Consider the following 72,089-nt stretch of genomic DNA (forward strand, 5'->3'; position numbering starts at 1 on the left):
CTCTGTGCATCTTTTGCTGTCCTAGAACTCACTCTGTAGACCTGAGTAGTCTCAAACTCACAAAGATCCACCTGCCTCTGCCTCACAACAGCTGGCACTAAAGGCATGTGCCATCACACCTGACTACTCTATATTTTTACAGAATTTTCTCTATTTTCTTTTCTCTCACAAGCCTACACATAATTTTAAACACACTGTAAACTGTTAAAAGATCTTTTTTTGTTTTTTTATTTTTATCTGAATGCCTCTTTACTGGATATCTTTATGTTTTTCTGACCACATGAGTCTTTAATATGCTAAAATAGCAACATTAGTATTAAAGCTGAGGCTTTGGTGACTGGCTCTACTCTAATCCTTACATTTTTGAGAGTGTAGCTTCATGGTGGAAGGACTGGTGGAAGACACATTTTTTTTTTACCACAGCTCTGTGGAGTTTCTAGGACCACAACACCCCCAAGAATCCTGGTGCTAGCTGCTCATAAACACCATTTAAGGGTTTGGTGACAGAGCCCCTTAGAAGAGCTGTGAGGATTTCTGCTGCTAATGCTGAAACAGGAAGCCTCTCTTAAAAGAGCCACGACTCTTCTTTCATCTAGCAAATAGAACATGCCTGATAAATTGTTGCTACCAAGAAGCCAGGTATAACCTGTTCTCTATGTCCAGAATCACCTCCTAACCTCTTTCAGGTTTTATGTGGATGTAGACACCCCATGTTGGGTACCAAATATACCTATCTAATAACAACAATAATAAACAGACTAACAATATAAGAGTTGGGGTAGAGGGATTCATGACAGGAATAGGAAGAGAGAAAATATTATAGTACCATCTTTCTTCCCTTTTCTGGAAAACTTGGTAATATTAGGTCATGTTCCTTGACTATAAACTTGGGCAAAATCCAATGGACCCATGTTCTTGCCTCTTTATCCATCTCTAAAGTTTGAGTCCTAGAATTGACAGACTCTCTTTGGTACTGATTTTTCAGCATCAATAGCATTTTAAATCATTCAGTGCCGCTCCTGCCTCACTCATATAAAATATTTGTTACATGGATTTAGCAAAACCAGTTTCCCCCATACTAATTATGAAATCCATGCTCAATCATCTATTTTCTACTTTTTCCAAATAATGGTTTCTATGTGTAACATCTCTGACTGTACTGGAACTCACTCTGTAGGCTTGGTTGGCCCTAAACTCACATAAATCTACCTGCATCTGCCTCTTCAGTGCTTAAAGGCATGTGCCACAACCACCCATTTCCATTATCTACTTTTTAAACTCTCCAGTGAAGACTGTCCTATTCAGGCCAATGAATAAGAATCAAGTGCCAATTTTCTTATACTTGCTTCTACCACTAATTTATGCTTATTCATTTTTGTCAGTCTGTACTTACTGTGACCTTAGATAATGAAAAAGCCCACAATTGTCTAAAGGATATATCCATCAGAGAGCAATTTCTCTATTTGGCACAGATTATGCCACCTTTGTCTGAAGAATTACATTATATTATTTGTGAGCTACATTGGTCTTCAGATCAACTCATCTCCTGATTTTTAGAGCCTCAAAGCTTTATTTATCTATGTTAAAATCCTGTGCCCCGAAAAGTTGTAAAGAATGTATGTAATCTTCAATGATAAAATTTGAATTTTCTTTTGTGAACTTAAAGCTCATACCTAAATGATAAGTGTTTATCATTTAAACATTTCATTCTAATTTTTGTGATATGCAGGTGTGGTAGTTTGATTGAGATGATCTCTATGGACTCTTATGTTTAATTTATCCTCCTTTGTTAAAATATTTGAAAAGGACTAGGAGGTGTGTCCTTTGATGAGAAGGTTTACCACAGCAATAGCTGTGATGTCTTAAAATTCTGTTTCTATCCCCTGTGCTCACTTTTCCTTCTCCCTGTCATTCCTGGGGTGAACTCACAGCCTTTGACGCTACCAGATATTTTCTGGGTATCATTAGCTCTATACATTTGAAATCATAAGTTCAAATTAAGTTATTTTTGTTTAAGTTTCATTGGTCACAGCATTTCATCAGAACAATAGAAAAATATCTTGTATAGTTGTAATGCACATGAGATCAAGAATCAGAAAATGAGATACAATCTGTACTTTGAGAAGTGAATACTAATAGGAAGTATGAATGGTAACAGAGTCCTAGCTTCCTGCTACATATTTTCTTCATTAACACTTCCTTGTGGGCTGAACATATAACTGGTTTCTCTTCTTTTTCGTTGAAAGAACTTCTTGTATATATCAAACACAGATTACTTAACAAACAGGGAAATAAATGTTTATTTGTTTGTTCCTTGGTTTGTATTTAAATGAGATGCAGTCTTGATGTTACTAGCTCAAATTTTTTAGAATTTCCTAGAAATGTCTGACTGATCTTGAAGATACAGCCTTCCTGTTTTAGCTTCCCAGTGTAGGCATTATGGAAAAACTGTATAAGCACATCATTGTTGTTTTCACATTTATGCATAAATGAATGTTATTTTAGATATGTACATTTGTTTATAAAAGTATATACAGTGTACTATATTTCAAATGAATACATATGTGTATATGTGTGTGTGTATTTACTAACAAAACTTAAGTGTAACATGAGGATGCGGGCCTGCTTTTCATCCCAAAATAATCACACAGAAACTGTATTCATTTAAACACTGCCTTACCCATTATTTCTAGCCTCTTATTGGTTAACTCTCACATACTAGTTTAACCCATCTCCATTAATGTGTATCGCCACTTGACTGTGGCTAACCACATGAGTCTAACAAGCATCCATGTCAGGCAGGAGATTCATGGTGTCCACCACTCTGTCCTTCCCAGCATTCAATTCGGTCTACTCCACCTATCTAAGTTCTGCACTATCAAAAAGCCAAGGCAGATTCTTTATTAAAACAATGAAAGCAACACATATACAGAAGGACTTCCTATACCATTTCCTCTTTTCTGTTTAAACAAAGAGAAAGGCTTTCACTTTAACATAGTAAAATTACATATAACAAAACAGTTATCAAGCAAGAATTATAGTTACTATATATATATATATATATATAAAATGTTTCATCATAACAAAGGAAAACTCTAATTATAACTCTGTATCGATTCTTTAGTTCCATCAAAGAATCCAGAAGTATATAATATTCTCTAAGTAAACAGGAAGTACATTATAAGTAACTTCCAAAACTCTAGAAGTGACAGAGACATCTAGCTAAATTTTGATCTCAGATATGCATGGATGTGTCTTCCTAGAAAAAAATATACAATTTACAAATCTGTGCAGATGTTTGAGAAAAGCCAGTCATGGAGAAGAACCACCTTAGTGAGGAAATAATGTAAAACATCTTCTTGTTTCCAACACTGGAAAAAAAGTATTGGCATAAAATTCTAAATCAGTGAGGGGCAATGGGTATACAAAATATTAATTTCTAAGACAGTGACAGAGAACCATACATTGGACAATCTTTAGAAAGGATATATATATGTATATGTATATGTATATATATACATATATATATACATATATATATATTCAGCTTGGGACATATTTTATTCTACAAAAGTACAAAACACACACCATCTCATGCTGGTAATTAGTGATTTTATTCAGTAAAAGAATAAAACTTAAGAAATTTTCTAATATTTGTTGTTCCCAAGATAATCTTCAGGGATATGGTCAACAAATCTTAGAAACAGACATTCTATAAAATATATCTAATCAAAGTCTGTGAGAACACTCAGGTCTAAAGAAGAAAAATTAACAGTAAAAGAGATCAACCACTATTTAAAGATATTTTGCTAAATTTCCTCCCATGAAAATATTATCCTTGAGGTTTTTTTTGTCCTATATGTCTTTGATAATTCATTTTCTCCCCATTCCCATTAGTCTCTTTTGTACAAATATGTGATGTTTGTATCAATTAGCAACTTAGTAGCTATACAGGAGCTCTCCAACTCTTGTGGATACAGACAGGTTCCCTATAGGGATATTGAAGATGGGAACACTCATCTCATCTGAGAAATGAGGTAAGATAAAAGAATCCTGTAGTTAAGCTTTGGGCAATATATACATCCTATTCTCCATTCTTTTCTTTGCACAGCAATCAGAGAACTTGACTCTAGGCTCTTTCTGGAAATCTTCCCCAGTATTTAAAACTGGTCTCAGGTCTTGCATGTGAGATCTGTTTTCCTGTAGTGATTTCCCTACCGTTCTGTTTGTGTCTGGTTCTAGGAAATAAATTCTCCATGCAGTTACCTACCATAGATTTTCCATTGGTTTGTTTGTCCACAACATCAATAACTGTTATAATAAGTACCTTAGCACTCAGTTATCCATTTCATTATCTTGTAATACCTTGAGTCCATATCTGAAATCTAATTTTTTCTCTAGAAAGTGTAATTTCTAATTTGTATCTTATACATGTATAATCATATGTATGCATATATTATCTAAGTATCAAAAGTGGCAATAATCATGGAAATCATCATTATAATATTCATTTAATTTAAGTAATATGATTATCTTCACTTATTTTCAATTTCCTGCACTCACCATAATTTGATTTTCTATAGTGATATTTCATTTATGTTTTATTAAATAAAGCTTGCTTGAATACCAAAGGGTAAAACTGTGCCCCTAAAGGCCAGCCAGTAGTGTCACACAAATTTAAACCCAGGATTTAGAAGACAGAGCACATGGCTCTCCATGAGTTCAAGGCCACACTAGACTACACAATATCAATGCAAAAACAGATTCAGGTGGTGGTGGCTCACACTTTTAATTCAAATACTGGATAGTCACACATGCTTTTCAATCCCAGCACCAAACAGGGGTATAAGATGGGGGAGACAGTGATTCATGGCTCAGTCTTAAGTGGCCCAATTGTAGTAGAGGTAAGACATCTCTAATGCCTTGGCTGTTTTACTTTTCTGATCTTCAGCATGAACCCCAATACCTGTCTATGGGTTTTTAATTATTTATGCTACAATTTTAATTATTGTTAAGATATCCATTTTTTAATTTGGATACAAAAAGAAACAAAATTATAAAGTCTGGAGGTAAATATATATATGTAGATGAAAAAATGTACACTGTGAGGTAAATTTTAGAGTTGAGTACATAATTTGGGGTAGCTGTTGAATGTGGGAAAGTATTGTGCTGGGGAAGGGCAACATGCTGGTTACCACATGTTGCACACAAAACAAGTAATTTATGAGGCAGATCTATCATCTCACAAAAGGATGTTTTTGTTCAAGGATGTATGCATGAGGGAGGAAGTTCTGGATGTTGCTGACAGTAATAAACACCCACATCCTCAGCCTACTCCCTCAGAGGTCCCTGTTCTTCTAGTCATCCACTCCTTCTTATGCATGACACTACAGAGCAACAAATTAAGAGTTTACATTAACAAGTCTATCTTTTCTGATCTCTATCTACAAAGTTTTCTTTTCTAACTACTTTCCCTTCAAAGCAAGTTTGAGTCATCTTTTGTTTCTGAGGGCAAACAATAGAATGTAGTCTAGGATGTTATTGGTTCATAAATATATGTGTCTTTTTGCTTACTTGTAGTAATTAAAATGTTAAGGGTGCAAAACTCTTGGTGTCTTTTTCTCCATAATGTTTCTCTTTTCCTGGTTTATGGCATCACCCACATGTTTTCTGTTTTTGTTTTGTTTTGTTTTATAGGCCTGATCTACATGAATGACATCTTCTATTTTCCGGGGTGATGTAAGAATTTTATTCTCAAATTTCCATTAGAAATGACTGGAATGTAAGTAAGAAAACTTACCAGATTAACTGGCCCATTTTTCTGACAACTGCTTAAGTAAGGTTTTGCTTATCCTCATCAGTACAATCATATGGCCCTGAGCTCAGAAAGAACTATAAAAACATGTTATGTACCAGTGTGTTATCTGGAACTCAGTTAATCTCAGTGATATTAAGACTGAAGTCACACGCTTAAAACTCCTTATTTCTAAAAGAGAAAGAAACATAAAAATTGTTTTGGTAGCACCTACTATGAATCTCATTCTGCCTCGTGATCATTTTACTATGACTTTGGATGTCTGGTTCTCTTAAGCCAGGGTTATTGCTGTTAATGGATGTCAACATCTGGTTGCAGCTTTCTTCCAGCATTTGCTATAAAGCATTTAATTTTCTGGGTCACCACCTTCCAGAGGCTATGTCAATAAAATGTGTCCAGGCAAGTCTCATACTCAAATGCATGGAATAATTTGTTGAGGCCAAATAGATAAAGAGTCTGTGATTCCCCCCTCCAGAATTTTAGTGATTCTCTTTTATTTCCCGTCATTCATCTCTATTTTACTCATCTCAGCACATCTGTCCATCTCCCCTCTACTCTTGTAACCATCAGACCCAGAAATATTGAGGTAAAATTTAAGAGAAAAGATAAAAAGAAAAGATAAATCTTGTTGCGTAAGCTGTAGTGTAAAACAGTGACACACACATTCCTTTAGTTCATATACTCTTACATACAAGTGTCCATTGCATTACGTCATTGGTCTGATTTGAGGGCTGACTTTTGCTACATTATGAATACTGGACCCTCTCCTGGTTTCCCCTTTGATGTTCTGTTGTTGTCATGTGTCATAGAGATCCTGTAACTTTGAGTCTTCAGGACAATCCCTTGCATATGTTTCAGCAGATGGGTTGACTATGGAATGGACCAATTCAGACCTCAACTGCAGCAGTAGGGAGAACAGGTCCTGTACCTGCCTAGGCAACAGAGTTGAGCTGACTCTGTTGACAAGAAGAAGAGAAAGTTGGTGCCAAGAATGTTGACATAGAAGATCTGGCCCTACCCCTTATCTGTCATATGCTGATATGAACAAGAGAAAGATGTACTACTCTCCCCAAATCTCAATACCTGTGACATGTGAGAGCACTGTTCCTGAGGTTAGCTATGTGAGCATCTCAGTGGCTGCAGCACTCAGGAAAACATTCTCTGTATGTCATCTGAGCAACTCATTAAGGCTGACCCCTTTGGTGATGGTGCAAGTGAGTCGAACCAATGTCATAAGTTGGTGAGAGCCAGTGACACTTCCCATCTGTCAAGTAATGTGAGAAAGGAAGAGATGCCCCAACTTGCCTCTCCTTAACCTGCACTGCCCACAACATTCAGCAGAGCAGGTCCAGCACCTAAATTGGGCACCATAATAGAGCCAAACCTGATAGTGAGGGCCCAAGGGAAACAATTTGTCTTATTTATACTGTTAAAATACTTGTCAGCACAAAGATTGGTAACCATGAGTAGACAATTATGTGTTATGATTGTCCCCTGCTGGAGAAATGGTTAATGTTTCGCAGATAATGTATCTTACATTGGAAATAATTCAAGAAAAATAATGTAAATCAGGAATAGGAATAGCATGAGTCAAAAATTCATTTGAGACAAATATCTTGCTAAGCAATGTGCTTAAAAACCTACATTGGTATACAGTGGGACAAAAAATCTAAAATGGAGTCAATTAATAAAACATTGTTGAATATCTCATGTAGTTAATTATATATGGTACACTGTAATAATACTGTAACTTTGAACTGTGGATTGTTGCCACTATTCAGTATGGATGGACCTTTATGATTTGAAATAATACTTTTTATTGAGCATCCAAACTTTTAGAAATAATAAAGCAAAGTTTCCTGAATCATGTTACAGTAGTCGCATACATTGAAAACTGTGTAGAGATGTTTGCAAATAAATGTGTGCCCACATATAAAATTTAAGAGTTTAATCAAACATTTTCCTATTTCATGATATAAAGTGTGGGACTTATTATAATCAAATGTAGAAATATTATACAAATCACTATAAAAACATAATAATTGTGTTAATTTGTATAGATGGATAGAACTCAGAGCGTTTGACCTCTTTGGCAAATTTCACTAAAAGAAAAAAGGAGAGTAACCTAGACCAAAGTAGGCCTAAAGCAATGAACTCCACCTTGAGCTGGAGTAGGATTGAGGCAACAAATTCCACAGGAGTGGGAATGAGCCAGCAATGTAGGGCAGAGTGTGCCCAAGGAATCTCCTTGGGAGCAGAAGCCAGAATCCAGTCCAGTGCTAGAACACTGGCAGACCAGGATTGAGACAGCGACCTGGTCCAGAGAAGCCCAGATACAGAAGACGTACAGGGTAGTAACCACTGAGAGAGTGAACCAGAGCCAGGGACCACTGAGGGTCTGGATGTGAATCTGGTACCTTCAAGGGAGTAGACCTAAGTCAGGATCCCTGCGGGTCCTGGAGTGAGTCTAGGACCTCCAAGGAACTAGGTCTGAGCCAGGATTTCTGCTGGGTGTTAATCTGGAAACTCTGAGGGAGTAGAAAGGAACCAGAGATCTCTGCTGGGCCAGCCATTAGTCCGGGACCTCAGAGGGAGTAGGCCTGAGATAGGACATCTGTGGGTCTTGAAATTGGTCTGGGACATCAAAGGAAATAGGCAGGAACCTGAAACCTCTGCAGGTCCAAGCCTGAGTCTAGGACCTCTGAGGGTGTAAGCCTGAGCCAAGTTCTTTGCAGTTATTGGTGCATCCAAGCCTGGAAACTCCGAGGCAGTAGAACAGAGCCAGAGACCTATGCAGAACCAACTTCAAGGAGGGACCTCTGCAGGAGTGGATCCAGATGAAGATTTACAAAATTAGGTCAAAGCCAGTAAACTAGGCTAAAGTAGGCTTGAGACAGCAAACTCCAAGGAAGCTGAGCAAAGTCCAGGAGCACTGAGCTATTTCCAGGAACATGGAGTAATTAATGGGGTAACTAGAACTGTGTCACTGACTGTACGATGAGGAACAACCATCTGAGCTTTGGATTCATTGGTACCTAGAAGATTAATCAACAGAATCTCAGATAGTCCCAACCACACCTATTAGAGGAAAGGGTGAGTAGAACAAGAACATACACAACACTGCAAAGAGAAATACAACACCAGTAAAACCTAAAGACCATACAACAAGAGTTGAGCAACCAAATATGAAGAAGAAGAAAATGACCTAAAAATAACTTTAGGAGAATGTTTGAAACCCTTAAAGAAGACATGAAAAATTCCCTGAAAGAAATGGAGGACAAGACAAACAAAAATTAGAAGAAATAAGAAAATCCTTTAAAAAAACAAGAAAAGGCAATCAAAATATGAAAGATACTATTAAAGACTTGAAAACTGAAATATAGACAATAAAGAAAACACAAACCAAGGGAATTATAGAAACAGAAAACAACCAGGAACCACAAACGCAAAGCATGAATACCAGAATACAAGAGATGGAATAAAGAATCTCAAGTACTGAAGATACAATAGAGGAAATACACTCATCAATTAAAGAAAACATTAAATCTAACATTAAATCTAATTAATCTATAATCTAATTATATTAATTAATCTAAATATAAATATTCAGGAAATACGGAACACCATGCAAAAGCCAAATTTAAGAATAATAGGTATAGAAGAAGGAGAAGAAGTTCAACTCAAAAGCACAGAAAATATAGTTAGCAAAATCATAGAAGAAAACATTTCCAACCTAAATAAAGATATGCCTATGAAGATACAAGAAGCTTACAGAACACAAAATAGTCTGGATCCAAAAAAATAAAAGTCCTCTCGCCACATAATAATCAAAACACTAAACATACAGAAGAAAGAAAGAATATTAAGAGCTGCATGGGAAAAAGCCAAGTAACATATAAACATAGACCTATCATAATTACACCTGACTTTCCATTGGAGGCACTGAAAGTCTGAAGGTCTTAGTCAAACATTATGCAGACATCAAGAAACCGCAGATGCCAGCCCAGACTACTATACCCAGCAAATCATTCAATCACCATAGAAGGACAAAACAAGATATTTCATGACAAAACCAGATTTAACCAATACTTAGCCACAAACCCAGCCCTACACAAAACACTAGAAGGAAAACCCCAAACCTAGGAAGTTGTTACACCAACAAAAACAGAGACAATTTGATGGTCTTATAGCAGCAAATCCCAAAGAAGGGAAAAAATCATGAATTAACATTACCACCAATGAAAACTAAATTAACAAGAGATATCAATTACTTGTCCTTAATATTCCTTAATTTAAATGGACTCGACTCACCCATAAAAAGGCACAGTCTAACAGATTGGATATTGAAACAGGATCTATCCTTCTTCTGCATACAACAAAATACATCTCAACCTCAAAGACAGACCTTGTCTCAGAGTAAAGTGTTAGGAAAGAATACTGGAATTAAATGGATCTATGAAACAAGTGGTATAGCTATCCTAATATCTAACAAAATGCACTTCATGTGAAAATCAATCAAAAGAGACAAAAAAAGGTTATTTCATATTAGTCACAGAAAAAAATCCACCAAGAGGAAGTCTTAATAATGAACATATATGCCCCCAGTACAGGGATACTCTGATATGTAAAAGAAACACTTCTAAAACTTAAATCATAACTTAAACCCTATACACGAATAGTGGAGATGTCAACACTCCACTCTCACCACTGGACAGGTCAGTCAGACAAAAAATGAAGAGAAATAAGGGAACTGACAGATGTTGTGACTCAAATAGACTTAACAAACATTTATAAAATATTCCCTTCAAAAAGAAAAGAATATATCTTCTCAACACTTCATGGAACCTTCTTAAAAATTAACCATATACTCAGTAACAAAACAAACCTCAACAAATAAAAGAATGGAATAACCCAATGTATCTTATCAGATCACCATGGTTTAAAACTAGAACTCAACAGCAAAACTAATCCCAAAAAGTCCACAAAAACATGGAAATTAAAATGCTCACCTGAATGGGTCAAGGAAGAAATAAAGGGTGAAATTAAAGACTTCCTAAAATTCAATGAAAATGGCCACACAACATACCCAAATTTATGGGACACAATGAAAGAAGTGTTACGAGGAAAATTCATAGCACCAAATGCCTACATAAAGAAGCTAGAAAAGTCCCACACTAGTGAATTACCAGAGCATTTGAAAGCTTTAGAACAAAAAAAGCAAACTTACCAATGAGAACTAAACAGCAGTACAAAATCAAATTGAGAGCTGAAATCAACAAAATAGAAACGAAGAAAACAATACAAAGAATCAATGAGACAAAGAGTTGGTTCTTCGAGAAAATCAGCAAGATAAACAAACATTTTTTTGAAACTAAAAAAAGGCAGAGAGAGAATATCCAAATTAACAAAATCAGAAATGAAAAGGGGGACATAACAACAGACACAGAAGAAATACAGAGAATCATCAGGTCATATTTCACAATTGGAAAACTTAAAGAAAATGGGCAACATTCCGGATAAATATCACTTACCGAAATTAAATCAAGACAAGATAAGCAAATGAAACAGACTTATAACTGCTGGGGAAATGGAAACAGTATTCAAAAGTCTCCCAACCAAAACAAGCTCAGGCACAGATGATTTCAACTCAAAATTCTACAAGGCTTTCAAATAAGAACTAAAACCAATACTCCTCAAATTATTCCCCACAAACAAAACAGGGGGAACATTGCCAAACTCTTTTTATGAGGTTCCATTTACCATGAAATGCAAACCACAGGAAGACATTACTAAGAAAGAGATTTATAGACCAATCTCACTCATGAATATTGATGCAAAAATACAAAATGAAATTCTGGCAAATCAAATTCAAGAACACATTAGAAATATCATCCACCATGATCAAGTCGGTTTTGTCACAGAGTTTCAGGGATAGTTCAACATACAAAAATTTGTCAACATAAGCCACCAAATAAGCAAACTGAAAAATAAAAAAAAATGATCATCTCATATTCTGAAAAAGCTTTTGACAAAATAAAACATCCCTTCATATTAAAGACCTTCATATTAAAGGTCTTAAAAGAGCAGGGATACAAGGAACATACCTAAACATAATAAAGGCACTATACAGCAAGCTAACAGCCAACAAGAAATCAGGAATGAGACAAGGTTGTTCACTCTCTCCATATCTATTCAATATAATACTTGAGGTCTTACCTAGAGAAATAAGACACCAAAAAGAAATCAAGTGGATACAAATTGGAAAAAATTTCAAACTCTCACTGATTGCTGACAATATGATAGTTTACCTAAGTAATCACAAAAATTCTACCAAAGAACTTCTACAACTAATAAACACTTTCAATAATTTAGCAAGAAAAAGATTAACTCAAAAAAAAATAGTAGCCCTCCTGTACACAGATGACAAAAAGGCTGGGGAAGAAATCAGAGAAACAGCACCCTTCATAATAGCCACAAATAGCATAAAATCTCTCAGAGTAACACTAATGAAGCCAGTGAAAGACTTGTATGAGAAAAACTTTAAATCTTTAAGAAAGAAATTGAAGAAGACACCAGAAAGTGGAAGAATCTCCAATGTTCTTGGGTAGGCAGAATTAACATAGCAAAAATGACAATCTTACCAAAAGCAATCTAAACATTCAATGCAATGCCCATCAAAATCCCAGTAAAATTCTTCACAGACCTTGAAAGAACAGTATTCAATTTTATATAGAAAAACAAAAAACCCAGGATAACGAAAACAATCCTGTAAAATAAAAGAACATCTGGAGGCATCACAGTCCCTGACTTCCAACTCTATTACAGAGCTACAGTACTGGAAACAGTCTGGTATTGCATAAGAGCAGACTGAAGGACCAATGGAACTGAAAAAAAAAGACCCAGATATTAATCCACATACATTTGAAAACCTGAGTTTTGAAAAAGAAGCAAAAAATATCAAATGGACAAAAGAAAGCATGTTTAACAAATGGCACTGGCATAACTGGATATCAACATGTAAAAGAATGAAAATAGACCCATATCTATTGCCATGCACAAAACTGAAATCCAAATAGATCAGAGACCTCAATGTAAAGCCAGCCACACTGAACCTTATAGAAGAGAAAGTGGGAAGTACACTTGAATACATTGGCACAGGTGACCACTTTCTAAATATAACCCCAGCATCACAGACACTGAGTGTAATAATTATTAAATAGTAATTCCTGAAACCAAAATGAATCTGTAAAGCATTGTCAACACGACAAAATGACATCTGAAAGAATGGGAAATGATCTTCACTAACCCCACATCAGAGACAGGTCTAATCTCCAAAATATACAAAGAACTCAAGAAATTAGTTTTCAAAAGAACAAATAATCCAATAATAAATGAAGTACAAACCTAAACAGAGAACTCTCAACAGATGAATCTAAAATGGCTGAAAAACACCTAAGGAAATCCTTAATCATCAGAGAAATGAAAATCAAAATATCTCTGAGATTCCATCTTACACCTGTAAGAATGGCCAAGATAAAAAAACACTGATGACAACTTGTGCTGGAGAGGTTGTGGGGTAAAGGGAACACTTCTGCAATGCTCGTGGGAATGCGGGCTGATATATTCTTTTTGGATGTCAGTGTGGCGATTTCTGAGAAAATTAGGAAACAACCTTCCTCAAGACCCATAATACCACTTTTGGGTTTATATCCAAGGACAGTCAATCATGTCACAAGGGTATGTGCTCAACTATTTTCATAGCAGCATTTTTTGTCATAGCCAGAACCTGCAAACAACCTAAATGCCCCTCAACAAAAGAATGGATAAGAAAAATGTGATACATTTACACAATGTAGTACTGCACAGCAGAAAAAAATAATGACACCTGAGATTTTGCAGGAAAATACATGGTGCTAGATAATATCATTCTGAGTGAGGTATCCCATACCAAGAAAGACAATTATTGCATGCACTCACTCATAAGCAATTTTTAAACTTAAATCAAAGAAAACCAGTTTACAAATCACAATCCCAGAGAACTTACACAACTATAAAGAAACTAAGAGTCACATACATAGATCTAGTCTACACGGGAAGTAGAAAATGAGAAGATCTCCTGAGTTAGCATGGGGACCTTGAGGAGGGGTTAACAGGAGGGAAGAGGAAGGGAGAGGAGCAGAGAAAAGATTAAAGCTCAATAAAAATCAAAAAAGAAAAGAAAAAGGAATGAATACATGAAAAATAGAACATTCAAATGAAAAGTTAATACATGTCAGTTAGAAGAACATAAAACAACTTTATAGCTATTTTTATTGATATATGTGTATATATATCGATATAAATATATATATATCAGATAATGTCATATTAAATACATCCTTAATATATCTGACTTTGTTGTTTTATTCTGAGTTTTTAAAACATGGATATTTATTTGAAAACATAATAATGAAAAGGGGCACAACTCCTGGAAGATAATGAATCAAGTGAGGAGGAATGGAAAATAAATTTAGTGTCCTCTTACTCTTCTAAATTCCAAAGTGAAAGGTTAAGTTGTTGGTGGGTTAAATCTGAGTGTGATGAGAGGGTTGGTTGTGCATGCACCTGAAACCTGGTTTATACAGGACAGTTGAGGTCAAAATGATAGTATCCTGTGATATCCAAAAAAAAAAAAACCAAACAAAAACAAAAAAAACCACCATAAATTTTGTGGGACAAGCAGAGTCTCTGAATGATGACTGCACAATTGTCTTTCCTTTTCCCAGAATTCTTTTACTCTGCTTGTCCCACCTATACATCTTGCCTGGCTATTGGCCAATCAGCGTTTTATTAAACCAATATGATTGACAAATTGTTACAGTTTTTTAAAACTCTCTCTCTCTCTCTCTCCCTCTCTCTCTTTTATTTTTATATATTTTTGGTTTTTGGAGAAAAGATTTTTTTGTATATCTTTGACTGTCCAGGAACTCACTTTGTCAACCAGACTGGCCTCAATCTCATAGAGATTGCTGAGATTAAGTGCTTCCACACCCAAATACTCTGTTTCTTTTCTTTTTTTTCAGAGCATTTTCCTACCTTTTTTCTTTTCTCTCCCAAGCCTATGGATGTTTTGAACACACTGTAGACTGTTTGGAGTCTTTTTTCCCATCTGAATCTGTCTTTACTGCATATCTCCATTTTTTCTTACCACATGAGTCTTTAATCTACTAAGTGAAATTAATAGGACGAAAGCTACAACTTTGATGACTAGATTTGTCCCACTTCTAGGTTTCTGAGTATCTAACTTTATGGCAGAGGAACTTGTAGCAGCCATGTTTTTGACACAACTCTGTGGAGTTTCCATGCCACCACCAAGAAGTCTGATGCTGGCTGCTAATAAACACCACCTAAGTGTTTTGTAGCACATGCTCTTTATAGAGTAGCAAAGTTTTTGCTACAAAGCCTATGTCATGAAGTTTTTTTAAAGGAGCCACACTTCTGCTTGCCAACAGCAAACAGATCCTACTGGAGTAAAGATGGTTACCAAAAACCTACCCTTGAATCTATTCTTGTTTGTCTAGAATTTTTTTTTAAATCTCTCCAAACATTTGGGTGCAATTTGTTGACAGAATTTTCTGTCCTGATTTGTCCCACAACTATTCAGTATTAAGGAAAGACCAAGAGGCATATATTAATTATAAACTGTTTGATATATTACCTCAGGCTTATTATTAACTAGCTCTTACAACTTAACCCGTAATGCTTATCTATGTTTAGTCAAGTGAAATGGTACCTTTTCTCAGTGAGTCATTCCCATGTTGCTTTTTCTGCTTCCGGATGATGACTGTGTCTCTGTCTTTCCTCTTTTTTAGAATTTTCCTAGTCAGGTTGCCCCTCCTATACCTCCTGCCAAGCTACTTGTCAATCAGCATTTTATTAAACCAATATGAGCAACAAATCTTTTCAGTGTACAAGAGCAATCACCCACTGCAATGACACAGTCTCAGAGGGGCAGAGTATGTTATAGAACCAACGACCTCCAAATTGTAGTCTGATGTAGTCTAATGTTATTGATGTTATGTGTCTTCTTTGCTTAATTCCATGTTGTACTTTGTATGGAGTAAAAGAGAAATAATAGAAACCACAAGAGAATTTTTTTGCTTAGTGGCAAATAGGTTGAAGATCCCTACATTGCACAAACCCTAGTTTGCATTTTTTCTTCTTGTAATTAGGCCCTGGCATTAACATTAATGCTCTATCAATTGTTCCTCTCACCTGTCTTCACTCCATTTTCTGCTCTGCAAATAGCTGCCCTGACAACCCTGTGCATGATACCAACATCTATCACAGGGAATTTCAGTACCTTACCCAGTCCTGTGATCTAACCTGAAATGGGCTACATGTAGCTCTGACCTACACTTTTTCTCCTGAGGACAGAAATCATATATAGACATCATCTCAGTCATATGTTATTTCTTTTTATACAATAAAAATAATTCAATCAGTGCTGTATACAACAATCTTCATTGTAAATACCAACCCAATTCAGATGATCCCTCAAAGCAAGCCTTTATATTACATGCCTTCTATCAGGAATTGCAAATACTGCCTTTAACACAATCATTTGAGACCAGTCAGAGGTCATTCTGGAAGTCCACCAACATTTGTCTTATATATTTCAGAAACCATGACTAAATGCATTAATCTTTTGCTGGATATTGATTAGAGGAGGCTATATTCCTCCCTGGACATTCTCTTTCATTTTACCTGTTGTTTTTAATGCTATTTTAACACAAATCTCATATATGCAGAGGAAAGTCTTCCCATTTAGAGAGAGCTTACAAAAGTAGTCTTTTAGTTTTTTAATGAAATAGAGGACCAAAGAACTCAACATTTTATTAATACAAGGATGTCTTCCCCACTCAGGTGTAGACTACTAAGTGGCCCTGTTTCAAATGTAGCCAAAAAGCCTTTTGGCAGTATCTGTTTTATCTCATATACACTACTCAGTACTGCTTCTGTATGGAGGAAAGGAACCATAGAAGTAATACAGCTCATGGAGAAGACACCTATTTCTGTCTAGACCATCACTGATCTTTGGTATGCTGAGTTTTGTTGGTATTGTCAACAGCCAACAATAGATGGGGACCAGTTACCACTGTTCCCATTACTGTTACCATCATGAAACATACAGTAATATTCATGCTTGTCTACAATCTATATTAGTACCTACTCTCTATAAAAGGGTTGGTTGGAACTCAAAACAAACATAATAGATTAGCTCATTACTATACCACCGTCAACATTTCCACTGTTTCTTAATAGCTTCCTATATATAACATTTCTCCTGTTAAACAGCATTCTCAAAACAACATATGCCTCCACTTAATTTTTATAACAATATCTCTATGAAACATTCAGACTCACTCCCTTTTCAAGACACTCTTATCACTTTCTTTTCTCTTTAATTGTTTTTATTGAGTTATGTATTTTACTCTGTTTCACTCCCTTCATCACCTCTCTCACCTTGTATTGTCTCCCATGAACCCCACACTCCCAATTTACTCAGAAGATCATGTCTTCTTTCCTATGTAGATCTATGTATGTCTCTCTTACAGTGCTCCATGTTGTCTGGGTTCTCTGGGGTTGTGTAATGTAAACTTGTTTTTCTTTATATGTAAAAGTAACTTATGAGGTAGTATATATGGTATTTGTCTTTCTGGGTCTGAGTTATTTCTCTCAGTATGGTTTAAGATCCATTAATTTGACTGTACGTTTCAAGATGTCATTATTTTTTTAACCACTGAGTAGTACTCCATTGTGTAAACCATACCATTTTTTTCTTTATCCATTCCTTAGTTAAGGAATGTCTACATTATTTCCAGGTTCTGAATATTATAAATAATTCTTATATGAACATATATGATCACATGCCCTTTGTGTATATACCTAAAAATGGTATTGCTGAGTCCTGAGGCAGGTTGTTTTCTAATGTTCTAAGAAATTACTATACTGATTTCCAATGTGGTTGGAAAAGTTAGAAATTCCACCAGCAATGGAGAAGTGTTCCCCTTACCCAACATTCTCTCCAGCACAAGTTGTCATCTGTGTTTTTGATCTTGACCATTCTAACATGTGTAAGATGGAATCTCAAAGCAATTTGGATTTTCATTTCTCTGATTGCTAAAGATGTTGAACCTTTCCTAAAGTGTCTTTCAGCCATCTGAGATTCATTTATTGTGAATTCTCTGTTTATATCTGTACCCAATTTTTATTGGACTATTTGTTCTTTTGATGACCAGTTCCTTGAGTTCTTTGTACATTTTGGAGATCAATCCTCTGTGTGATATAGGTTTGGTGAAGATCAATTCCCATTCTGTAGGCTGATGTTCTGTCATGTTGACAGTGTCCTTTGCTTTATGGAAGTATCTCAGTTTTAAGAAAACCCATTTATCAATTTTTTTCTTTCAGTGTCTGTGGTACTGAATTATATTTAGGAAGTGGTTTCCTGTGCCAGTGCATTGAAGTATACTTCCTACTTTCTCTCCTATGAGGTTTAGTGTGGTTTGGTTTATATTGAGATCTTAACAAAATCATAAGCCCAAATATAAACTTACTATTTTAACAAAAATCAACATCAAAATGTTTCTAATAATAACACATTTTAAGAAATAATCTTGCTTTGAAGTACAAAACTACTAATACTTCACTTCTATTTAAGACTGTTGGATGTTTTAGAAACTGTATGTTTTTTTCTTTATTTTAGAGCAAGATTTCTGGATCTTTATTTAAAATATAATAAGATTAGGCAAGAGCACATGCAGTTCTTCCCCATGGATGCCATTCTAATTCACAACCATCTGTAACATCTGTTCCAGTGAATCTGATGACCTATTCTGGTGACCAAGAGTACTGCTTGCGCCTGGTCATACAATCATGAGGGAGGCAAAACATTCATACACATAAAGTAAAAATATGCACAAATAATCTTACTGAAAAAAATATTCACTTAATCTTATAATGTTATAAACATCCTCAGGAAAGAAAGTTCTGAAAAAAATAAAAAGATTTAAAGATTATAGTTAGATGTGTTTTGATAAAGGGTAAAAAATGGCATTTGTGCAAAGGTAAAATTTATTTAAAAATGAAGACAGGTGGTAAAAAGGAAAAGACAAAATTAGACTGTAACATATTTGAAAGATAGAAGCTTTAAAATGTCAATACAAGCATAAGTATATTGACAATATTATAAAGATAATTAAATATTGTGACCAATATATAAAACTTTTACATCATGCTAAGAACATCAGGTTCTCTATTAATTATTATGTATTCTCAATGTTCACACACACACACACACACACACACACACACACACACACACACATACTAGCTTAGGAAAACAAGAATTATATTCTTTTTTTGCAGGTAGAGATTACCTGCTTTGCTTTGGACAATAGCCACTACAGCCTGTCTCCCCTTCTGGTTCAACTCTACTCTCTGAGCCCATTTCAATCTGTCTGAATGCTGTCTCCATGTCACACACAGCCACTCCAAATAAGAAGTGGGGACCAGTGTAAAGACTCCTGGTACATTCTCAAAGGTCCTCTCATCATTTTCTGTAGTAAGAAGAGTGGGCTGCATCCAGCCATCCAGCTAGATTAAGCACCAAAATAATTACACAGAAACTGCATTCATTTAAAACACTGCCTGACCCATTAGCTCTAGGCTTTTATTGGCTAACTCTCACATCTTGATTAACCCATTTTTACCAATCTGTGTAACACCATGATGTCATGGCTTACTGGGAAAGATTCTAACAAATGTAATTCTCAGGCAGGAGCTTCATGGCATCTGCCACACTGTCCTTCTTCCCAGCATCCAGTTTGGTATACTCCACCTAAATTCTGCCCTATCAAAAGGCAAAGGAAGTTTCTTTATTCAACCAATGAAAGCAACACAAATACAAAAGAAACCCCTACACCAATTTTCTGAGTGCTCAAAAGTGGTTCTCCTTCCCACCCTTTATAATCAATTCCCTCAGTGATGTCACCTTCTTCTCACCTTACTCATCAACATAAACATTGTATACAAATTGAATATTTTACTAACTGATTTAAATTCTATAACTTTTGCTTTGTACACCAAGGTATGACAACACTACTGAAACAATCTACATTTAAGTATTTGAGTATGTCTGGGTAGTAGGAATATAAAATCAAACTCTGATGATTATGATTTCTCCTTTTCTATTAACATTCACATCCTTAAAAATTTAACATTTTAGGGTTTAAGTGGATACAGACTTCTTGAAAATAATAAGCGTTTTCACAGATGTCAGGGAATGATAAAATAATGAAAATGGAAATGATTAAAATGCAATATATGCATTATGTAACTTAAAAGAGTATGGATACAAAGTCACACACACACACACACACACACACACACACACACACACACAGATGCATATGACCTAAAAGTTCCTGAATGATGGAAGAGAGGATTTAAGCAAGTCTGTTGTTGTTTATATAACACACTTAATGGTGTAAAAAATAGTTTTAATAAAGAAAAATATCAAGAAACAACCAGAAATATCTATTTATAAAAGTTTATAGAAAAACAATGAAAAATGCCCACCTATTTAGTTAACAAAAGAAAATTTCTAATCCACAAGAAATAGAGACAAAGAAAAGTATTGAACCTGTAGGAAACAACATTTATTAAAAAGTAAGACTCAGTTTCGTTAAGAGGTTAATAATTTATTACTTATTTATTGATTCATCACAAAATAAACCTGCAGAATATAAAGAAAATTTGTAACAATAAATTCTAAAATGCAGTGAAGTCAAGTAGAGTGTTGATTGGATAAATTTATCTAAATATTTGTAAGTGCTAAATTTTTAATATTAAAATTAAACTTCATAGTGAAAAAAGGAGAAATAAGACCAGAATTTTAATGAATGTTGTAAAATAACATGAACAAAATCAGAAGTTTAATAAGAAACATAAAGAGATTAAAATTTTTGAATAAAAGGATTTATTTTCCAACTAACATACTTAAGAATTATTCTCAGAGTACTGAAACATCAGGAAGAATTGGCAAATATCACCCACTAATCAGTAGCACAGATGGGAAATACGAGGAAATATTGGTTAGAACAAAACTGTAAGCACATTTCTACAATCAAGAACACTGTGTTTGATCTCCGAAACCAAATATGTACACCCAGAAACACATGATTACACATATAAGTACAGACACATGGGCACACACACATCCTTAAACAAACAGTAGACAAAAAAATAAAAATTGGCAATATCAATCAGATTGTCTTCAAGGCTTTGGGGTGGTAGCAGTTATTTTTTGAAGAAAATGTATTCAAACCAAACTAGTTTCATAAAACTTGATATATTAACCAAAAATGTATTCAAAGTTTATGGAATATTGCAAAGGATATTGCTCCCCACATTTTGAACTGTTGAAGGGTATCAATTAACACCTTCTTTGTCATAGAGGATGTTTGAAATTTAAACACGGGTGTCAAGAAAAAGTAGATATTTGGGGCTATCTCCGTATTTCTCTAAAAGATTTCTAGAAAATTCCTGTAAATACCAATCTCTTAACTCTTGAGATTATATGTTATGATACCATAATAGAACAATTGCATAATGCTCTTGACGCCTTGAACCCATCTCTTAGCCAAATGTTTGTGGATCCTTTTTCTGTGGAAAAGTTTAAAATTTTGACAAGGAAAGGATACCTTAATTGTTCTGAACATAGATTATATGAAGATAAATACCATGTTTAATCAAAATTGGGTAGTTGTTTATATAGTTAGACTGTCTGTCTATAACTCCAGTTGTCTTCTGGTATACAGGAGTACTACATTCCCATGTACACATTGTCATAGTCACACACACAAACACACACATACCTGTATACATTCACACATAGATAAAATAAATATTGAAAAAGAGCATAAACTGCTCTTATAGAAGGCCTGAATTCTTTGTCTAGCAGAAGTATATGTTTAAATACACAGTACACAAAATTGAAAATAAAATACCTATTGTGAAACTGAAAGAAAATTATGTAGGACTATCAAGGTGACAACACTACACTCTCAAGATTCCACATAATGAAATGTATGGTAATCAAAATTAACATGACAATAAAAGTTCATCTGGGAGCATTGAAATTAGAGGTTATGGAGCAGAGGTGAGAAAGCATTTTAGATTTGGTAAGGCAGAAGTCAGATTTTATCTCCTAAGATTGGAGTAATGCAGCATGTTGAACTTCTTGATTTTTAAAAAATTCTTATTTTTATTCCATGAGTATATTACATTGTCTCTGTGTATGCATATGTAGCATGGACATGCCTGGTACTTGGAGAGACTGAATGTTATGGTCATATTCCATTGACTAGATTTATAGATGTTTGCAAGCTGCTATTTGGGTGCTGGCAATTGAATTGAGCACCTTTTAAAGAACATCCAATGATATTAACTCCTGAACTGTATCTTCAGACCTCCTGCTCTCCTTGAATTAACTCAGTGTATATGCAGAATTGCTGAACATGAGATGATCAAGTTGTGTTGTTTGAAGTTACTCAAGTTGAGGGGACAATTTAGAACATCAATTGTGACTCTATGCAAAGGAAGAAACTGTGTCTCTTCTGTTTCTCCATAGGTTTTCAAGTTATTTGTATTTGTGAGGTGTGAAAAGCAACAAGAAAAAATTTACTATGAAAAAAGCTGGTTCCGAGGTTTGCATTCATAAAAATTCTGTTGTTAACATTCTTTGTTTAATTATCGAATAAGCTCTGTGTTTAAAATTTTAGATTCCTTTTCATAGCATCTCAGGGACAAAGGAGATGAGAATTAGACTATTTGAGTGCTCCTTTATTTTCTTATTTTTAGTGACAATTGAAATCACAAGACGGAAACTTGAAGTGAGTGGCAGAGTGGGTATTATGGAAAGAGACAGACATGAAGAATCAGTGCAATGAAAAAATAGACATTATCTGAAGTTTGAACCTAAAGTAAAAGCCAACTCGAGTCAAAAATAATAAAGACTTGTATGCTGCAGGTGAAAATATAAAAGAGCTGATTTTAGGCATCAGGTATCTATGAACGTCTTGTTTGGATTTTTCTCCTTCTACTTGCTAGACTAAGTGGTTTTCCGTGGGTTATTTATTTACCATCATGTAACACCCAATCTTGTCTTACCCTCTTGGTACAGTTCAAGCTCCACTGTACCGTAAGTGAGCTGGGCAAGTGCCTGGAGATTGAAAGGAAACACAAGAGACCTGGGTCATTCAAAAGGAGATCAGCCGAATGTCGTTTATTTAACTTTGGGGAAATCCTTATATACCTAGCTGTTGCACAAGGAATTCCCCCCCCAGGCAGGTGGGAAATTGCCACACCCAAGATGGAGTAAACAATGCCCTATAGCTAATTACCAGGCAGGGGCAGAGGGAGCACAGAAACAAACAGAATGCTTTAGCTGGCTGACCAGAAACTGTCCGCAAGTAAACCCAGGAGCAGGGGTAGACCCAGGCCCTACACTGTAACAGTCGCCAGTTCATTAAATTTGACTGCAAATATCATATTATTTAGAATTTACTGTTGAATAAAATTACATTTTTGTATATTGCTACATCCTCCTTTCAAATTTGTCAATTTGACACTAATTGAAATATTTGATGTCATAAATACAGATTGAAATAAACTGGCATTTTCCACTGGAAATATTTGAGAGGAAACTGGAGATTATTTTAGTAAGATATCCTAAAATTTAGAACATCCTTAAATATCTTTACTGCATAGCCTTAAATATATTACTATTCCCCTATGTAACTATCAAAGAAATGAAAAACAATCTTTCACATATAAAGACATATTCAATTTAATTTTGGAACATTTTCACAAAACCATCTTTTTGTTATAAGACTATACCAGAAGCTAAAAAAAAATTCTTTGTGTAAATTGTATATAAAGTAGGAAACTTTATTTTATTTATGACTGAGCTAAATTATCAATAAATTACTACTTAGAGAAATTATGAGACTTAAAACATATTATATATTAATATCTGTTGATGTGTATATAACAATTAAAATATAAATACACATGTAGTAGCCATATATAGTGATATGTTTTGCCTTTATGTGCAGTAAGAATATTTATGTCTCAAATTATAAAACTACTTCAATATGAGTAAAAATGTTCTATAAATTAAGTAGAAAAAAGAGTCCTGATTTCTTATCATCAAAATAACTGTCCTTGACTAGAATAACTTCCCTGTCTAGGATCAGAAACTTTGTAAATCAGCAGTCAAATGGTAATGGTTATAGGAACACAATACTTAGCAGATGTCCATAAAAGTATGAATGGATATAATTTGCTCAATATAATTAAGACATTGATTTTAATCTATCCCACTGATTTCAGGTCCACATAGATGTGATAAATTTTGTTCCATTTAACAGTGCAATTTGTTTGATAGTCTCATGACCTGTCACCTGAATTATATATATAACTAGTGACATTAAATAAAATTATGAATAAAATAAAAACTGAATTATCAGCAATATTTTTTTCAAAATTAGACAATGTACATTAAAATAGTATAAAAAGGGTCACACAACCAATGAGTGTGTCACGAATCAGTGATGGCCCACCATAATAACTGGCTTCAACACCATAAAAAAGGAAATAATTCACTGTGTATTTCTTTTCTCTTCTACACAATTTTTATTTCTTATTTTAAGAATTTTCTATTCATTCCTTCTTTCTTTCTGTAGTTTAGTGGAATTAAAGGAGCATGAATTACAAATGCCCGACAATTGTACCCCATCACTATTCCATGTCTCCTTTGAAAGCTTTTTGTGTCATTATTTTAAACTGATATACACGTGTACACACTGATGTTTTTGACACACACACATATGGACACATGCTGACATATATGTATATACTCATGGAAACACATGCACACACATATATATGCACGCAGAGACACATATATACTGTTTTTATGTATATATATATATATATCATATATCTTATTGCATATAACATATGTCAATGACAGGTCATGTTAAATCACATTAAACATTTTTATCACTTCAAATAATTTTACCCTCTCTTTATTACAAATATTTAAGAATCTTTTCTAATTGCTTACAAATGTACAGTGTACCAGGATTATGAAATCATGACATCCTGTAAAAAGGAGGCTCTCACATATAGTGTATATAAATATATCAAATTTATGCTAGATAGTTATCATCAAAAATTATACGTCTGTTTAGTCAATGTTTTTCATTAGGATTCTAGGTATATTTGTTGAGTGTATGTCATATACCTTAGAGAGGGTTTTATTATTGTGAAGAGACACTATGATCACTGTAACTCTTATAAAATACACTTCAGAATTTTAGTACATTTTTGTCATGACAGGAAGCATGTACACACACAGGTTGATATATTGCTTAAGAAGCACCTAAGGTTTCTATTTCTGGATTCTCAGGCAGCAGGAAGAAATCGTGACACACTGTTCATGCTTGAGCTTCTGAGACCACAAAATTGACCTCAAAAACACAATTCCAACAAAAAAACACACACCTTCTTCAAAATGGCCACACCTCCTACTAGTGCTACACCAATAAGCCTATGGATGTCATTTTAATTAGAACTGCAACTTTCCCTGCCCAACCCCCATAGGCTTATAACTATATCATAATTCAAAATGTATTTAGTACAACATCAAAATTCTCTATATTCTACAAATAGTCCTAACTTGTTTAAAAGTCAAAAGTTCAATTTTTTTTCTGAAACTCATGTTCTCTCTTTAATGTGATTCTTTGTATAATTAAAATAAAAAGCAGACCACACGCTACCAACATATCATTATATATATATATATATATATATATATGTAGGGAAGACAAGTCCAAAAGAGAGTGTATCGAAGAAATATTGGACCAAAGAAAAACTAAAAACAATATGGACAAACTTCAAACTCTGTATCTCCATGTCTGATTCAGAAAGCTCTTCAGATCTCTATTTCTTTTCAGCTCGTTTGACTATAACACCCTTGATCTAGTTCCCATTTCTGTTATGAGTTCTCCTGAGAAGGTAAATCATGACTCTGACATCTCCAACTTGTTGTAATCTTTAAGGCAATTCAGGCTTCACTTTCACAGTTTCATGCAACAGCCTCAGAGAGGGTAAGATAAGGCTTCAGAGAGGGTAAGGTAAGGCTTCCCATGATGAGTGAACAAAGTCTGGCACATCATTTTGAAACAGTACCAAGGTCCTCCCTGCTATACCCAGGATGAGGATGATATCTCTCCAAAAAGTATGGACTTCAAAAATCCAGTTCAAGCACTAGGAATAAATCCTGTTCACGTTGCCAGTGGCTCCAGAGACTGCCATAGCCACACAACTGTCACTCATATTCAGAGGGTCTAGTTTGGGCTTATGCAGACTCCCCCACTGTCTGTCCAGAGTCAATGGGATCCAATTAGCTCAGGTCAGATTTTCCTGTGGGTATCCCCATCATGGTCTTGGCCTCTTTGCTCATATTATTGCTCCTCCTTCTCTTTGACTGGAATCTGAGAACTGTACCATTTGCTAGCTGTGTATCTCTACATCTGCTCCCGTCAGTTCCTGGATGAAGTTTTATACTGACAATTAAGGCAGTCATCAATCTGATTACAAAGGAAGGCCAGTTCAGGTACCTTCTCAACTATTGCTCAGGATCTTTGCTGGAATCATCCTTGCAGATTCCTGAGAATTTTTCCAGTACCAGGATTCTTGCCAGCTCCATAATGGCTCCATCAATCAATAAGTCTCCTTCCTTCCTCTCCCTCTCTTTTCTCCCATCTTGGTTCATCCTGTTCTCTCCTCCTCTTCCCCTTCCTTCCTCCCCTTACCCTCTACCCCTGCATGCTCCCAAATAAAACTCCTTCTTATAGTTTTATGTACTGAAACATTGTAGACTAAACAATCTGATTTTATAAAAACAGAAATTTCAATTCTGAAGTAAAGCTCTCGCCAGGGGACATCATTTATTGCATCCATTTTCTTTCTTCATTTACTTGGTATCTTGGTGTAGAAGTTTGAATGACATGTGCCCTATAGCCTCCTGTGTTTGAATACTCTATTCTCTTTTTGAAATTCTTTGGAAAGATTTAGGGTGTATTATTTTTTTGAGGAGGAATATTGTGGGGGTGAGAGGTTCCAAAAGTCTGCTGTTAACCCATGTGCTTTCTCTACCTCCTTGTGAACCTAGATATGAGTTCTGAGCTGTGCCTGCTGTCCCATTGTTGCAGACTATTATAAACTCTGCCCTTCTTAAATCAAAAGCCAAGTTAAGTATGTTCTCTTATAAGTTACTATGGCCATGGTCTATCTTCAGAGCAACAGGAAAGTAACTAGAAGACCAGGTTTCCACATGAGATGAGGGATCTGAATATATGATACAATCTCTATTTTCAGAAGTTAGTACAGGAAAGGGAGATGCATGGTGACAGAGTTATTATTTCCTGTTGTACAATTTCTCAGGTAGCACTGTGCCATGGACTCAAAATCTTACAGGCTTCATTATTGTCTCAGTGAAATAGTTCTTGTACAAAGCAAGCAAAGGGAATTTACAGAACGGGGTAAAGTGATAATTTGCTTATTGACTAGTTTATTATTTTTTTTCTGAGATAAAGTATCTACTTTGCTAGCACAAGTTTCTCTAGAACTTTCTAGAAATCCAAGATTAATATTTAAGTTACAATTTTTCTATTTGTAGTCTCAATGTTGGGATTATAGAGAAACATTATATGATTGAATAAAACTTTTATATATTCACATATGATTAGAAAAATAGGGGGTGATAGTAGAATTATGTGATTTGAAAGTAGACAATGAGAATACTAGTTTAACTTTAAGTGGGAATATCAGATTACAAGGGAGAAGATACTTTGTTAAGCCACCAAAAGTAAGACCAAAATTGTTTGGAAACACACTATTTTCTAGTTCTATTTTAAAGCAGAAACAATGAAGCTTATTTTAATGGAGCATAATGCTCCCTGACAATCCAGAAGTTATCAATGAAAGATGCTAGTTTCATGGATAGGAATGTCCTTTTAAAAAGGAAGTGCCCCAAGCCATAAAACAATGATGAACAAACAGTCCATGGCTCAGAGGGTAAGAGCACTCGAACTCTCTGCCAGAGGTCTGGAGTTTGATTCCTGGCCACCGCAAGTAGTTCCTTACCGTCTGTCAGCGCCCTCTGCCGGCCCGCAGAATGACCCACAGGCTTCCACTATCCTTCATAGATCAGTGTAGATTAGTAGGGAAAAAAATCAAGAACAGACCTGCCTTACTCTGGGAGCAGAGGGTGGCAAGGACCTTCCTTGCCCCTGTCAGTTTCCTTTGGTAGGAGATGTCCTTCCAAGGAATTTCCCACACCTCTCTGTTTTAAACTCAAGAGTATAACACAGTGGACACATTGTGCTAGGCTTTGAGTCCCAAGTCTCATCATAGACTTGTTAGATGGCCACCTTCATTTCAAAGCCAGATATTCAAATGCCCTTGGACTGATTTTTTTTTAAAAAAATTCTTTTAAATTGGGGATATATGACACCTTAATGTCTAAAAATAAATTGACCAATGTAAAACAAGCAAGACCTCATATACCCATGGTTTCTGGATGCCATGCTCCTGCTCCCACCTCCCATTACTAAACTCCCTTCCCCACTTCTCCAGCTTTTATTATTTGTCTACATCCCTGGCATTAATCTGTTGATACTGGGATACTTTCTACAATAAATCCATTTCCCCCGTCCTTCCACTCAAAAACTGCATAGGTGTTCTGTCCTTTTGTTTCAGTTCTCCCTTCCAGCACCTGCTAATCTGGTCCTTAATGGGACCACCTGAGTGCTTCCCTAGCTTTTGAAGCCTACACCAGGATTTTAAGTTGGAGCTGGTCATGGTATGGCAGACTTTTTCAGAAGTGGAGTCTGGAACGTGGCAGGTCTCAGAGGAGGGGGCTTGGAGTAGAATTTTCCACTCCAATATTATCTATGACTCACTCCCTGTCAAAGAACTAGTGTTGGGTATTGCAAAGACAGTTAAGAATCAATGATTGAGGGAGTCATATACCTTGTGAGATAACATAACTGGAGTTTTGCTGAATAGGCATGGTGTCAAATTGTCTTCTACATAGTTTTGTTTACACTTGTAGCGTGGTAATTCTGTGATCCTTCATCTGAGAAATTACTTTTTGTAGTGGTTGGTACATAATGTAGATATTCACAGATTTTCAAAGTGATAAGAAAAACTGTGGGATTCGAATACTTATTCTAAGAAGATTTATCCTTTCCTTCTGACCCAAGGGACATCAGAAACATGATATAGGATATATTATTGCTGTGGTTACCTGCATAAGAGTCAGCAGATGATACATAACATATTTTCATGTAGTATGGAGGAGGTGTTAATGAGAATTCACTACTCATGGACAGTCTACTAGCAGTAAAAGGCTATTGGGAAAGTGTGTGCTGTGTTCCATAAAATTAGCCAGATTGCAAGCAAAAAAAAATATAATTTACTAGATCAAAACAAAAATAACAATAGAATTGGAGGGAGACATTAGTGAATAAGAGTCCCAATATAAGAGAAAAGACAGCCTTTGACGTAAAAACATAAAAATAATCATTATTTGCAATTTTAATTAAATTATAAAGAATAAAATAAAACAGAAAGAAGAGCATAGACAGTATATGGAATACCATAAAATGAATACATGCCTATAATATGGTTTTCTAAAAGAGGAGAGAAAGATGAACATACAAAAATCATACTAATTGAAGTACTTTCTGATCATCCAAGTCTTTGAAGCTCAAAGACTTTCAAATGAATTCATAGCAAAAGATCAAATCCAGAAAGAAAAATAAATTAGACACAGGGTAGGGATTAAGTTACACTTAAAGAAATTCTTTTAGGTAGATACTAATTTCTTTTTTTTTACCAACATAATATTTTTATTAATTACTTAGAAATTTTATACAATGCACCATAAATTCACTTGCAAATCAAAAACGAGGAGAGAATTGTAAAACACAGAAAAATTCTACAAAGAACAGTAAATTTTCTATTCATCCAGAAAATACAAATAACAGGAACATCTGAAATGGTGAAACATAGTCATTCTCTGAAAACGAAAAGGTAAATTAACCTGAAAATAAGGAAAATACGTTTGCACTAAATTCATACAAATAATAGAGTAAAAAAAATAAATTTGTATTAACATATAAAAACACCAAACCTTGAACAAACAGGAAAAATAGAAGAAACATATTTAGAACAACTAGAAAATATTAGCATATTCCCAGTATATGCATATGTACATATTCCTACCCATTGATAACTATGTATGTACTTGGAATTAAATATGCAGTCAAAATAGAACAGCTGAATTAAGAAAAAAAAAGAGCCACTTGTTAGTCAGACAATACATACTTCATTAGTAAAGACATAGTATAAAATTTAAGGACTCAGTGAATACACTTTACAATAATAGAAAACAGGGGAGAAAGATATGCAATAATTTGTATTAACAAAATGGAATTTAATTCAAAGGTCCAAAAGTTTAACAAAGGAATAAGTCTGTATTTCCTTTCTTCTTTACTGGCTAATTTTAAGCAACAAATGTAAACAGGGACTATAAGATCAGAATGGGTTTTCACTCTGCTTTCCTCTCATCATTCCTGGTTGCTGGGAAGGCTCTTGTTTGTGATTCTCCTGAGGCCTACACAGTATCGCTGTTATTGTAGCTGTTGAGGTCATGAATGGATGACCAATGAAGTAAAAACAGGGTGCTCACGCTCCAAGGCCCTCAACTGAAACACATAATCAGGAGTTCCTCATCACCTCTTTCTCTCATAGTTAAATAACATATTTGCCAGCTGGGTTACTCTAAGAAAGGATATTTTTGTTAGGGTCTGAATCACTGTGGGAGGAACATGTGTACCCTGCATGCAGTAATACACTCCCAAATCTTCAGGCTCCACTCTGCTGATCTTGAGTGTGAAATCTGACCCTGACCCACTGCCACTGAACCTGTCTGAGACTCCAGAAAATCGGTTGGAAACTTCATAAATTAGGAGTTGTGGTGACTGGCCTGGCTTCTGCAGGAACCAATATAAATAGGTATAACCATCACTAGCAACAAGGCTCTGACGAGACCTGCAGGAGATAGTGGCTTGATCTCCAAGTCTGACGGATAGGGAGAGTGGAGATTGGGTCATCACAACATCACTGCTGGAAGCTGAAATAATGAGAGAGAAATATAGAGTTATCAAAAAACCTCATGAAAAATATCAGTAGTTTCTTTTTTGATATTTATTTCAACTCTGATGTTTATTTTTTACATACAATATTTTATACAATAAAATTTCCTTTTTAGTAAAACAAGTGAACTAAAAGCCTTAACAATTATCTAGGAATAAATTTTATCATCCACACCATATGCATCATAAAGTCAAGATAGTGCAGATTATGCCCAGTCAGAACCTTGCTCTCACAGATATAAATTTCACAGGCCCCATCCTGAAAGATAAGACCCATGTTATTATACACAGACAGAATGCATGTGGCCAGAAATGGCACCAAAACTCATCCTCTCTTCCCATCCTCCCTTTTTTCTTCCTTTTATTCTCACCAGGAATCAAGAACAACAGAAGAACCAACAGCAGAAACCTTAACTTCATTTTGAAAGAAAATCTTGGAGACTGATTAGTCACTGGAAGGTGATAGCAGTAATATATTTCAGAGTCTCAAGAGTGGGTCCTCTCTAGGGAGCAATATGCAAAGTGCCGAGGTTAGTGCTTCAATATAGATAGAGGGAAGAGTCATGTAGTCGTCTCATGATTACAAAATTCACATAAAATATCTTCTATGTCTAGGGTGGCAATAGTAAACAAAATGTGGTACTCGATAGGAAAAGAACATTCTAAGATCCATCAATCTAGGCAGCACCAGACACTCTATAAGGCTTTATTACGGAAACCTGGAAAGAGTGACAATGAACACACATGGAAATATTCTCTATGAGTTGAATAACTAGACCTTTACTCCTCTTTCATCAAATTTGCAAAAAAAAAAAAACAACTGTCATTTTAAAATATTAAATCTGAAAGTTTGGAGATATCTTTCCTGTGGTCCATTGAATTTCCCTCCAGGGAAGCACACGCGTGCACACACACACACACACACACACACACACACAAATACTAGGAAAGTATATCTTAAGTGTTTATCATGCTTCTCATTTGGACCTAGGGAGTTAAGTGCAGTGTTCCAATGTGGGTCTCTGTCTCTATCTCCATCCACCGCCAGATGAAGGAACTGAGACTCTTGTCTATTTCCAATCTCCAGGAGGAAAACTACCTGAATTTTCTTCAGGTTCACCTTCTTATTTAGCTTCTCTAGGATCATGAATAATAGGCTCAAAGACCTTTAATTATGGCTAGAATCCACTTATCAGTGAATACATACCATATTCCTCTTTTTGGGTCTGGCTTACCTGACTCAGTAAAGCATTTTCTTTTTTTTTAATTTCTTTCTTTCTTTCTTTCTTTCTTTCTTTCTTTCTTTCTTTATTTATTTATTTATTTATTTAATTTTTACTGGGAACCCCTCCAGAATCAAGTCTCTTGCAAACCCTAAAATGGCTCGCTTAGTTGAGATATAAACTTCCCTGCTCCCATAACCATCCTTCCTCCCTCCCCCTCCCATTCCCCCAAGCCATCCCCAATCCTCCCCCTCTCCCCTCTCCCTAACCATTTTCCCTTACTTCCACCCCCACCCCCATGCACTCGAGTTTGCCTGGCAATCTTGCCTAGTTCTATTATCCAGGAGGATAACTATATGATTTTCTTCAGGTTCACCTTCTTATTTAGCTTCTCTAGGATCACAAATTATAGACTCAAAGACCTTTAACTATGGCTAGAATCCACTTATGAGTGAGTACATACCATATTCCTCTTTTTGGGTCTTGGTTACCTCACTCAGTAAAGCGTTTTCTATTTCCATCCATTTGCATGCAAAATCCAAGATGTCATTGTTTTTTACCGCTGAGTAGAACTCTAATGTGTATATGTTCCACACCTTTTTTAACCATTCTTCTATTGAGAGGCACCTAGGTGGGGTACACAGGTCCCCATTTTTCCCGAGGCACTTTGCAGGGCTGTTCTGCTTCCTGGTTCCACTGCATCAGCTTGAGGGTGTAGCATAGAACTGCCCTCTCCTGTTATGTTAATTTCACCTACAGCTCAAGGGTGTAGCTTAGAGAGAACTCTTCTGTCATGGTAATTCCACCTGCAAGCAAGGTTCTTGCCCTCAGGCAAGGTTCCCGGGTCAGCTTTTCTCTGAGCCTGAGCACGCCCACCTGGCTTCCTCTTTTCTCTGTTCAGCTGCTCTCTGACCTTGGGTGCGGTCCCCTGACTTTTCTCTTTCCTTGATCCTGATGGGGGGCTGGTGTCCTTTTGCCCCACAGTATATATATCCGACTTATGCTTAATAAAGCTGCCATTTGCCACTTGCTCCTTGGCAGATGAGCCCGGTCTCTTTGTGTGTGTGTGTCATGTGATTTAACCCTTAGGACAATCGTCCGTTCTCATGGGCTCGAGTCAGGAAAAGCGCGCGCCTGTTTCGAGGTTCGGGTGTCCACAGAAAAGTGCGGAAGCTTACAGATGGCGTCCCTGGGTGGGCATTGAATAAGGACTGAAGAACTGCGTTCTGCCGTCTGTGGATCTACCACGAGAACCCCAAAGAGGTAGGGGTCCCCCCACGATCCGGAATCTGGCCAGTTTTGTAATGTGCAATTGTGCACGTATGATAAGGGGGTGAATGAGCTTGATTTTTAGAAGTATGTGTGCCAAAAGGTCTGATCCAGAGCTGAAGGCCAATGGGCAAATCAGCTGCTAAAATTTCTTAAAGAGACTAGGCACCAAGATTAAGATGACACTGCACAAGAGACTGCTTAGACTAATTTTAAGACTCAGTCCCTGACTCTCACATGCAGGTAACTTTAATTTTTGCCTAAGAAAACAGGCTGGGCGCAGCTAGCTCTCGGCTGGAATCCATTCCCAAGGTTACAGGACCCAGTGTAAACAAGCACGGCTAGCAATAGCCGATGGCCATATAACTGCGGGCCTCGGGCTGAAAAAATATTCAAAGATGTGTCTAACAGTTCTATTAAGAGTTTTTGAGTAACTAAAGACAAAAGAGCAAAAGAAAGAGAGTTTTGATAAAACAAGAGAGTGCAGCAACCTTGAGCCCCAAGCCCGTAGATGGAGCTGGGTATTACCCACGGCTAATGAGCTACATGCTAGGCAGAATGCGATCTGCCTGCGCGGAGGTCGACAGACCATACAGGGTCCATACACGGTACTCTGGCGGGCTACGCGACCGCAGCTGACAACTCTAGGAGTCCTTGGAAACTGGCGGTCAAGGCGTGGAGCACTGCGGCACCAAAAGGTGCCTGCCATAAATGGGCGGGCTAAGGGCAGGTTTACGTCGGAGACTGTATGTAGCGTTATGTGAGGCTCGGAGCGGCACACCCACGACTAGGCCAGGCCAGATACAGATGCCTTTAAGCTGACAGAGGCCATGAGCCTACAGTTTTTGGCAGGCAGTTGCTACCTTTGGGCTTGCTCAGAAAGCACGCCATAGCTGGAGAGCCATTTCAGCAGATTGCCCATATCCTAGATAACAAATGTGTACCAATAGCCTGGGGCAACGGGCAGGACAAACAACTTTAAGGCAGCTAGGTCAAGGATTTTCCATCTCTATAGAAAGCTAAAAAATGGGTTGGATCCAGCCATCAAAGCCACGGGTCTTTATATTGCTTAGTAAATTAAAGGCTTATGTAGTCAACAAAGAGAGATATACAGTAAAGAGAGGTTCTAAGAAAAAGAAAACCTCTAACTCATTTACAATGTGTTAAAAATATATACAGGCTAAAAGTTAAAGTTCTTAAAGAAAGAGAGTACTTGGGTGTGGTGGTACACACCTTTAATTCCAATGCCTGGGAGGCAGACAGATCTCTGTGAGCTCAAGATGTTGTAGCACACGCCTTTAATCCCAGCATTGGGGAGGCAGAGACAATGGGTTTCTATGAGTTCAAGGACAGCCTGGTCTACAGAGTTATTCCAGGACAAAGATATACATTTGAGGTGCTTATCTGCAAAGAATCATAACTTCCCTCTGCTCCTGGAGTTGGATGAGGAAGTTTGAGTGCACGTGATTATTCCTTGATCCCTGCTGGGGTCAGGTGACAGTCCCTACTGGGGCAGATAAAGGTTGCATACACGTGATCAGTCCTTGACCCCTACTGGAGTCAGATGAGAGTCCCTCCTTGGCTCCCCATTTGGTGCCATGGTAAAAAGCTAGACCCAGCAAAACAATAAGCGAGCTGTTGTTTCACCTCAACCTCATGCTCTAAGGATTTCATTCAACCTGGACACCCTCCGCCGAGACTCGTGGGCGAGATCGGAAAGATGAGGATTGTGGACCGGGTCATCCTGTTGTCTGGCCAGGATGCATTGAGGATTAAGATATAATTAAATAAGAGATACTTAAGATAATTAAAAGATAGTTAAGAGATAAGAGATAATGAAAAAATGGGGAATACCCCGGGTAAATCAGAATTAAGAGGTTGTTATAAGGAACAGCTGTAAAAACTAAGACTTTGGATGATTTTCTTATCAGGGATGCTTTGCTTACAAAAAAAGTCCAGGTTAAGCAGGCCTTAAAAACAACAAAAGAGGTTAAAAATGCTGCCTGCTCTTCCAGGGGTTGCAAGTTCGATCCCCAGCAACCACATGGCAGTTCACAAGCTGTCTGGTTTTAAATCTAATGTTTTCCTTTTTAAAGAAAGGTTGTTTACACATTTTAGAGGGCTCCAGGCTAGGAGCTGGAGAACAGTTTTCTCAAATTACATTTTTGGAGCAATAGCTCAACTGTACTAGATTTAAAACAATTTATTTAGGACTAAAGTCTAGACGATTTTAAGTTGGAGATTATTATAGATTCAAAGGTTCCTTAATTGTACAGAATTTTAAGTTTACATTTTCTCGTAAGGGTAATAATTATTTTATTCAAAGTCTAAATTTTCATCATAAATTCAATGGACATTTACATTAAGTTCATGGATTAACTTTCAATAATATTGTCGATTTGTCTTATTTGATACTGTTTTCACGGATGAATGGAGATCTCTCCATTGTCTAGTGGCTTAAATTTCTTATAAGGTTTAAAGTCTTGTTATGCAGATTGTTTAACTTATATAATTAGAGTTATTCAAAATATTTTTAACATTTATGGCTATCCCATTTATCAGACATGCTAAAAAATGCATTTGGGTTGTTTTCAGATTCTATATTAATAAAGTAATTCTGCCATATACATGGTTAAACACATGTCCTTATGACATGGTTAAACATCTTTTATATATAGGTCCAAAAGAGGTATAGCTAAATTTTGAGATGGTATGTTGCCTAATTTTCTAAAAATCCAAACTGTGTCAATTTACATTTCCACCAATCGTGAAAAGGTTTCTCTTAAGTATAAACTGTGAGCAATATTTAATCTTGGTCATATCATTTAAAATAAGATAAAGTCTCAAAAGTTATTTAGATTCACATTTCTCCAATGATTAAAGATGTCATGCTTAAGGATTTTTTAAAATGTCTTTCAGTCATTTTTAAGTTTGTCCATTGAGAGTTTTCAGTTTAGATTTGTTACATGTATTTTAATTTTATTAATTGCTCTTTGGAGGACTATTTATGGAGTCCTTATGTTTTTTATATGGATTAATAACTGACAAAGATTTCCACATCTGTAGCCAGATATATCGATCCTATTAATTATTTCTCTAATGTTGGTGGGAGGCAATGTGCCCCCATAAAGGTAACAATTTTAATATTCTGTCCAGTTATGTAAATGCTCACGTACTGGATCAGATAATAATTTTCTGCCCCTGAAAAAGTTCCAGGCAGAGCTGATCCTAAAAGATATTTTGGGGCTGACGGTTCAGCCCAATTCAAGACCTGCTACAATTGTGCAGGCCAATAAAAAATAATGTTTTGAGGTTGGCTAATTCAGCCAATATTCAGGCCAGTTGCAATGGCACAGGCCAATAATGTTTGCTCTTTAGAGCAGAGACCTACAGGTCTCTAAATTCAAGACCAGCCAGTCAATACTGGCTGAGCTAAGTTTTTGTTGAGTATTTGTTACTCCCAATATGTAACATGGTCCAGTTCATGTATTAATCTGGGGTAGAGGAACGGTTCATATGTTTCCACAGGATAGAAAACAATCCATTTGAGTCCCTAAACATCTGATGTGGACCATGGATTCCTCTACTCAGAAACCTGAGGACAAGGCGAGATCAAGAGACCCCGCGGGCATGGCAGAGGCGGCAACAAAGATGACAGATTCCTAAAAGATGATCCAGAGCCTGCCTTTGCCCCTTTCCCAGCTTCCTATCCTTGCTCTGCCTTGATATGCCTGTTTAGCCAAGGCTGCTCTACCCCCTGAGGGGAAGCAGCTACTTTCCCTACCCTAGATTACAGCATTGAGTACTCGCGGCGAGAACCCTGCCGGTCAGACAAAAATACCATGGACATTCAAATTAATTTAAATTCTAGTTTGGATGCTTTTGTTGATCTTTAAAAACTGTGTGTGGATTTTTGACCTCTGTTGGTCGCTGGATAGATTTTGCTGCTTTTCTTGGACCCCGGAATACAAAATTGCTAATTGGCTTTAATTTAATTTGATTAGTCATTCCAGGGGTCCCATTTGCCGGTGCCGTAGCCTTACTCAAAGGGCTCTATTCAGAGCAAAACGTTTCAGACACTGTGCAAGCACAGTCTCTTCCAGGATTGCTCATGTGTATGCTGGAACATTTTCACCTGGCCAATGGCTTCAGGTCCACCATGGCCTGGCCCTAGTAGGCATTCGCCTCGGAGTATCTTTCAACATAAATATGGCTGGATTCAATGTATGACTAGTAAAGCAATGACGGGTTTATTGCACGGGGGGGGGGGGCGGTCTTGCCTTAGACATGGGGTGCGTTTGGACCTGAACACATTCCCGTACACGGGTTTAGAGACCTAACCCAACGACCGACATGCCTAAGACAGCTGCTAGTCATCATATTTTATATATATTTAAAGGGAGACTTGTGGGTACACAGGTCCCCACTTTTCCCGAGGCGCTTTGCAGGGCTGTTCTGCTTCCTGGTTCCACTGCATCAGCTTGAGGGTGTAGCATAGAACTGCCCTCTCCTGTTATGTTAATTTCACCTACAGCCCAAGGGTGTAGCTTAGAGATAACTCTTCTGTCATGGTAATTCCACCTGCAAGCAAGGTTCTCGCCCTCAGGCAAGGTTCCCGGGTCAGCTTTTCTCTGAGCCTGAGCACGCCCACCTGGCTTCCTCTTTTCTCTGTTCAGCTGCTCTCTGACCTTGGGTGCGGTCCCCTGACTTTTCTCTTTCCTTGATCCTGATGGGGGGGCTGGTGTCCTTTTGCCCCACAGTATATATATCCGACTTATGCTTAATAAAGCTGCCATTTGCCACTTGCTCCTTGGCAGATGAGCCCGGTCTCTTTGTGTGTGTGTCATGTGATTTAACCCTTAGGACAGTCGTCCGTTCTCGTGGGCTCGAGTCAAAAAAAGCACGCGCCTGTTTCGAGGTTCGGGTGTCCACAGAAAAGTGCGAAAGCTTACACCTAGGTTGTTTCCATGTTCTGGCTGTTACAAATAGTACAGCTATGAACATAGTTGAACAAATACTTTTGTAGTCTGTAATAGTGGTGGATACTAAAAATAATTATCAATGGAAATATGGTTTGGGGAAAATTTGGGTCTCCGGTGTTGCTGCTAATGGTGTTTCACAAGTGAATTGCCGCTCAACTGTTTTATATGCATTGGATATATATATATATATATATATATATATATATATATATATATATATATATATATATGTATATACTTTTATGCAGGAATTATAGCTCAGAAAAGTAATGTTTTCATATGTATTTGTTTATCTTGTATTTGTATGTATGTGTAGACACACATGGATGCAGAGGATATCCTGGGTTTCACTCCTCTCTGAACATGTTGTTCCATGTGAAATATCAAGTTGTTTCATTTGATGATAGTCATTCCTATTCGTTGAGAAACCTAAACAGGTCACTCAATGAAATGATTTTAGAACCATATTTTGACAGTATCAGAATCTCTCTGGGTGTTTATAGGTAGCTCAGGAGTTAAGAGTACTTGATGTTCTCCAGAGAACCTGAGTTTAACAACTAGCACCTGTGCTGAGCTGCTCACAATGGCTTATAACTTCAACTCCAAGAAATTTACACTCCTTTCTTTCCAATGTGTGCACTGACTTGCATGTGTATTTACACACAGACAGAGACACCAACAAATACACATAAATTTAAAAAGAAAAAATCTCTTTCTAACAGATAGAAAGCTAATCTATATGTGTAAATACAAGAAAAAAGGAAATTTTTATGTCTCAAAAACAGAGTATGGAATTTAGAGAAGTCTGCAATTAAAGTCTTATCAAAGTCCTTGTCCTGGTTGTCAAATTAATGTAAACTAGAAGCATCTGGGAACAAGGAACAACAATTGTGAAAATGATTCTCTTTTAGTGACCTCTAACCAAGTGGGGGTATTAATGATAGATGTGGAAAGTTTCATCCCTATAAAGACAGTGCCACCCCTGGACAGATGTTCCTGGGGATTGTCAGAAATCACACTAACAAATCATGGGAAGTAAGTCATTATTTAATTCCTCCATGGCCTCTGCTTCATTTCCTTCCTCCTGGTTCCTGCCTTGCTTGAGTTCCTGAATTCATTTTTCCTCATGGTGCACTGTAATGTGAAACCCAATCCTCTCTAAGTTCTTTCTGATTAAGGTGTTCATTACAATATAAAGCTATTTAGGATATGCCTCAAAGTTTTCACATGATACGTATGTCCAATTCGCAAAAAAAGAAAGTCTTCTTAAGATAAAGACTCTCTTTGATTCATAGGACATAACGAGATGGAGCAGCTTCATACTATCTCCTTATCGTGTCTTACAAAAGATCTAACTTTTCTGATTTTTCTTAGTAGAAATCTTAAAACATGCCAGATTTTTTTATTACTTTGAATGATAATCTTTTTTCCTCAGAGGCCTCTGTGTTATAGATATAATAAAAAAGTATAAGTTGAAAGAGGACTCCATGTAGGTGAACAAAACTAGATCTACTATTTTAGTGCCTCAGGATAATCTGTCCAGGTGAACCCACCAGTTCCATGCATCTTTATTTGTAGATGGTCTCCAGAAATTATGATAGTTAGATTTTTCTCAGTAGAGTCAGTCAGATGCCATAGCCTCAACAAATTGAGAGACAATGTTATTCCTTGGTACTCAAACCCATGGTGATCCTTTTGAACTCAATAGTAGTTGCCAATTGTGTCATCTTCTCATAGCTTAAAAAAATAGTACCAAAATAATACAAAGAATAGCATGTAGCCAGGTAGTGGTGGTGCACACCATAAATCCCAGAACTCAGAGGCAGGCAGATCTCTGTGAGTTCAAAATCAGGCTGGGCTACAAAAGCTAGTTCCAGGATAGGCTCCAAAGCTACAGAGAAATACTTTCTCAAAAAACAAAACAAAACAAAACAAAAAAGCAAAACAAGAAGAATAGCTTTTAACTCTGTTAAGCGATGAATAAATTTACTGCTAAACCTCAAATGAATTGAATAAAAGTGAGCCAGTATATTTTATATTAAATATGAAATTTAAAAGTTTTATTTCCAAACATATATGTTTAATAATTAGGTTTATTGTGTAAGTCATATTTTATATGCTTAGGAAACATAAAATGTTTAAAATTTTAAAAAGGTTAGAAAACAAATATATTACATTTCTCTTCCCCAAGTATTATCTTTGTTTGTATCTTGGTTTTTATTTATTTCATTTATTTTATTTTTTATTTGTTTGATATAATGAGACATAGGATGGCATCAGACCTATGGTCTTTCTGCCTCCAATTCCTATATCTAGCAATGCAGGCAGTTGTCATGATTTGTGATTCCCTAACTTTTTAAAGGAACGATTTTCCCACTTGGATATTTTCTCAGTTTCTAAATCATTTTTCTTTCTGCTTTGATATTTAGTTGAAATAGACAGTTATTATTGATTATCAAATTGCCTCTTAGATTTTGTCTGAGACTTATCAAATTATTTTTTATAGATTCCCAAAGTGTAAACTTTTTCACTAGTGTTTTATACTTTTAATGATATATGCATATGTTCATTGATTTATCAACTTAGTACAAGCTTAACCTTCCTAAAAGAACCTAAAATAAGGATTTGCTTCTATCAGATTGGCCTATGGGAAAGTCTGTGGGGGCATTGTCAACTCCAGGAGCTCAGTCTACTTCTTGACTGTGGGTCACTCCATCTGTTTCCATCATTTCCTGGATGAAGGTTCTGTGATGATAATTAGGAGGCATTTTCATGATTGATGATTAATGAAGGAGAGCCCTGTTCCTTGAAAGTGGTGCCATACCTGGGCCAGTGGCCTTGGGATGTATAAAAAAATCTGGAAATTTATTAGGAGTGAGCCATGCAGAGCTGAGGATTTTCTTTTCAGACTTTTTCTTGGGTACCTCCAACTCCCAAATAATACACGAAGACTTATTTCAATTGTGGAAGCTTGGTTTTTAGCTTAGTCAGTTTGTTCCCTACTGACTCTTGCAAATTAATACTAGAATATGCTTCTGTTAATCTACATTTGTCACATGACTTTTTAACATCTCTTCCATTTTGTATAATCGACTTTCTCCATATCTCACTGGTGTCTCTTGCTCTCTTCTCAGAGTTCCCCTTACTCCCCAGAAGTCTTGCCTATTCTCCCTTGTCTAGATATTGGCCTCTCATCTATTTTTTACCCAATCAGAATGTACCTGAGGCAGAGGCACATCTTTAGATTATACAAAAAGGTTATAACACAAAGAGAAGATGCCAGCAAGTAGTGTTCCTATATGCTCTCAATTTCAGTTCCTCTTTCTGGTTTCCTGCTTTCCTGCTGGATTTCCTGCAGTGACTTCCCTCAATGATGTGCTGTAAATCCAAACAAACATACTCCTGAAATTTGAAGTCTAATCAGAGGATTTTCATCATCATTAGCATCTGTGGAAAACACTGTAAGGGAAGAATTGGTCCTCTCCTGTAATGTGTTTCAGTTTGTAGCATCAAGAGCATCTCCCTTTGACTTCCCAGGGCCTTCCCAAGATCACATGTTTAAGCACTGAATCCTCTCTGTTAATAGAGATTCACACTGCATGTTTGTATGAGACCAGTGTAAGACAGTTTAAAAAGCAAAATCTGAGCATTTCCTATTAAAACCACTCCTTGATGTGCAAAGCAGAATGAAGCAACAACTGGGCCCACACAGACAGCATCCAATTTCTACTTCCCTGAGTGGTTTATGTCACAACTTGCATCATGTTTTGGGGCACTGTAATGATGTTAGTGTTCCAACATTTTCAGGTTACAAGCTGTTGATGGATAAAGTTCACAAAGAATATTGACTACTGAACATTGATAGATAGGATATCAACTGCAAATTGTGCATGATAGATCAACAGCATAGGAACTTATCCTGATTTTTGTTTTTTTTCTTGGTGTTTTTATGCCTAAATCTGCGAAGTTTCCCCAAAAGCCAACAAGGAGACTGCGAACCTTTATTTTATGCAAGTTTACAAACTTGGTCTCTCTGCATGTCCAGCATATTGGAATAAAAAAAGAGCTCCAAGCTTAGTTAGAACTAGGTTTTTATAGTAAAAAGGTGGGGGAGAGGGCTTTCTGAGGTTCAGGATCCCGGATTGGCTGACATTAGTCTAGAGGTGTCCTGGTGAGTGTGGGCAGGCTGGTGATCCTATCAATATTGGTAGGAATGTTAGGCATTTCCTTTGGATGGTCTGTTCTTCAGTGGTGCTCATGTAATCTTAGCTTAAGTTCTTCCTGCAACCAGGTATTGCTCCAGGGTAAACAACTGAGATTATGGCCCCCCACAAAACTTATTGATGGCTGAGTCTTATGCTGGCAGGTGATAAAGATTGGAAGTAAAGAACTTTCTTTGGGTGATCTGTTCATATTTAACTTGTCATGACTGGCATCTACATTACCAGTTTAGGTCACTAATAATTCTATGAGTAGCTAAACAACTTGCATTGACTTTTTCTCCTATAAAGTCTGAGTTATTTGAATGTCACATGTGGCATCTGACATTAGAAAAATAAATTAAATAACACAATTAAAAATGTTATGCTAGTATTTTTCTACTTGGAAGGGAATTTCTCTTGGCTGAATAAATATTCCATGCTGTTCAAAGTACTTAAGCCTCAGTAGGGAAATTTCTGTGGCTTGAGAAGGAACTTTCATTGCCATACTCTGTCCTGACATGGACTGACTTCTGCTGGGACTTTGAACAGGCATCTAAGAATCTGTCAGTTAAAGGGGATATCGTTTGTGCATGTGAAAATCAGAAAATTTTATGAGACCCATAGTCAGCTTCAGGATTTACTCAGCTCATTAGCATAGGAAGTCTCAGGCTACAGGGACACTCTATCAGACCTGGGAGAAACAGACTGGCCCACTGGCTAAATGTTCTTCTCTATGAGCTACAGGTTTTACTTAGCACAGTGTCCCTTGACTATTCTTTTTAATGTATTTATTAAAAATTTCCACCTCCTCCCCTTCTCCCATCCTCCTATCTCTCCCCCCACTTCCCCTCCCCCTTCAGTCCTAAGAGCAGTCAGGGTGCCCTGCCCTGTGGGAAGTCCAAGGCTCTCCTGACTCCATCCAGGTCTAGGAAGGTGAGCATCCAAACAGACTAGGCTCCCACAAAGCCAGTCCACGCAGTAGAATAAAAAACCCATTGCCATTGTCCTTGGCTTCTCAGTCAGCCCTCATTGTCAGCCACATTCAAAGAGTCCGGTTTGATCACATGCTCGTTCAGTCCCAGTCCAGCTGGCCTTGGTGAGCTCCCATTAGATCAGTCACACCATCTCTGTGGGTGAACGCACCCCTTGCGGTCCTGACTTCCTTGCTAATGTTCTCCCTCCTTCTGCTCTTCATTTGGAGTTTGGGAGCTCAGTCCACTGCTCCATTGTGGGTCTCTGTCTCTATCTCCATCCATTGCCAGATGAAGGTTCTACGGTGATATGCAAGATATTCATCAGTGGGGCTATGGGATAAGGGCAGTTCAGGCATCCTCTCCTCTTCTACCCAAGGAACAATGTGGTTATATCTCCTTGGACACCTGGGAACCCCTCTAGAGTCAAGTCTCTTGTCAACCCTAAAATGGCTCCCTTAATTAAGATAGCTACTTCCCTGTTCCCATATCCACACTTTCTCCATCTCAACCATCCCATTCCCCCAAGTTCTCCATAATCCTCCTCTTCTTCCTTCTCTCTCCCCATCTGCCCTTACCCCTACCTCACCCCCTCCCCCATTCTCCCAACTTTTGCCTGGCCCTCTTGGATACTTCCAATATCCAGGAGGATAACTATATGTTTTTCTTTGAGTTCACCTTCTTATTTAGTTTCTCTAGGATCATGAATAATAGAAGCTTCTGAAATGGAAAGGACACTGTCATTAAGACAAAAGGCAACCTACTGAATGGGAGATCTTCACCAACCCCACATCAGACAAAGGTTTCACCTCCAAAATTTCCTTGCAGATCAGACAATTAAAACAGTCACATTGGCCACACTCACAAACCAGGTAGCAGTGGCATATATCTTTTATCCTAGTAGCCACAATGACCCACACCTTTAATCTCAGAATCCACACTAATTTGTCATAGAAATCAGGTCATAGTAGTGAATGCCCGCAATCCCCAAACTATAAAAATTTATAATATATAAGGAGACAGCTCTCAGTCTCTTTCTCATTATGAGGATTCCTGTGAACAGGACCACCATTTCTGGACTGAAGTCAAGGTAAGAGCCAGTAGCTGGCTGCTTTGATTTTCTGGTCCTCGGGTTGAACCTTAATATCTGTCTCTGACTTTTTATTAATTTTGTTTCATTATGCAGTTCAGATGATTTGTTGTGGATTACAATTATCACTATTCATAAAAATTTATGGCTTATATTCCAAATTTTTTCAATGTTTGCTCCTATGTTTAGTAGTTTAATATATTTGGGGGGAACTGTGAATCACCTGTTCATGAAACCATTAATTGAAAATCTGCCTACTTGACTCTTATCATTACTAAATAAAAAACCACATTTCACCATCAAGCAACAGAAATATTTAGCGAGGAAGAGAACCACTCTTTAAAATTAATGATAGAAGGGAGAAAAGTAAGAGATGGAGCAGAGGACAGAGAGAGAAATAAAATCTTTTAAATAAATGACAGGGGCAACTTTTACACAGAAATGAATTCCTGAAGGCAAATGACAACCTGCATTAAGGTTGTGATCATAAAAGTCTGTGACTATCTAAACAACAATGGCATAAAAGAGAAGATGTGAAAATAGTAGGGTGATTGGTGGGAAGAAGAAGGAGGTCAGCATTTTTGAAAAGTGTCTAAGATGGGACTTGTAAACTGGTATAGGTCTGTATAATTGTCAGGGGAAAAATAGAGGCAGAGACCATGAGACAGATGAGAGATGATAAATGATAAGTGATATATAGATATATAGATAGATAGATAGATAGATAGATAGATAGATAGATAGACAGATAGATAGATAGATATTGATTGAATGTAACAGAGAGATGATCTACAAAGTTTCCTGGCATCCTTCAGGATAATGACTGATACCTTCTCTGCTTACTAACACTAAAAAAGCAGGACCAATAATAAATACTGTCCTACTAAAATATATGAGATAAAATAATAAAGTAAAATGAGACAACCATCAAGATAATAAACTACTTAAACAAATCAAATGGCCTTGTAAGGATATGAAGTACCTTGTGTCTAATAACCCATAACCATATGAGATCTACATCAAAGCAAATGTGTCTTCGGACGCTGTTAGAATGTATAAGTGCCTCCTGTGTCAATCTCTACATCTTCCTCAGAAGTGTTAATTGCTGGCAAATCTTTTTCTCAGGCACTGAATGGAACTGCTGCAAAGTTCTCATTCTTTACTTCTTCATAGAAGGCATGAAATCCATATTGTTCTCCTGTTTTTCAAAAGGTTAGTTCCATGTTTAATATCTCGCTCATCCTAAGACACAGAAAAAAAGGCTCTTCCACAGATTGAAAAACATCAAAGAAACTTCAAAAGACTGTGGAAATGCTGATTTCCTGCCCTACACCTCTTTTTCCCCAGGAAAGCAGGAAACACAGCAGACAGAGAAGACCACATACCACTAGGTAGACAAGACCTCAATGTTCAAGCTTAGACCATGGTAACATTTGCAGATTTTGATAATACTGAGTACAACTAAATAATTACATAGATTGCACAACAATACACACTGTAAACTAAGCACAGCCTACAGTAGACAGGTTAAATCATAGGCATATTTTTATGAGAAACTCAGTACAGAAACCAGAAATAAAATTTTTACAGACAACGTTTATGTTAGGTTCACAAATAGCAATATAAATATATATCTATATATCTCTTTCTCTATCTATCTATCTATCTATCTATCTATCTATCTATCTATCTATCTATCTATCTTCCAAAATAAGCATGGCAACTGTCTGGTTGCATGTCCTAAAGAAAGCATACTGAAAAAAATTATAAAGATATTCAAAATAATCCTCTCAGGTCTACTCAGAAATATAAAAGGAAATATGGATAGACTTTTAAGGATTTTAAAAGTGGAAAGAGAATCTAACAAATGGACGTACATCCTTAAAAGCAAATGTTAAAAATGAAGTTCAAAGAAATGATGAAAATTTATAAATGCATAAAATTTTAAACAATAAACTGAAATAATGATATTAAAATATTATTATACAGAAGCAATACCATGGCTGTTACAAAAAGAAAGAAAAGAAATTCCTGTCACATGAGGATTATCTAAACCTCTCACCCAACTAGATGAGTTTAACGAGAGTTCTAAGGTTCATACAACTGCTGGTTCTCTTCTACCTGCACCTCACAGTGATGCAGAGTGAACTGTTCTTCTCTAGTCAAGCAGCACATTTCAGCTGAACCTCTCCAAGCAAGGAGGTTTTTGTTGGGGTCTGAATCACTGTGGGAGGAACTTGTGTACCTTGGAAGCAGTAATAAACTCCTAAATCCTCAGCCTCTACTCTGCTGATTTTGAGTGTGAAATCTGTCCCTGATCCACTGCCACTGAACCTGTCAGGGACTCCAGAATTACGTTTGGACACTAAATAGATTAGGAGCTGTGGAGATTGACCTGGCCTCTGTAGGAACCAATGCAAATATGTATTTCCATTACTATGTAAGAGACTCTGACTTGAGCAGCAAGAGATGGAGGCTGATTGTCCAACAGTAACAGACAAAGAGAGTGGAGTCTGGGTCATCACAACATCACCATAGGTTTCTGAAATGAAAACAGAATAGTACAATGTCCATGTAAATTAGAATCTCCATCTTAGCACAGATTATGTCTCTTTAGTTTCTCATCATCACATAAGTAAACATCACATGCCCATCCAGAACAACAGGACCTGCCTCATTACACATTGACAGTATGCATAAGCAACCAGACGGTTCATTTATCCTCATTCCTGCTTTCAACTATCACTATTCTTACCCAGAATGCAGAAAATTAGCAGAAACAAGGACTGAACAGGAAACATCATTTTGAGGAGATAAACTAAGTAGATTTATCAGTGAAGGCAAGAGTACAGTTGAGCTTTTATTTCAGCCAACAAGGCAGGGACCTCCCTGGGGAGCAATATGCAAATACCATAGACTGCATAACATTGTACATAGAGAAGACGTTATGTGGGCTTCTTAAATTTAAAGATGACTCAAGGAAATCTTCTTATAGAACAGAAGTGAAAATATTCAAACAAAATGTGGTGACAGATGGGAGGCAAGCAGGATGATGAAAGATTGATAAACATTTCAAATCAGTTGCAATTATGGGATAACAATGTAGTCTTGTCTAATTTGAAATTTATTTAAATTTTGAGTAAAAATACACAGTTAAATTGTAAGGAACTATGGAAATTTAGTGAAAACTCATAGTTACTTATTCTCTGGGATAATAGGAGCTCCCAGAACTTTGTGCTCATAGTCTCTAGTGTACAACAAGAGTACAAGATGGAAGCAAATCATTCAAATAAGTCTTCAAATTATTGACTATATTCTGATTAAGGGTTAGAATATCGACTTCTGGTTACATTCAAGGTGGTTCAGTTAGGTTTTTCAAATAGAAAAGCATACAATAATCATTGTTATATGATTACTCATAAATACTATACACTGACATTGAAATGCGTGCATAAAACCATTACCATACTTACCCTACATTAATATACACATTGTTTACATAACATTGAAATTTTTTATTAGATCAAATTCTCTTAAACTTACTTATCAGACAATCTCTGAACTTATTGCTGTAAGCACATGTTATGTATTTTTTACTCTCCAATCTCATTTAAATGAAATCATAGAGCATATATCATTCATTATCTTTTCTTCATCTGCAAGGCATAAATGTATCTTTAAAAGTTCACTCATTTTCTTTGAGTGTAACAACAGGGCCAGCTTGTTGGGAGAATTGTCTTTATTCTTTCAATCATATTTTAAATAAATGCTGATTGGCCAGGCAGTATGTATAGACAGGAAAACCAGACAAGAAGTAGAGGTGGAGCAAGGAGAATACGGGTATTCTGGGAAGCAGGAAGCTCCCTCCCAAGTTCTGCCAAGTCCAACGGAGAGGCAAGATGTAAGCTGCCCCCCTGAAAAAGGTACTGAGCCATGTGGCTAACATTGACAAAAATAATGGGCTAACATAAGTTGTAAGAGCTAATGAGTAGCCTGAGCTAATGGGCCAATCAGTTTATAATCTTATGAAGTCCACGGTGTGATTTTCTTTGGGGCTTGCCAGCTGTGCAGTATCAGGCTGGATAGAAACCCCAACAAACAAGCCCCTTCATGCTACAAATATCGCCAATGTGTGGACAACTGCATCCACATTAAACCTGAGAAGTAAGCTTGGGAAGTATTTCTGGATAGAAAGAATAGAGTAAATCATGACTTCTTGAAAGCAGTAATTTCTCAGGTCTGCTATTCTTGCTAGAGGCAATCAAGTGCTCTCATTTAAGAGAGGCTTCCTGACTCAGCTTTAGCTGCAAAACCCTCCAGCTCTTTTAAGAGGTCTTGGCATGAAACACTTAAATGGTGTTGATGAAAAGCTGACCACTTGCTTCTTGGTCTTCAGCTGTAGCAGGAAAAAAGCTGTGTTGTTTTAAAATGCCGACTTTCTTGGTCATCCTACCAGGGCTAACTCTGACTCTTTCAGACAGGCAGTCTGACTGAGTGTGGTCTGTGAGTAGAATGCCAGTTTGCTTTCTGGTAAGGACCTTGAAATGTCATAGAGTTGTGGCAATAAACATGGCTACAGATGGTGCCTCTGCCATGAGGCTGGAAAGCTAAGGAATGGGCTGGATCTTGCCAACAAATCCACAACTTTAATCCTCTCCATAATGACCTATGTGGTCAGAAAAAAGAGATATATGGTAAAGAGAGATTCAAAGATGAAGAAAACCTCTAAATGGTTTACAGTGTGTTATAAATATATTCAGGTTGAAGGTTAAAGTTCTTAAAGTGGAAAAAAAAGAGTAGTTGGGTGTGGTGGTACACACCTTAAATCCCAATGCCTGAGAGGCACAGGCAGATTCATTTCTCTAAAAATAAAAAAAAGAGGGGAAAGTGGTGTGGGAGAATTGTCTGTAATCTGACAATCATATTTTAAATAAATGCTGATTGGCCAGGCAGGAAGTATAGGCAGGAAAACCAGACAGGAAGTAGAGAGGGAACAAGGAGAATAGGGGTATTCTGGGAAGCAGAAAGCTCCCTCCCCAGTTCTGCCCAGACCAACAAAAAGGGAAGATGTAAGCTGCCCTGCTGAGAAAGGTACTGAGCCATGTGGCTAACATAGATAAGAATAATGGGTTAATATAAGCTACATGAGTTAACAAGAAGCCTGAACTAATGGGCCAATCAATTTTATAACTTATGGAGATCTCTGTGTGATTTTCTTTAGGGCTTTCTCGCTGTTGGGTACTGGGGAGAACAGAAACCCTAACTAACTGGCTCTCCATGTTACATGTGAGTAAATAAATATCTCTATTGCTGAATCTTCTTCTAAGGATAGAATTTATCCTTTCAAAGAGATATTTATATTTTTAACTGTAAGAAGAAAAAAAAACAAACTTACCATAAGTGTATTTGTATCAGATTATAATTGAACCTATATCTCCATTTATCTTAGGAAGATTCATAGGATTGTATTTTTCATCCTCCTTCTCAGATATAAAGATGAAGTCATTATTGTTTATTAACTATATATTTTGACTAGCAATGGGAATATTATGTAATGCACATCCTGCTCCCGGTCATTCTCTCAGTAGAATATACTCAAAAGGGTTACTTAAACATTATTTCCAATTTTAGTTGTTTGTTTTGTTTCCTGAGATACCATGACCCAAAGTATGAAAGTAAATGTATTGCTTATCATTTGTTCACACTTCTGCCAGTAGTTTTTTACTATTATTTAACTTTTCCAGTTGGTCATTGAGTGCAAGGTATGAAAATTATTTTGATACTAATGCCTTCCAGATTCTTTGAAAAAACGTGGCATTAATATATAAATGATACAAAATCATATTGATTTGCATATAGAAAAGAAAATTAGTCACATATGGAAACTGATTTAGTAACTTTTTTTTATGTTAGCAAATAATTAGAGCATCTTAAAGAATAATGTAGGGAAAGTCTAGCTAGTGTAGGGTTTTTAGGTGACTTAGTAAAATGCCAAACTGATGATCCATGTATGAAAGGATAAGATAGACTTTAATAACATGCCATAATTCATTTGTGAAAAACACTGACAAGAGTCATGGACATTTTCAAAAAATTCTTTCATAAATTACTACCATCTTAAATATTCAATTAATTCAGTTTAATAATGATTACAAATAATCATTTTATTCATAATTACATAGTGTGTGTATTATTAACTTATAATAAATTTACATCATTTTAGAAAATGAAGCAATGTACTCAGACTACACATCATGAAGAAGAATATGCACATCATATCCTCACAATACAGCCTTATTACATCACATGCATTATTTTAGTGTGAGAAAATACATGGTAAATTGTATGGTATTGGTGCAAGTATGTAAAGAAAGCTATAAACTGATATGTATCTGTAAGAATTCAGAAAATTCAGAAGACTGACAAAACAAAATGATGAGTGTGGGAAATTCAATTTTGAGTTTCTCTTCACTATTTATGAAAATGCAAATTGTGGTATGATCATACAAGACAGTCTGGTGATTTATTACAATATAAAAAAGTTCTTTATCCCGTCATTCAGCAGATAGGATATATAGATGACTTTGTCTCAATCTTTGCTGTTTGTTTTTCTCTGAGACAGAGTTAGTATCGCTTGCCATGCCAGTCTGAAAACAAGTAATATTTCTAAACCATTAATAAGGCATCCAATCAGCAATCAAGAGTATCATCAGGACTCAGTAGCAGTGGATCTGGGACAGATTTCTCTTTTACATCAGCTCCTAGCAGTTTTGGAACAGGGTCACTTAGTACTTACTGTCTACAGCATCTGAATTGTTGACACAGGCATACAAGTCATAAACCAAACCTCCCAAAAGTTCAGAGAGTAGACATGATTTGAACTAACTGCTCCCTCTAGTGACTGCACCTGCTAATATTTTGTTTTCATGTTCTGCTCTGCTTTAAATGTCATTCAAAGAATTGAAGAGGGCACTGCTGAGGAGCTCTATCCAGAGAGGTGAGTGGGTGCTAGCCTGGGCAGGCTGCCTGTCCAGGAAGAGAGCACAGCCCCTCCCCCCTCAGCTTCTGTGGCAGGGTCTTCGGTGTTCCGAGGGACCCTACCTCACCCTACTGCTGCAGGCCCTTTGTCTCCCAGGTCCTGGGAAGATCAGCTATCCCTGTTGCACTGTTGAGGAGCTCTTCCCAGAGAGGTGAGTGGGTGCTCGCCTGGGCAGCCTGCCTGTCCGGGAAGAGAGCACAGCCCCTCCCCCCTCAGCTTCTGTGGCAGAGTCTTAGGTGTTCCAAGGGACCCCTCCCTCCCCCCACAGACGCGGGCCCATTGTCTCCCAGGTCCTGGGAAGACCAGCTAGCCCTGTTGCACTGCTGAGGAGCTCTTCCCAGAGAGTGCTGAGGAGCTCTATCCAGAGAGTGCTGAGAAGTCCTACCCAGAGAGTGTTGAGGAGTTCTATCCAGAAAGTGCTGAGGAGATTCATCCAGAGTGGAGGAGGTGGGCAGGAGCCAATGCAAGAATTTCTCCAACAACCTGAAAGGAAACATGACACCTCCAGAATCCAGGGAGCTCGAAACTAGAAGAATTGAACACACTACTCCAGAAGAAATAGAAGAAATTGACTCTAAGCAGATCTTTATGAAAATAATAGAGGAACTTAAACAGGAGGTGAAAATCTGCTGTAAAGAAATGGAAGATAGGTATAACAAAAAGATTGAGGAAATGAGTAAAGAAATAGAAGAGAAATATACCAAAAAGTTTGAAGAAATGAGTGAAGCCGTAAATGAAATTCTGGAAAACCAAGAAAAAACAATCAAACAGGTAATGGAAATAGTTCAAGATTTGAAAACTGAAAAGGAGTCAATGAAGAAATCACAAACCGAGGGCCAGCTGGCTATGGAAAATCTAGGTAAACGAACAGAGACTTCAGAAACAAGCATAACAAACAGAATACAAGAGATAGAAGAAAGAATCTCAGACTCTGAGGACACCATAGAGAAATTAAACACTCTGACCAAAGAAAACAGCAAATCCAACAAATTCTCATCACAAAACATTCAGGAACTGTAGGACACAATAAAAAAAAACAAAATCTAAGAATAATAGGAGTAGAAGAAGGAAAAGAAATTGCATTTCAAAGGTCCAGAAAATATACTCCACAAAATTATAGAAGAAAACTTTCCCATCCTAAAGAACGATATTCCTATGAAGGTTCAAGAAGCATACAAAACACCGAATAGACTGGATCAGAAAAAACATCCCCTCACCATATAATAATCAAAACACAAAGCATTCAGACTAAAGAAAGGATATTGAGAGCTGCAAAGGAAAAAGGTCAAGTAACTTATAAAGGTAAACCTATCAGACTTACAACAGATTTCTCTATGGAAACCATGAAAGCCAGAAGGTACTGGATAGAGGTACTGCAGAAACTAAGAGACCATGGATGCAAGCCCAGATTACTTTACCCAGCCAAGCTATCATTCACTATCAACGGAGAAAACAAAATATTCCAGGATAAAAACAAATTTAAAAAATACGTAGCTACTAATCCAGTCTTACAGAGAATATTAGAAGGAAAATCACAATCCAAGGAATCTAACATTCCCAACAATGCCTACATTAACTCAGACATCTAGCAACCCTTCACAAGCACAATTCAAATAAGGAAAACACATACACTCTACTACCCCAAAAAATGACTGGAGTCATCAATCACTGGTCATTAATATCACTTAATATCAATGGACTCAACTCACCTATAAAGAGGCACAAACTTAGAGATTGGATACGAAAACAGGATCCAACATTCTGCTGTTTACAAGAAACACACCTCAACCACAAAGACAGACACCTACTCAGAGTAAAGGGTTGGGAAAAGTTTTCCAAGCAAATGGACCTAAGAAACAAGTGGGTGTGGCCATTCTAATATCTAACAAAATCGACTTCAAACTAAAATCAATCAGAAGAGATGGAGATGGACATTTCATACTCATAACAGGAACAATTCATCAGGAAGAAGTTCAATCTTGAATATCTATGCCCCTAATATAAAGGCACCCACATATGTAAAAGAAACTCTTCTAGAACTCAAGCCAGTCATCAAACCACACACACTAATAGTAGGAGACTTCAACACTCCTCTCTCACCAATGGACAGGTCAATCAGACAGAAACCTAACAGAGAAATAAGAGAATCATTGGAGGAACTGAATCAAATGGACTTAACAGACATCTATAGAACACTCCACCCAAATAGGAAAGAATATACCTTCTTCTCTGCAACTCATGGAACCTTCTCGAAAATTGACCACATACTTGGTAACAAAGCAAACTTCCACAGATACAAAAAATATTAGTAACCACCTGTGTCTTGTCAGACCACCATGGATTAAAGTTAGAATTTAACAACAATACTACCCCCAGGAAGCCAACAAACTCATGGAAGTTGAAAAGTCAACTACTAAATCACCCCTGGGTCAAGGAAGAAATAAAGAAAGAAATTAAAGTCTTCCTTGAACTTAATGAAAAGAAAGACACAACGTATTCAAACCTATGGGACACTATGAAAGCATTGCTAAGAGGAAAGTTCATAGCACTAAGTGCCCACCTAAAGAAAACGGAGAAACCAGACATTGGAGACTTAACAACACACTTGAAAGCTCTAGAAAAAAAAGAAGCTGTTTTACCCACGAGGAGTAGAAGACTGGAAATAATCAAACTTAGGGCTGAAATCAATAAAATAGAAACACAGAAAACAATCCAAAGAATCAATGAAGCAAAAAGCTGGTTCTTGGAGAAAATCAACAAGATTGACAAACCCCTATCCAAACTAATCAAAAGGCAGAGAGAGAACTTGCAAATTAATAAGATCAGAAATGAAAAGGGGGACATAACCACAGACACAGAGGAAATTTAGAGAATCATTAGATCTTACTATGAAAGTTTATATGCCACAAAGTTGGAAAATGTAAAAGAAATGAACCTTTTTTTTAGATAAGTACCATATACCAAAGTTGAACCAAGACCGGGTGAACAATATAAATAGACCTGTTAGTTGTGAAGAATTAGAAGCTGTTGTCAAAAATCTCCCTACCAAAAAAGCCCAGGACCAGATGGTTTCAATGCAGAATTATACCAGAACTTCCAAGAAGAGCTAATACCTATACTCCTTAATGTATTCCACAATAAAGAAACAGAAGAGTCACTGCCAAACTCCTTTTATGAAGCTACAGTCACCCTAATACCAAAACCACACAAAGACACAACCAAGAAAGAGAATTACAGGCCAATCTCACTCATGAACATGATGCCAAAATTCTCAATAAAATACTGGCAAACCGAATCCAAGAACACATTAGAAAAATTATCCATTATGATCAAGTAGGCTTCATCCCAGAGATGCAGGGCTGGTTCAACATAGGCAAATCTATCAATGTAATCCATCATATAAATAAACTGAAAGAAAAACACCATATGATCATTTCATTGGATGCTGAAACAGCATTTGACAAAATTCAACACCCATTTATGATAAAGGTATTGGAGAGACTGGGGATACAAGGATCATACCTAAATATAATAAAGGCAATATATAGCAAGCCGACAGCTAACATCAAATTGAATGGAGAGAATCTCAAAGCCTTTCCACTAAAATTAGGAACACGACAATGCTGTCCACTCTCTCCATACCTATTCAATATAGTACTTGAAGTTCTAGCAATAGCAATAAGACAACATAAGGAGATCAAGGGGATTCGAATTGGAAAGGATGAAGTTAAACTTTCGTTATTTGCTGACGATATGATAGTGTTCATAAGAGACCCCAAAAACTGTACCAAAGAACTCCTACAGCTGATAAACACCTTTAGTAACGTGGCAGGATACAAGATCAACTCCAAAAAATCAGTGGCCCTCCTATACACAAAGGATAAAGAAGCGGAGAGGGAAATCAGAGAAACATCACCTTTCACGATAGCCACAAATAGCATAAAATATCTTGGGGTTACTCTAACCAAGGAAGTGAAAGACCTATTTGACAAGAATTTTAACCCTTTGAAAAGATTAATTGAGGAGGATACCAGAAAATGGAAAGATCTCCCCTGCTCTTGGATTGGGAGAATCAACATAGTAAATATGGCAAGTCTACCAAAAGCAATCTATAGATTCAATGCAATCCCCATCAAAATCCCATCAAACTTCTTCACAGACCTTGAGAGAACAATAATCAAGTTTATATGGCAAAATAAAAAACCCAGGATAGCCAAAACAATCTTATACAATAAAGGAACTTCTGGAGGCATTACTATCCCTGACTTCAAACTCTATTACACAATGACAGTATTGAAAACAGCTTGGTATTGGCATAAGAACAGAGAAGTCGACCTATGGAATCGAATAGAAGACACGGATACTAACCCTCAAACCTATGAACACCTAATTTTCGACAAGGGAGCTAAAGGTATACAATGGAAGAAGGAAAGCATCTTTAACAAATGTTGCTGGCATAACTGGATGTCAACCTGTAGAAGAATGAAAATAGATCCATATCTATCACCATGCACAAAACACAAGTCCAAATGGATTGAAGACATCAACATCAATCTGTCCACTTTGAATCTGATAGAAGAGAAAGTGGGAAGTAGTCTACAAGATATAGGCACAGGAGGCCACTTCCTAAGTAGGACCCCAATAGCACAGACAATAAGAGAAACAATGAATAAATGGGAACTGCTGAAACTGAGAAGCTTCTGTAAAGCAAAGGACACTGTCAGTAAGACAAAAAGGCTGCCTTCTGACTGGGAGAAGATCTTCACCAACCCCTCATCAGACAAAGGTCTGATCTCCAGAATATACAAAGAACTCAAGAAACTAGACCCTAGAACTCTAATTAACACAATTAAAAAATGGGGTGCTGATCTGAACAGAGATTTCACAAGAGATGAACTTTGAATGGCCAGAAGACACTTAAGGTCATGCTCAAACTCCTTAGCAATCAGGGAAATGCAAATCAAAACCACTTTGAGATACCATCTTACTTCTGTCAGAATAGCTAAAGTCAAAAACACCAATGATAGCCTATGCTGGAGAGGATGTGGGGTGAGGGGAACACTCATCCATTGTTGGTGGGAATGCAAACTTGTGCAGCCACTGTGGAAATCAGTGTGGCGGTTTCTCAGGAAACTGGGAGTCAACCTCCCTCATGACCCAGCAATTCCACTCCTGGGAATATACCCAAGAGATGCCCTATCATACTACAAAAGTATTTGTTCAACTATATTCATAGCTGCACTATTTGTAATGGCCAGAACCTGGAAACAACCTAGGTGCCCCTCAATAGAAGAATGGTTAAAGAAGATGTGGAACATATATACATTAGAGTTTTACTCAGCGGTAAAGAACAATGACATCTTGAATTTTGCATGCAAATGGATGAAAATAGAAAACGCTTTATTGAGTGAGGTAACCCAGACCCAAAAAGAGGAATATGGTATGTATTCACTCATAAGTGGATTCTAGCCATAGTTAAAGGTCTTTGGGTCTATAATTTGTGATCCTAGAGAAGCTAGATAAGAAAGCGAACCTGAAGAAAATTTATATAGTTATCATCCTGGATAATAGAACTAGGCAAGATTGTCAAGCAAAGTCGGGTGCATGGGGGGTGGGGTGGTGGAAGTAAGGGAAGATGGTTAGGGATAGGGGAGAGGGCGAGAATTGGGCATGGCTTTGGGGAATGGGACGGGGGAGGGAGGAAGAATGGTTATGGGAGTAGGGAAGTTTATATCGCAACTAAGAGAGTCATTCTAGGGTTTGCAAGAGACTTGATTCTGGAGGGGTTCCCAGTAAAAATTAAAATAAATAAATAAATAAATAAATAGAAAAAGAAAAAAAAAAAGAAAACGCTTTACTGAGTCAGGTAAGCCAGACCCAAAAAGAGGAATAAGGTATGTATTCACTCGTAAGTGGATTCTAGCCATAATTAAAGGTCTTTGAGCCTATTATTCGTGATCCTAGAGAAGGTAAATAAGAAGGTGATCCTGAAGAAAATTCAGGTAGTTTTCCTCCTGGAGATTGGAAATAGACAAGAGTTCCAGGTAACCAAGGGTGCGTGGGGGGTTAGGAAGGTAGGTGGAAGGGGAGGAGGTTAGAGAGAAGGGAGCAGGGAAGGAATGGGAAATGCTCGGGGGACTGGGAGGGAGGAAGGATAGATATGGGTTCAGGGAAGAATATATCTCAACTATGGAAGTCAGTTTAGGGTTTACTAGAGACTTGATTGTAAATGGGATCCCAGGTCCAAGGAAAGTTCCCCAGATTGTTCTCTGGACGGAGGAGAGGGTGCCTGAACTGGCCTTGGCCCATAACCATACTGATGAATATTTTGCTTATCACCATAGATCCTTCATCTGGCAATAGATGGAGATAGAGACGGAGACCCATGTTGAAACACTGGACTTAACTCCCTAGGTCCAACTGAGAAGCAGAAGGAAGAAGAACGTGAGCAGGGAGGGCAAGATCAGAGGGAACCTTCATCCAGCAATGGATGGCGAGGCAGACGGAGACCCACATTGGAGCACCGGACTGAGCCCCTCAAGGTCCAAAGGAGGAGCAGAAGGAAGAAGAACATGAAAAAGGAAATCAGAACCGCAAGGGGAGCGATCACCCACTGATACAAGGCGACTGATCTAATGAGAGTTCACCAAGGCCAGTTGACTGGGACTGAAGGAGCGCTTGCTCCAACCAGATTCTCTGGAGGAGGCTGGATTCTCTGAATGTGGCTGGTCCGAAGTCTTTCTAAAAAGCCATTGACAATGACTCTGGGACTTGTTTCCTCTGCATATTCTGGATTTTTGAGGATCCAGTCTGATTGGATACTCACCTTCCTGGTCCTGGTGGGAGCGGGGAGGAACTTGAACTACCCACAGGGCAGGAAACCCTGACTGATCTTAGGGATGGAGAGGGAAGAGGAGAGGGAGTGGGGGGAGAGGGAGGGTGTTGGGAGGAGGGGCGAAAATGGAAACTTTTATATTTTAATAAACTTAAAAAAAAATAAAAACCCATTATGTGAAAAAAAAAGAATTGAAGAAGAGTGTCAATATATCTGCTCTAAATCTAACTGTCCTCTTGGGCCAATTTGACATATGACAAATTTCCAGCGTTTTCTTAAATGATAATTATATTTTATATATGTTTATGCAGATAGTAAACCTGAACTGGACTAGATGCTCCCCATAGTTCCAGAACCAGCTAATATTTTGTTTTTTGAAGTTCTGCTGTGGTTTTGGTGATTTGGCCTTCCCTTCTCCCCCAACCACATTCTCCCAATTTTGATCGGTGATCTTGAGTCTTTCCCCTTTCCAGGTGGATATGTGGATGTTTTTCTTAAGATCAGATTGTTATAACTCCCCAAATGTCATGAACTCATTGTCTTTGTTTTATAGCTAACATCCAATCATAAATGAGTACATACCATGTATATCTTTCTGGGTCTGGGTTACCTCACTCAGGATGACTCTTGAGTTTCATCCATTTGCATGCAAATTTCAATATGCTGTAATTTTTTACCATTGACTAAATCTTCATTGTGTACATTTTCCACATTTTTTCTGTTATGTTTAGATGAAAGGCATCTAAGTTGTTCCCAGATTCAGGCTATTATAGATAATGCTGCTATAAATATTGTTGAAAAATGTCCTTTGGGAATGATTGAGCATCCTTTGGCTACATGCCCAAGAGTGGTATTTCTGGGTCCTGAGGTGGGCTGATTTCCAATTTCCTGAGAAACCACCATATTGATTTCCAGAGTGGTTGTACAAACTGGCATTGACAATAGCAATGGAGGAGTGTTCCCTTAGTCCACATCCTCTCCAGCATAAGCTATCATTGGGGATTTTGATCTTAGCCATTCTGACTGGTATGAGATAATATCTGAGACTCATTTTGATCTGCATTTCCCTGATGGCTAAGGATGTTGAACATTCCCTTATGTGTCATTTGGCCATTTGAGATTCTGCTGCTGAGAATTCTTTGTTTAGATCTGTACACCATTTTTAAGCTGATTATTTGGAATTTTGTTGTCTATGTTTTTGAGTTCTTTATGTATTTTGGAGATCAGTCCTCTGTATGATGCGGGGTTGGTGAATAAATTTCTAAATTAGAAGGCTGCCTTTTTGTCTTATTACTTGTGTCCTTTCCTTTATAGAAGCTTCTTAGTTTCAGGTAGTCCCATTTATTTATTGTTGTTCTCAGTGTCTGTGTTACTGGTGATGGAGGGGAGAATGGAATGGGGAAGAACTTGTGGAAATGTGATATTTGAAATGTAAGAAGTAAAGAGATGAGTGCAAGGAAAGAGATATTTTGTTTGAGAGAGCAATTATAGCATTATGGGGATAGCAAGAAGCCTAATACTAGAGAAATTTCAAGGAATACACAAGAATGAATGCAGCAAAAACCCTAAGCAATAGAGGAATGTGTGCCTGGACTAGCTTTGCTCTGTAGTCAGAATGATGAATATCTTAAATGTCACCATAGAACTTTCATCCAGCAACAGATGGAAATAGAAGCAGAGACCCACAATGGAGCATTGTGTTGAACAATCAATGTCCAGTTGAAGAGTGTAAGGAGTGAGAATATGTAGGGACACCCACATAAACAGCTTATCTGTGCTATTTGAGATTCACTAACCTCAACCAGACAGGGAAGTGACCAGCAAAGAACCAAGTAAAACCCTCTGAATATGGGTGACAGCAGTATGGCTGAGGCAGACTGCAGGACCACAGGCAGTGGTACCAGGATTTATCCCTACTGCTTGTACTGACCTTTTGGAAACCTATTCTCTTTGGATGGATTTCATGCTTAGCCTAGATAGGGTAAGGAGTGCCTTGGACCTTCCCAAAAGCAATGCATCTTACCATCTCTGAGGAGTGAATGGGTTTTGATAGTGGGGGAATGCAGAGGAAATGGGAGAAGAAGAGAGAGGGAACTGGGATTATTATGTAAAATGAAAAGAGAAAGTTTGTTTTCTTTATAAATAAAGAAAAAAATGTTCATTTGGAGCAACGAAGGGGACTGTCATTTTATAGCCACTCTAACTGTCTCCCTCTTAGGCCAAAGAGCTGATATATGAGAAATTTCCACAGATTTTGCTCAAGAGCTATAAGGGTATGCCATGTTATGCTTTCTATTATCTTTTATTGTATGTGTGTTGAGGGGTTTGCACGCACCCATATGTGTATTGAATTTCTTTTTTATTTCTTATTTAATTGTATGTTTGTTTGTTCATTTGTGTTTGTGGTGTGTGTGTATGTGTGTGTATGTGTGTGCGTGTGTGTGTGTGTGTGAGAGAGAGAGAGAGAGAGAGAGAGAGAGAGAGAGAGAGAACCTGGTGTTAGGTGATTGTGGAAGTTAGAAGGATCTGTGATGAAATGGATGAAGAGAAACTGTGATCACAATATTTTGTAAGAAAATCAGTCAACTATAAATAATGAAAATGATGTCATCAACCTCATGTTTAATAACAGCATAATAGTTTGCTTCATTATATTGTCAGTACTTGATTTCAAGGCTAATCATCCATCAAGGGCACAACTTGCTCAGGATTGTTCAACCATAGAATTTCATGGAATTTTTCTAACTCATTTCACTAGTACATGGCAAACCTATTAATAACCAATTGCATGTATCCTTTTAAAAGTTCCTTGAGAATAATGATGTAAAATAGAGGAGAAGTCCAGGCATAGTAGAAGAGAATGTCATGATTTATAATAAAAGGCAAAATCTGAATAACTAACATGGTATTTTTGGCCAAGTCGTTTATCTCTATTATTTCATTTATGACTACTCTACTGTATTACTTTTGTCAGGTAATGCCAATGAAAATGATAACCCTCTTTCCTGTGTAAAGAGATTGGGTTATCATCCTTGTTATGATTCTGAGTGTACACCATTCTCTGCCTAGTATTGCATAGAAGAGAAAAGTTGTTGTTCCTTTGCTACATTCTCATTGACCTAAAAAGATGTTCTAGTCCTGTGACCATTTTGTTTTGGAACCTTGCTTGGGTATATCTTCCTCCATGTGGGTACTGAGAGTTGAACATAAGTTCTATATAAGAGTAGCTGGAGCACGTATTTCATGAGGAATCTTTCCTGGCCTTGAACTATATTATCAAACTGTGTGCCAGAATAAATTCTTACATTATTTTGGTGAGGGTAATTTATCACAACAAATGAAAATTAAATTAAGCCGAGCATATTGCCATGTGCACGAACAGATTGGGATGGACTTGGGTTACTTATTACATTGAGGTTGGTCTTCCATTGGACTTCTATGAATGCAAACTATATTTACTAAAAACTTTCTTGATCACTTTGAACATTCAATATCATAACACCTGTTAGTAAATTGACACTGACTGCAGATTCTAAATGTTTCAAGTTTGTAATGACTATTTATCCATTCTTCTCCCATGTCCAATCATGGAAAACTGTGCTTTCCTTTGAGCTATGGCAGATTTGGTGTTTGTATCATATGGTAGAGAACAGAAATTTTAAGAGTCAAATGAACATTAGTTAGTGTGTGAGTCTCATGTTTTGAAAATGGTGAATTACGCAAAGATAGGACAGAATGTTGAAGAAAGTATCTCCAGACATCAAAAATTGTGATATAACATATACAGTGCATGCCTATTAAAGGAGAAAGCTTGGGGATGACAGGAGTACTGATATTGGATGATTTTGATTAAAATAACTTGGCAGAACACTGATGAATGGAAAGAGAGAAGATGGCACAGGAAAGAATGACTCAACAATAATTTTAAAAGTCTGTTCTCATGTTCACTTTGAGATAATAAGGGAATCAAAGCAAATCATCAATATTTTGTAATCAGTGATATCACTAGTCAAAAATGAAATGAGAGAAAATTGGCAAAGGTTATGAAAGAGCGTATGCAGATACTCTTCTAATCCTGTGATGACTGTTTTGTTTTTTGTAATAGAAAATTGCATAAAATACATTTGAAAGTATAAAATTTAACATGACATTTCTCAGCTTCCATTCAAACTGTGTAGAAGTGCATTAAGTTGTATGAATTTTTTACTACTTAATTTTGCTTGTGCTATAATTTATATAAAACTTTTAATGAGCTTTTTCCTCCCTTCCCCTGGGGCCATAAAATTTCCCCAGCTCAGCTCCCTTGCGAGCTGGGCCTGGGCAGTAAGCACAACCCAGCAGGAGGCAGTTCTTGTGTTTCAATAGCCTGCCTGAGGACAGGTGGGCCCCGTGTCAGATCAGCGACATTCCTGGCCAGCAAGGGGCACCGAGCCTCTGGTGGACATACATCAGACGGGTGAGTTTGCTCCTGGCCTCTGGCAGAAGCCTGGCTAGGAGGAGTTCAGACTTTCCACAACCCCCTTGTCTTCCTGGTCACCCTGCAATGGTGGCTCCACTCTGCTAAGCTCTCCCGCCTCCCATCCCAGCTTTTATCAAGGTACACCTTCCTTTTTCCTCCTTTCCCCCTAGGGTCATAACATTTCCCCAGCTCAGCTCCCTTGCATGCTGGGCCTGGGCAGTAAGCACAACCCAGCAGGAGGCAGTTCCTGTGTTTCAATAGCCTGCCTGAGGAAAGGTAGGCCTTCTGTCAGTGAAGCCCCTGCCAACACAGGAACCTGACCCGATATCACAAGATCCAATAGAGAGCATTTGAAGGAAGAGATAGGCAGACTCCAAGGCAAGAACTGTTCCAACAACCTGAAAAACAACATGAAAACACAAGACCCCAAAGACCCTACAATAGAAGGACTTGAACACCTTAATCCAGAAGAAGTAGAAAAAAGTACCATTATGGAAGTAATAGAGTTTCTTAAACAGGATAAGAATAACTCCCTTAAAGAGTTGGATGAGAAGTACAACAAAAAGTTTGAAGAAATGAGTAAATCCGTGAATAATACCCTGGGAAACCTAGAAAAAGCAATCAAACAGGTAATGGAAACAGTACAAGAATTGAAAACTGAAATGGAAGCAATGAAGAAAACACAAACCGAGGGCTGGCTGGATATGGAAAATCTAGGTAAACAAACAGAGACTACAGAATCAAGCATAACCAATAGAATACAAGAGATAGAAGAACGAATCTCAGATTCTGAAGAAACCATAGAGAAAATAAACGCTCTGATAAAAGAATATGGCAAATCCAACAAATTCTCATCACAAAACAGTCAAGAAATCTGGGACACAATTAAAAAAAATCGAAGAATAATAGGGATTGAAGAAGGAGAAGAATTGCAGATCAAAGACCCAGAAAATATATTCAACAAAATTATTGAAGAAAACTTTCCCAACCTAAAGAATGATATTCCTATGAAGGTTTAAGAAGCATACAGAACACTGAATAAATAGACTTGATCAAAAGAAAACATCCCCTCACCATATAATAATCAAAACACAAAATGTTCAGATTGAAAAAAGAATATTAAGAGCTGCAAAGGAAAAAGGTCAAGTAACTTATAAAGATAAACCTATCAGACTTACACCAGACTTCTCTATGGAAACCATGAAAGCCAGAAGGTCCTGGATAGAGGTACTGCAGAAAATAAGAGACCACGAATGCAAACCCAGACTACTATACCAAGCCAAGCTATCATTCACTATCAATGGAGAAAACAAAATATTCCAGGATAAAAACAAATTTAAACAACACGTAGACACAAATCCAGCCTTACAGAAAGTTCTAGAAGGAAAATCAAAACCCAAGGAATCTAACATTGCCAACACTGCCTACAATAACTCAGACATCTAGCAACCTTTCACAAGCACAACTCAAAGAAGGGAAACACACAAACTCTACTACATACAAAAAATAAAAATAAAAAAATAGTAACCGGAGTCAACAACCACTGGTCATTAATATCACTTAATATTAATGGACTCAATTCACTTATAAAAAGGCACAGACTAAGAGATTGTATACTAAAACAGGATCCAACATTCTGCTCTTTACAAGAAACACACCTCAACCACAAAGACAGACATCAACTCTGTCTGAGTAAAGGGTTGGGAAAATGTTTTCCAAGCAAACGGACCTAAGAAACAAGCAGGTGTGGCCATTCTAATTTCCAACAAAATTGACTACAAACTAAAATCAATCAGAAGAGATGGAGATGGACATTTTATATTCATAACAGAAACAATTAATCAGGAGGAAGTCTCAATCCTGAATATCTATTCCCCTAATATAAAAGCACCCACTTATGTAAAAGAAAAACTCTTAGAACTCAAGGCAGTCATCAAACTACACACACTAATAGTAGGAGACTTCAACATACCGCTCTCACAAATGGACAGGTCAATCAGACAGAAACCCAACAGAGAAATAAGAGAATTCATAGAGGTAATGAATCAAATGGACATTACAGATATCTATAGAAAATTCCACCCAAATAGTAAAGAATATACCTTCTCCTCGGCAGCTCATGGAACCTTCTCGAAAATTGATCACATACTTGGAAACAAAGCAAACTTCCAAAAATACAAAAAAATATTAGTAACCACCTGTGTCTTGTCAGACCACCATGGATTAAAGTTAGAATTTAACAACAATACTACCCCCAGGAAGCCAACAAACTCATGAAAGTTGAACAGTCAACTACTAAATCAACCCTGTGTCAATGAAGAAATATAGAAAGAAATTAAAGTCTTCACTGAATTTAATGAAAATAAAGACACAACATACTCAAACCTATGGGACACTATGAAAGCAGTGCTAAGAGGAAAGTTCATAGCACTAAGTGCCCAATTAAAGAAAACAGAGAAAGCGTACATTAGAGACTTAACAGCACACTTGAAAGCTCTAGAAAAAAAAGAAGTAGATTCACCCAGGACGTGATCAAACCGGATTCTCTGAATGTGGCTGACGTGGGGGCTGACTGAGAAGCCATTGGCAATGGCACTGGGTCTTGTTTTCTCTGCATGTACTGGCGTTTTGGGATCCTAGTCTGTTTGGATGTTCACCTTCCTAGACCTGGAGGGAGATGGGAGGAACTTGAACTTCCCACAGGGCATGAAACCCTGACTGCTCTTAGGACTGGAGAGGGAGGAGGAGAGGGAGTGTGGGGGGAGGACAGGGAGTAGGGGGAATGGGAGGGTATGGGGAGGTGAGGAAGAAGTGGAAAATTTTGTGAACAAATAAATAAATTAATTAAAATAACTTTTAATGATAAAGTATATGATTAAAAAATAAAGAATAAGACTTACTTCAGGAGAAAAGTCATGATTGCTAATTGTAATGTATACCATACAGACATAAAAAGAGCACACAAACACACAGATATACATCACTTTAAAGTTTCCATGCAGATATTGTTATTTTACCCATAGAAAATAACAGGCTAAATTTTCTCTTCTCCTCTAAATCTTGGATCCCCTGGGACACTGGTGCTTATGATATGTCCCAGAGTTCAGCCCAGCCAACCATGCAACTGGCTTGAGCCCTTCACACCTTTGCTAATTTGAATGTGTTCAGAGCACACTCCAATTCTTTAGGCACTTATTTAGAGGGTCTTCATTTGATGTGTCAGTCATTCTAAGTCAGAATCCAACATGGACATAAGGGTCCTTACAGAATTCCTAGGGCTGCTATTGCTCTGGTTCTCAGGAAAGAAAGACAGAAGTGAAGAAACTCAATCTAGGTGATGAGTGCTGCCTGATTTTCAAGGACATTATCTAATGTTATGTTACCATTTTTGTATTTTTCCGACTTCTGGTCTGAGATATGATATCCTGATGATACACTCTCAATCCACTCTGTCTTCTTTTCTTGGAGACAGAATCACCATCACTTATCATGCCAGTCTGAAAACAGAGAATCCTTATAAATAATAAATCAATAAGGTATCAAACCTACAAACAAGAGCATCATCAAGATGAAGTGGCAGTGGATCTGGCACAGATTTCACTCTTACATCAGCTTCCAGAAGCCTGGAGACATTTTGACTTAGTACTGTCTCCAGTATTAGAGTTGGTGACATAGTGATACAAATCACAAACCAAACTTCCCAATTGTTCAGAGAGTAGACCTAATATGGGCTATCTGCTCCCTCTAGTGACTGCTTCTGCTATTATTTTGTTTTCAGGTTCAGCTTTGTTTAAAAGGTCATTTAGATAAATGGCAGGAACTGACAATATAGTCGCTCTAATTATGTCTTTCTCTTAGGCCCAAGAGTTAACATATGACAAATTTTCAGAATTTACTTAAAGATAGAGTGATGTTTCATTTATATTTTAATAAATATTCCCCTTCCATTTTTATTTTAAACAAAAGGGGAACCTATAGTGATATTATTTCCCTTAAAACATAAATAAGTTATCACTAAAAAGAGGAGCTTCTTTTATGTTTTAGTACTTCTATCTATGCTATTCTTGTAAGGCATACAGAAAAACAACAGTCCTAAGGATACTGCGAGAAAGACTCTTTTAACTCCAGAAACTGCTATCTAGATAATAGCATATTTGAGGTCTGAGATATGCGACGATTTGATGTCACTGTGTCTCATAAACTTCCACTTTAAACAATTGATAACAAACTTTGAATAGTATATTAGTATAATCTAGAAACTTTAGTTGTATTTACTCTAGATGGAAGAAATAGTTCAATGAGGGTATACCATTGGGATTATATTGTCTGTGGATGTTTCAAATCTAGCTCTTGTTTCATACTCCCTGTGGTGTTAATAGAGTGACTCCAAATGTCTTCCCTCTGCTACATTGTGCAACTTCTGAAATCTGGACCACAATTAATCTGATTTGTTTTGTATTTTATTCCTGTAGTTGTGTGTGTGCGTGCATGTGTGCGAATGTGTGATGTTTTCTTTGTTTGCTTTATTTTTCCAGTGTTTTTATTTTGTTGATTTTAGTTTTGACCCAGGGTTTATCTGTGTATTCCTGTCTGGCATGGAACTCACTCTGTAAACCAGACTGGCTTTAGACTCATAGATCCACTTGCCTCTGATACCTGAGTCCTGGGATTAAAGACATACACCACCACCACCAAGCTCTGTTGAGTATTTTGATCATGACAATGCAAGTGTAGCAACATTTGCAGTTTATCATTTTAAAGAAGTAGATAATAAAAGGACGTAATAGTTATTGTTCATTCACAGTATATTTATCAAAACCATTAAAAGCAAGGATGGGATCTTGAAGTTTGGTCTTCCCTGAATCACAGTAGATGACTTTTTTTAACAAGCCAAAGGTCATTATTAAGCCTCATGGTAAGTATAAAAGGATGAATAATATTAATTTACATGGCAGCCTTATATAAATTTTCTTTTTTTCAATAAAACAGTTACTTGATACAAAAATAAACTAGAAGGCAGAGTGCAAGTTTTTATTTCTAAAAGACTTCCTGGTTTAATATATATATATATATATTATATATATATATGTATATATGCATGTATATATATATATATACGTATATGTGATGTGTAGATTTATGGAATTTTTCTGTCACTAATTTGATTTTTCTTGTATGATTTCCAAATTGATCAATTAGTGGGTTTATAAGGTGATTTGAGAATCAAAATAGAATTAGGAAGTATCAGTCAGCAACTACAATCATGTGTATGTATCAATGCAAAAATTTAAGGTTCATCATTATCACCTTATTGGTTTAAGAGGGAAGTTCAGGAGTTGACAGGTGAGAGTCCTGGTTTCTGGGAATAAGCAGACACTTCCCTTCATTGAGCAACAATATTGCTGACAATCTGTTAAAACTTGTTTAAGCAAGTTAATGGATAGAATATACATTTACCACCCTGTGTTAGAGTGATTCCAATTTCAAATGTCTAAAGTGCCTTCACTTTGTTACACAAGCCTCAATGATGACACAGTCCAGATGTCTAATATAAAGAGACCTGTGTACTTATAAAATGATGATCAGAATACTTGTGCTACTAAAATAGAAAGAAAAAACACAGGGTTGGAATGCTGTTGCTACTAAAACCTTAAGGGTTCCAGGTTATATCTGAAAATGTTTTAACATATGTAGGATACAAAGAGCAGGAGGACTGGCACAACCCTGTCTCACACTTCTGTATTTCTGAGTGGTTTAAGTTTTGATTTGATGACTGTAGGAGAAATATAACAATAGTTTCATCAAAAATAATTTACAAAATCTTCAGACTTCTGGCTGTTGATAGTGAATGTAAAATCAGTCCACCACTATTGAACCTCAATAGAAACTCATCTTCTAGTTGGAGCTATTTCTCAGGTCAGGAATTCAAGAGATTTTACTAGCTTCTGTTCATACATGGGAAATTGAAAAGCATGTTTACTTGTCTCTCAGCAGTGCAAAGAAGAATGATCATTTCTGGGTTGCCTAATAATCACATCTGGAAACTGTCCTTATGAATACAATATCCACAGGGTTAAGTATGTTACCCAGGAAATTCCTTGAGTAACCAGGAAGTCCAATCAATAAAGGATATGTAACTTTACATTATTTTCTTTTCTTTAATAGGAAAGCAGAGCATTAGGAAACAAAGAAATCGAGCAAAGGCCTTGTGTTCATGTTGTGTATTAGCTTAAAATAACTCCTCTCAGGGTGTGACCAGTCTATGAAGGAGTCCTATTGGCTGAGGATTGGATTCCAGCACATGCAAATCAGCAGCATCCTGTAAGGCTGAACACAGCTAAATAGCTTTCTCCCCTCAATAACTCACCTTATGTCAATATTTGCAGCTGTCCCAGGCTAGAACTGTGATGCACACATTTTCTACAGATGTAAAAGCTTAATCTTAAGTCTTGAGATTATAGTGTTTTGAAAACTTCCATGTTCAGTGGATGAATTTCTCAGTTTTGTATTTCTTTCTCATGTTTCTTTCCATGTTTTCCCCTTAGGACAGTGCCGTCTACCACTCCGTAGCCTCTGAAATGCAAGTATGCTGACAGGCTCTTTTCATTGTTGACTTCTTATATTCATTGTTCCATTCCCTACAATATTTGGTTAAGGACTAGAAGTGCAATATAAGATCTACAGAATGGTGAGAACTTTTCCACAGCTCAGTGGGAAATACGCTGAGGTTTCCTACATTGTATTCCTTTGGATTTGCCTTCTTCTTGTAATTTAGATCTCTGTTCTGCCCTTACCTCCCCCCAATTATAACATTTTTCCTCTGCTCTTGTTCTTCCTACATATCCAGTCAGAAGGATACTGTATTTCTCAAGCCTGGCTACAAAGTTTGATCAACCTAATAGTTTCTGCTTTAATATTTCTAGTATTCCCCTTCTCTGCCATGTATCAATTCTCATCTTATTCAATGATTACTCTTAACTAATCTCACTCTTTTATCTGTTATGAAAGGTTGATGTCTCTGACAGACCACACAATTTATCATAGAAAATTTCAATATCTTACCCAGTCCTGCGATCTAATTAGAAATGACATATATGCAACTCTGACCTTGTTTCTTCTCTTGAGAGCAAGGAACATATCTAAATGTGTTATTGGCCACATGACAGCATCTTTTATGCACAATGAAAGCAATCCAATGCTCTATGAAATAATTAGATGTACCAAGCCAAATCAGATAATCCCTCAAAACAGGACTTTATGATTATATTCTTCACGGCAGAAATAGAAAATATTATCTTTAACAGAGTTCACTCAAGAAGCTAACCAAAATTTGTCTGCTTAGGTCTGACCTACTGGGGTCAGTTTGAAATGTGGCTCCAGGAGTAAATGGGAATATATGTAACAAATCACAGTTATTAGCTCAGAGCTGTTCCTTTAGGAACAAAGGTAATGATATAAAAAGACATGAGAATGAAAGTTTCATTTTGTGACAATAATGGAAAATATTAAGATAAAACTAGTTTCAGATTTTTTTATTTACAATGACAATGTTTCCTTTAGAACTAATTTACTAGAAGTAATTTTACACACACACACTCACTCAAAAAAGCTAGCTTAGAAAACAAAGAGATTTTTTTTATTTACAATGACAATGTCTTCTTTGGAATTGACATACTAGAAATAATTTTACACACACACACACACACACACACAATTAGCTAAGAAAACAAAGAACTTTGTACTTTCTAAGAGGTAGATTTTTGCTAATACCTCCAACTTTCTGCACCTTCCTCAACAGAGTCTGTCTCCTCATCTGCTAACACTCTTATCCTCCTACCTCTTATGTATCTCTAGTCTGTCTGAACCCTGACCAGACACTCCAACTAAAAAGCAGAACACAGTTTAAACACCTCTGGTTCATTTCCAAAGGAGATCACCACACTTAAAAATAAATTGAGTTGCTAGCAATGTGCCTGTATATTTAGTTCCTTAACTAGAATCATTATTCTCTTCTTCTGAAGCTTTTATCTAGTTCAATTCTTCTTGAACACTGGTTGGTGATTGATAATTTATATATACTGATATGGCTTAAAATATTGATATGAAAGTATAACCTTGATATTCTTAATTAAAAATATTGTATAAATATTATTTATTTTTCCGTTTAGAAATATATGTCAGACTATTGTCTATTTTGCTATATTTTCAAATGTATTCAAAATGTAATTTTTTAAAAATCTAAAGGAATTTCATATTGTGAGTAAAATACATCTTGAATACCTGATATATTTTTTTTGCCATTGAGTGGTATTTTTCTTAAGAAATTGGATGATTATATTTAGGTATGAATCTTGTATCCCTAATCTCTCCAGTACCTTTATCATAAAGGGATGTTGAATTCTGTCAAATGCTTTTTCAGCAACTAATGAAATGATCATACAGTTTTTTTTTTCTTTCAGGGTATTTTATATGATGGATTACATTGATAGATTTGCGTTTGTTGAACCAGCCCTGCATCTCTGGAATGAAGCCTACTTGATCATAATGGACAATTTTTTTAATGTGTGCTTGGATTCGGCTTGCCAGTATTTTATTGAGAATTATTGCATCAATATTCATGAGTAAGACTGGCCTGTAATTCTCTTTCTTGGTTCGGTCTTTGTGTGGTTTTGGTATCAGGGTGACAGTAGCTTCATAAAAGGAGTTTGGGAGTGACTTTTCTGTTTCTATATTATGAAATACATTATGGAGTATAGGTACTAGCTCTTCTTGGATGTTTTGGTAGAATTCTTCATTCAAAACATCTGATCCTGGACTTTTTTTTGGTAGGGAGGATTTTGATAACAGCTTCTAATTCTTTGTGACTTACA

This window comes from Myodes glareolus, chromosome 6, assembly GCF_982192425.1.
Source record: "Myodes glareolus chromosome 6, mMyoGla1.1, whole genome shotgun sequence".
Classification (NCBI taxonomy): Eukaryota; Metazoa; Chordata; class Mammalia; order Rodentia; family Cricetidae; genus Myodes; species Myodes glareolus.